This window comes from Amblyomma americanum, chromosome 1 (assembly GCF_052857255.1).
Source record: "Amblyomma americanum isolate KBUSLIRL-KWMA chromosome 1, ASM5285725v1, whole genome shotgun sequence".
Lineage (NCBI taxonomy): Eukaryota > Metazoa > Arthropoda > Arachnida > Ixodida > Ixodidae > Amblyomma > Amblyomma americanum.
Window position 1 is genome coordinate 513,725,634 of NC_135497.1, and position 70,961 is coordinate 513,796,594.

Here is a 70,961-nt window from a genome sequence, read left to right on the forward strand (position 1 = left end):
AATCCCCGCTTTATGCCTCCCAAATAGGGCAGATTTGCGGTGGTCTGCTCCTCCTTTCATAAGTGCAATAGCCCTGTTGTAAAGCTTGTCAGACGTCAAATAAAAAAGTACTTTGATTAATTTATCCTGTCGCCCATTTATCTTGCCACCAAAGTGAGAGTACTTCAGTGTCTTGTGCATTGACTCCAAGTGATTATTTGTTGTTAATCCAATGTACTGCCGATAGCAGTAAGCCCACTGACATGCCCTCTTTGCGTATGTTTTTTTCAAAATATTGCTACGGTTGTGCTTGTGCTTGGAACGCTCGTGCTTGGTGCGCTCGCGCTTGGAACGCGAAGAGGACGAAGGGCGTTTCTGCTGCTGGGCTTCGCGTGCCCGGTTGTTCGGCTGCGTGGCTGTAAGCTGTTTCCCTGTAAATATATTTTTCCCATTTGGTGTGCACATCTTCACGTTACATTATTGGTGGAGGTGCTGGGTACAGCCACAGCAAGCACGGAACTTCGCAGCGGTCGTCAGCTCGCCGGCTCTTCAACCATGACCAGCGAAGGGGCCGCTCCGTCGGCGTCCGCCAACCCGGCGTTCATCATTGCCCATCCGAGAGATCCTGGGACCTTCAACGGAACGGACGGCGTCGACGTGGAGGACTGGCTCGCAATGTACGAGCGCGTGAGCACACACAACAGGTGGGACCCGACCCTAAAGTTGGCCAACGTCATCTTCTACCTGACGGGCACTGCCAGGGTATGGTTCGAGACCCACGAGGATGAACTCACCAGCTGGGATCTCTGCAAGCGCAAGCTTTGTGACCTGCTTGGTAAGCCATTCGGGCGTCAGCTCGCTGCGAAGAAGGAGCTCGCATGCCGTGCACAAACGTCCACAGAGTCCTATGTATCATACATTCAGGACATATTAGCTCTCTGCATGAAAGTCGACGCCACTATGTCAGAGTGCGACAAAGTAGGTCACGTGCTCAAAGGCATCGCAGATGACGCCTTTAACCTTCTTGTATACAAGGACTGCGGAACGGTTGACGCAATCATCAAGGAATGTCGCCGGTTCGAGCAAGCGAAGAGCCGCCGAATTTCTCCGCAGTTCACGCGGTTGCCGAATACGACTGCGACGTCGTCCTGTGTAGACTCGACTCCACCGAGCCGTCTGCCGACATCTGAGAGCCTGACACGACTTGTGCGCCAAGAAGTAGAGGCAATGTCCCCCGTTGCGTTTCATCCACCCGCAACAGACAGTACTCCAGCAGTATCCCTTATACAGGCTGTCGTTCGCAAAGAATTTGCCAATCTTGGGATTCAACCTGTTTGCTCAGTTAGTGCCCCATATGCTCGCCGCATGTCCCCGGAGCTCGGTTCTGAACGTGCATACTACCCTCGACGCAGCCGCAATCCAGATGAATGGAGAACACCTGATGACAGGCCCATCTGCTTTAACTGCTCCCGAGTTGGCCACATATCTCGACACTGCCGACGCCGTCCGACCTCGACCTACAGCCGCTACCCGCCGGGTTCTGCATATTCCCGCCGCTCTCCCTCGCCCTCGGAAACGACCTCTTCTGGCCACAACGCTCAGACCCCGCTTACCAACCGTTCGTCGTCACCTCAGCGCCGTCGATCTCCATCGCCCCGACCTCGCCGCCCTTCGTCGCCGGCCCCATATGCCCGCTCCCGGTCGGAAAACTGATGGCTGCAGCGTCTGGGGGTGATGCTGCTCTGACGACCCGACCAGAAAACCCTCCTTTAACTCTTCATGCTCATCGGAACATCCTTAACGTCGACGTGGACGGGGTCCCTGTTACCGCTCTGATCGACACTGGAGCGCACGTCTCAGTCATGAATGCTCGTCTTCGCCGTCGCCTAAGGAAAGTGCTCACTCCTGCCCCCTCAACTGTGGTCCGTGTTGCAGATGGCGGTATGTCTATTGTCGTCGGAATGTGTACTGCTCGTGTTTCAATAGCCGGCCGCCATACTTCTGTGCTCTTCACTGTCCTCGAACACTGCCCTCATGACATCATTCTCGGCCTTGACTTTCTCACCGACCATTCCGCCCTTATAGATTGCGCCACAAGCATCGTTCAACTCGCTCTACCTGTTCCTTCAGAGCCACCGGATCCAATTGTTCACCGACTGTGCACCGCCGACTTTGTCCGCCTGGACCCCGATGCCGCCACTTATGTCCGTTTCTCCTCGGTCCCGCCAGTTCCCGATGGTGACTACATCATTACTCCGGTTCCTGATGTGCCCTTTACACGCAGTGTTGCCCTTGCGCATACAGTTGTCACCATGTCGGCAAATCAAGCGTCCCTTCCGGTTCTCAACTTTGCCTCTTACGTTCAGCCGCTCCCACAAGGTATGTCGCTCGCCACGCTGTGCCCTGCTGCCGAATGCGTCGTATCGGCGGTGAGAAGCGTCCCACCCTCGTCGAACTGCCGCGACTCTGACGTCCCACCACCTGATGAATATGCAAAAATGATTGCTGCTGACCTCTTACCAGGGCAAGCTCACGACCTTCGGTATCTTCTGTCGTCTTTTCGCGACATCTTTGACTTCGATGACCGCCCTTTGGCTCGAACATCTGTGGTCACGCATCGCATCAACACCGGTGACGCAGCTCCTATTCACAGACGACCCTACCGAGTGTCCAGTACAGAACGCACCATCATACAGCAAGAGGTGGACAAGATGCTCAGTAAAGACATCATAGAGCCCTCGTCGAGCCCTTGGGCCTCACCAGTTGTGCTGGTTAACAAGAAGGACGGCAGCTGGCGCTTTTGCGTTGATTACCGGCACCTCAACAACATAACAAAAAAAGACGTCTATCCACTCCCAAGAATAGACGATGCTTTGGACTGCCTTCACGGAGCCAAATTTTTCTCTTCAATTGACCTTCGGTCCGGGTATTGGCAAATCTCTGTTGATGACAATGACCGCGAAAAGACGGCATTCGTCACACCGGACGGCTTATATCAGTTTAAAGTTATGCCATTCGGTCTCTGTAATGCGCCAGCTACCTTCGAAAGAATGATGGACTCCTTGCTTCGCGGCTTTAAATGGTCCACATGTCTATGTTACCTCGACGATGTTGTGGTTTTTTCGCCCACGTTTACCACGCACCTCGAAAGACTGGCGAGCATTCTTTCTGTCTTCCGTCGAGCCGGGCTCCAGCTCAATTCGTCGAAATGTCAATTCGGTCGCCGCCAACTCACCATTCTCGGACATCTAGTCGACGCTTCTGGTGTCCGCCCGGATCCTGTTAAAGTTAAAGCCGTCAAGGCCTTCCCTATTCCCCAGTCGTCTACGGATGTGCGCAGCTTCGTCGGCCTCTGCTCGTACTTCCGCCGTTTCATCAAAAATTTTGCCGGCACCGCTCGCCCCCTGACCGACCTTCTAAAGAAAGACACCCCTTTTACCTGGGGCCCTGCCCAAGAGGAGGCCTTTTCTTCGCTAGTCGACTTACTCACCTCCCCACCTATTCTGGCCCATTTTGATCCGTCGGCTCCGACTGAAGTTCGCACAGACGCCTGCGGTTATGGGATTGGCGCCGTGCTAGCCCAACGTCACCAAGGGCAAGAACGCGTTATTGCATATGCCAGCCGCCTCCTTTCTACAGCTGAGCGAAATTACTCAATTACAGAGCGCGAGTGTCTAGCTCTTGTTTGGGCCGTAGCTAAGTTCCGACCGTACCTGTTTGGCCGTCCATTCTCCGTAGTGACCGATCACCACGCCCTTTGTTGGCTGTCTTCACTGAAAGACCCCACAGGCCGGCTCGGACGTTGGACGTTGCGCCTCCAAGAGTATTCTTACACTGTTCATTACAAGTCAGGGCGTCTCCATCAAGACGCCGACTGCCTGTCTCGGCACCCTGTAGAGCCGCCTGATCCTGGAGACAACGACCTCGGCCCGTGCCTCTTCGCTATCTCCGATCTGGTTAACATCGCGGACGAGCAGCGACAAGACTCTTCCTTGCGTATTCTCATTGATCGCCTCAACTGTGCCAGCCGAGATCCTTCATTGCAACTGTTCGTCATTCAGGATGGCGTCCTATACCGCCGCAACCTTCGTCCTGACGGACCTCCGCTCCTGCTAGTCGTTCCCCAGCGTCTCCGTTCATCTGTCCTAGCGGAACTACACGACCTACCGACCGCAGGCCACCTCGGCGTCTCCCGCACATACGATCGGGTCCGACGCCGCTTCTTTTGGCCTGGTCTGTACCGCTCTGTTCGGCGTTACGTTGCCTCCTGCGACCTCTGTCAACGCAGGAAGAGACCATCAACGTTGCCTGCTGGCCTTCTACAGCCTATTGACGTACCTCTCGAACCATTCTACCGTGTTGGACTCGACCTTCTCGGACCTTTCCCGACGTCCTGCTCCGGCAACCGTTGGATTGCTGTCGCGACCGACTATGCGACCCGGTACGCTATCACGCGTGCGCTACCAACAAGTTGCGCAACCGATGTCGCCGACTTCCTATTGCAGAACGTAATCCTTCACCACGGCGCTCCACACCAATTGCTGACGGACCGCGGCCGCTACTTTTTGTCCCGAGTAGTTGACGATATCCTCCGGTCCTGTGGCACGCAGCATAAGCTCACTACAGCTTACCATCCCCAGACGAACGGGCTTACCGAGCGCCTCAACAGGACTCTGACCGATATGCTATCCATGTATGTCTCGCCCGACCACCGCGATTGGGACGTTGCCTTGCCTTATGTAACATTTGCTTATAATTCGTCGCGGCATGATACCACCGGCTATTCTCCTTTCTACCTTCTGTTTGGTCGGCATCCTGCGCTGCCATTGGATACATTACTACCGAGTTCTACTGCCTCGACCACAGAGTATGCACGTGACGCCATCTCCCGAGCAACTATGGCCCGTGAAATCGCCCGAGACCGGCTCACCGCATCTCAGACCTACCAGAAGTCAGTTTACGACCGCCGGCATCGCCCAGTACACTATCCGCCGGGCTCACTCGTCCTCCTTTGGTCTCCTTCTCGCCATGTCGGTCTCTCTGAGAAACTTCTACGTCAGTACAGTGGCCCTTATCGAGTTCTCCGTCAGTTGACCGACGTGACCTACGAGATTACACCTCTTCATGCTCCGACGTCGTCCACTAGCCCTTTGACTGACGTCGTTCATGTAGTCCGTCTCAAACCGTACCACACGCCTGTTACATCATCCACTTAGCACCGGGACGGTGCTTTTGCCGCCGGGAGTTATGCTACGGTTGTGCTTGTGCTTGGAACGCTCGTGCTTGGTGCGCTCGCGCTTGGAACGCGAAGAGGACGAAGGGCGTTTCTGCTGCTGGGCTTCGCGTGCCCGGTTGTTCGGCTGCGTGGCTGTAAGCTGTTTCCCTGTAAATATATTTTTCCCTTTTGGTGTGCACATCTTCACGTTACAATATCTGATGAAGCCATCCAGCTCTTCCAGCTCCTTTGGAGCAAGGCGATTAAGCTGCTGCTCTTTGGAATAAATGCTAAGAAACGCAGGGAGCAACTGTTGAAACTCTGTCTCATCTGTGCACTTCATCAGAGTGTGTAGCATGTCCCTTATTGTATCCCTGCAGTCCTTGTTTGTGACCGTATTCAGGCGCGCGCCCCAGTTGTGCAGCACGTGCCAGCTGCAAAGCAGTCGACTCTTCAGGGTACCCATCACCTGCTCCCATGCATTGCCATAAACAGGGGCATCATCAGACATAAATGCCTGACACTGTACTGTGTTTGTTTTTTCTTTGATGGCCTCGAAAAACCTCACCATGGTGCCCATGTTCACCCTTTTTGAAATCACATAGGCACACGGGATACCAGATCCGTCTTCAGAAATTGTGAGCAGGGTTGTCAGTTGAAATTTGTACTTATTTGTGCCATGGGTGGAGTCAATGCACAGTTTCTCTGTCCCCAATTTAGAAAGTAACTCTCGTTGTGGGAATGTCATTAACGCTAGCTCAAGGTCACCATCATGACTGTTGGGGTCACCCTTCTTCATGTAATACAACAGTGGTGACTCGTTTTCCGCCCTCATTTCTTCGACCCATAAGTCAACACTTTTAATATCGTCTGGATCTCTCTGCTCTTCTTTGCCAATCCTAAACTTATCTGCAATGTTGCGGAGGTCCTTAGTGGTCACAAGTTGCATCCGTGGGCTTGATCCACTTGTGCCTGCTCGGATGTTGTGCACAACGGTTTTTGCGGGCACTCCTTCTGCTAACCGACCTGAAAATTGTACAGAAAGAAAAAACTGTTAGCATCTCTGGTCAATTTGCTTACTGCCATGTAATAAAGTGACAGATACTTCTTGTCAGATTCCTTTGTCTTCAGCCTTGTTCCTTTTTTACAGATGACACAAATTACATCATAACTTTAATTTCACTTTTGTGGCACTGCACAGCACACGACAAAATGCTTGTTTCACAGCCAGATGGTATTCATTTTATGTGCTTGAGTGTTTAAACATGCATAGAATGCAAAACAGGAAAGTTATATACAGCCTGTTATAAATGCAGGATATAAAAGCTCTGAAAATGTGGACAAGAAAAGAACAAGGACATCTGGTTCTCATTCAGTCCCGTTTCATTCTACATATTCAGAAAGTGCACCAATTGACATGACTGCACCTTTAAAGGAGTAGACAAACCAAATTTCTGAATGCGTTCTTTGTTTCTTTGGACTGGAGCACAATACTGTGCATGAGGCGCAATGTAAAATCCTGAATAATTTCTAAGTGAATATTTTTCTCAAGCTGTTTCGGCTTCAACAACCGAATGACTGCTGCTAAGTAAGAGACTATTTAAGGGTGTGCAAGTTATGCATAAACTGCAATATAATCTGCTTGTTCTTTTTTTTGTGATTTGAACTCTTGTCCAGGCTTGTGTTTAGTGGTTTTTGAGGAATGGAAATGGCACTGTGGGCACCTGAACGTGCCATGAGGGAAGGCAGGAACGTGGGAGTGAACGAAGCAAGGGAAAGCCGGAGTGGAGGGCTCCGCAATAATTCCAACCATCTTGGAATCTTTGGGCACTGACAATGTGCAGCACATGGGCACCTCTTGCATTTCGCCTCCATCGAAACGCAGCTGTTGCGGCCGCGTTCGAACCCGGGCATTCCGGCTCAGTAGCATTCAAACCACTGAACCACTTCAGCGGGTTAGGCTTGCATAACAAATGCTGCGAATTAAAACGACGAAAGCAGTGACCATCAAATCATCTGTGACGTCACAGCCACCGTTCAGCTGTTGAAACCGTAACAGCATAAGAGAAAAACATTCAGTTATTGTCGCTTGTTGGCACAATTCACATGGTTGTCAATATCTTCTCATGTGCTGTGCATCGTTGCAAAGACTGAACGTACAGCTAAAATTTGGTATCTCTACTGCTTTAATGCAGCCTGTTATAAGTACTCTAAACGGCTTATTAACATGGGTTCACGAAACAATAATTTTCTGCACGTAGTACAAAATTTGGAGAGGATAGAAATGCAGTTATGGTCACGCAAAGTAATACATGAAAAAACAAAACCTTTAACTGATACCATAATAACCTTTAACTATTTATGTGGCAACAGCGGACACTGGTGTCTCCCACCTGCACAACTTTACAATTTGTGTATAGCTTGTGAGATGGCCATTGCCACTCTAGGACCGGAAATTCCTCATATGAACACTGCACTGAACTATAAATGTATTATTTTTCTTTTGTGTCATGGTGAAAGCAATATCAGCAGTTAAACTTCGTGCTCATTTCTGACGAGTGATGTTTCCAGCTGGCATTTCTTGGAAGCGACACAATCTTTATCCGGGCTTCCAAGAACATTTTTGTTATATTCCGCATGTCAACAGGAATGTCGGGACCCTGTTTGTGAGTGGATTTCGTAACTGGATGCACACTACTCTGTTTTATGTTTGAAAGTGTGGGCGTCAGTGAGGAATCATTACGATTAGCAATGACTCTGTTCCAGGCATACATTTTTAATGCAACGAAACTCTGCAGCGGCGTTAACCAGCAGTGATCCCAAAAATCCCAGATGATGTCTCTGTGACATCAAATAAAAATAAAATTTCGAAGGTGCAGGGAATTGAGCCCAGGACTTCCAGATTGCAAAGCGAGCGGGGAACCCACAGGCCACAAAACCATGTTGCGTCTGGGCGAGCAGAGGTGAACCAAGTTTATGCGTTACCTTACAAATGTATGCTAATGAGTAGGTGTGTAAATAGAAAGAGAAAAATTTGAAATGAAAAGGAACTGAAATAAAAATGCTTTCACACTCATGTAAGTAGTTTAAGCGCCCTTAGTAATTTTTCTTGGTATTGCATTCACCTAGTGACCTAACAGGTTTTCATTGTTCATAGTTAAGGGGGATCCGATAACTGAGGAGACCTTAGAACTGTTCTTCAGCTTTCTAGACGATTAAAAGCAAGGCACTGAATGATTTGGGCAGTAGTTTTCGAGCACCCTCCACTTTGGTTCTCACGGAGACATTAGATTGTGCAAAGCCAACACCAAAGGAAGCTGCAGGATCTCTAAATGCATGCTCAACCAGTTGGCGATGGTAGGGAAAATGACAATGGGATGGGCTGCTGTAAAGCTTACTGACATTCCTGCGAGCATTAGTAATGAAGTGACAACACAGTGAAATAGTCCGAATTAATGAAAGTTCACTGCAGACGAACCTGTCTTGTGAGAAAAAACATGCCCCTTATACAACCGTTAGCCTGGTAGCGTTGTTGCTCTTATCAGAACAAAATGCCTACGCTTTCGACAGGCGGCCAAAATGGGGGCTAGCATTTAATTTTTTATTTGGCTCTTGATGCTGCAATTGTCATTCAAGACGCATTTCATGGAGCTCAAGCCAAATTCTTGTGGCTGAAGTTTAATGTCAGCCGACTGAGAGACAAACCTAGGATAGTCAATGAAACCAGCAGAAAAAAATTGGCGGTGGTTTAGCTCTGGTTAAACCTGGTGTGACGCGATAGCTACAGCTGGCCGAGTGGAACTCGCTTAGTCGAATTGCAAAGTCAGTCTTTCGCCGCTCCGTTTTGCTGGGCGTTTCATCTTCACCTTCGTCCCACTTGACATGGCGCATGCGCACAAATGTTGCAGCTCGGTTTCGCCTGCTCTGCACCATGTGGCTGGTCACGTGACGAACCACGTGGTCATGTTGCGGTGGCCATGGTCACGTGCCACCACCACGCTAAAGGCTCGAAATGCTACCGTAATGTAGCTATCGCTACAAAAGAAAACAGACACTGCAGTGGTTCAGTTCTAGACGGCATTCCTAATCATGTTAAATTCGAAAGACTGGACCACTTCCACAAAGCATCTCTAAACTAAACAGCATGAAGTTCGTACGCGCAATGCGCCTGCAATGTGCCATTGTGGATCAATTGTTTTTCACCCTTCCATGCGACCAAGCAAGCTCAAGTGTATTGCACTATAGTCAGATACAGCTCAAGAACAAAGTGGCGCATGGCCCTCAAAGAAGACCCTCCATTCAATGGTATCAGCTGATTTTCATGACCCAGCAGTTAAGCCGCAACTAATCCCCGTTCATCTGCCACCATCCTGCAATGCTACTCCTTAAGATTAACGTGACATCATAAGAATTGGTCGACACCACTGCCTAGAAGGCTTCCTTTGAGGGGCATTGGTCACTTGGTTCTTAAGTTGTATCCTACTATAACTTATTCTGCCCCCTCGTTTTGTGGGACATACCTTTTCCCACTTTACAATAGGTGTTTTCATGTGTCGTACCACCTCTTTTGTGCCATGAGTGCATTGCAGGAGAATGAAAATTCATTGTAATGATCACTCTTCAGTTCAATGAACAAATTATTTCCCTAAATTTCTAGTAATGCACTTTTGTCTCACACCATATGAAGGGTTGATAGAGTGTAGCCTCTAAATGTTTTTACATTCTGGTACAGTGAACACTGCATGCACAAACACTTTGTACAAGAGGAGTGGCTAACCTGCAAGCACTCTGGCCTCATCCTGGGACAGCCTCTGGTGGCAGACTTCATTGAAGTGTCCGTAGTGTTTCTTTTGAAACACTACATATACTTTGCTGTCTTTCTCCGTAACCTCTAGAGTTGCAAAGCAATGCTTGCCAATTCTGCAGCTTCCTTGCCCCTTTTTCTGCCTTTGGCGCTGTTCTATAGGAAGCTCTTTGTGCGTGCCGGAACGGTGGCAATGCAGGTAGCGTTTGAAAACGCTTGATGCGCTTTCTTTCCTTCCTGTTGAAGCTATGAAATGACAGCAAGTTTTGCTTTCTTCTCCATCTTTCCAGGTGCAAAATTCTGAAATGGAAAAATTATAAACATAACTAAGCACTCCACACAGTAGAAGTTAATTATTGGTGCAAGAGCACTATTCTGATGCGTAAACACCCGAGCAAGATTTTGTGAAGTATGTGGGTCTGTGCCAAGAGCATAGCAACGGCAACATAGCAACCACAGTGTCATAGCAGCATTACAGCATAGTTATGACGTGATCAAAGTCCATGACTAAAAAAGTAAAAGAAAAAACAGGCCTGAACATACATGTGCTTCATTTTGATAAAAATGTACACAATGACAGTGCATGAAAAATGGCATAAGGCAACATTAGAAAGCCAACAGTGAAGTAACAAGACAAGGCAACGTTCATGCAATTCTGCTTTTGCATGTTTATAGAATTTTGGCAAAAATTCTCTTTTTTTTGTGCATCACACCACTTTCATTTTTTTGAAAGGCAAGTGCAAAGTGAAGTTTGCTCTTTTTACATAGACTAATGAAAAATGCAAGCACTATGGATTGGGAACACGGGCAATACTCCCGCGCTACTACTGGCGCTCTGCTTGTGCCAAGTGCACATGACAATCACGGATTTAGTTGACCATTTTTTGCCTTTTGCCAGTAGTGCAGAACTGCGTTTCCCAGCTTATTTTTACTATTAAAAAATTGATCAGTCATTCACTTACGGGTTTTTCATGCTACTGGTGCATGAGCAACAATTTCTGGAGAATATTGTTTAATATACTAGGTTAACTGATTACACGAACTGTTACATAGTCTACCTCTGCAAAGCTCATTCCTGCATGGCAACCTTTTACGTGGCCCTGTCCTTGGACCACAAATTCAGGGCAGCTTTGTTGACTTCCAGAGGCTAGAATAACACTGGGCATTCCTCCTGCACACTTCTGTGTGTTGCAACTGCGATGGCTACAGCACTGCCAAGCCAGTGCATGCCGCGACAATGTCGTGTTGTCCTGTATGTGTGTACCTCTGTCACATTGCGGTTGTGATGGAGATATGAAGTGCAGTTAGGTCAAGACATCGCAGGTGCAACAGAGCATAAGCAAGGCCTGTAGCACCGAGTCTTGCTGCTAGGATAGGCTGCACGAGCAGTTTTTTTTCCTGCAGTGGCTAATTTAAATATGAAAGAGAGCCCCTTATGGAGGACCTAGGATACCAAAAAAAAATCTGCAAACACACTTAAGCGAGAATGCGAAATCATTGAGTCACGGCTACGTAGCATGACTAAGCAAACTTTGTACAACCTCTGTACACATTGCATTACTTGAGTGCTGAGTCATGCTATGCTTCATAACCATTATGAGTCGCGGCTATGACTACGCATACTTTGTAAATTTCATTACGTCGCTTGTATGATGATTATCGATTTTTATGGCGCAAAGGCATCTGTGGCCAAGGAGCGCCATGACACAAGGTATTTTTGACTTCTCAGGGTGGGGTCAAAGACCCCGTTTCCAAGCAGTTCACCCCAGATAAGGCGAGCGCCAGGCCAGGGGGAAAACTCGTACCCATTGTATCACCGGTGAGTGCCCGGCGGCACTGGGGATCGAGCCCCGCACCTCCCGCATGCGAGGCGGATGCTCAACCACTTGGCCACCGCGGCGGTCATTACGTCGCTTGTAAAGTGCCGAGTCATGATACATTGCAGAATGACTGACTACAATCATGACTTCCATAGGTCATAGTATATACGCTGCGTTTCAAATTTGACTAAAACGCGCATGTCATCGCGAAGTTTTTATGCGCAAAACCACGTGCACGTTTCACCGGGTGAGTGTAAGCCCGTAAATAAAAATAAAAAACGAACGGGCTTTGTATTAACACACTTCAAAAGCGCGCACTCGAAAGGTCAGTAAACTGCAACTTTTAAAACAGTAATCGAAGCTATAACGAGCGTCCGACTGCCTCCCGCTCTGCCCCTTTGTTGTCGTGACCACTGCGTGCATGCATGCAATAGCATCGACTTCGTTTCTTACCTGTATTAGAGTCGAAGACTAGATTCTCCACTTCTTCCTCGAAGTTGTGTTCGTCCACATGGTGCCGCCGCAGGTCACGAAGAATGACAAAATGCTTCGGACACAAGTCGCACGAGAACGACCGTACCTTCATCGTCAGCGCTTCCTCGTCTTTTACATGCTGCAAAGCTCCTTCCCCGTGAACGTTCTTTACGTGTTTTCTTAAATTACTAGTGTTGGAGAACGCCTTGTCGCAAAACTTGCACCACTTCCGTTCGGAATTTTTGCCGGTGGTCGCTGAAGCAGCACCAGCGCTCGCGTCCGTCTGCATGCTTGAGGCGAAAGGAAATGGCGGGAGAAAGAGAGATGCACCTTGGGATATGGGCACCTATCGTACCAAGGAACGCGGCGCAAGCAAGGATTTTCGCAAAGAGTTGAAATTCTCCCTATCGGTTGAAGCACAATGCTCCCCAACAGTCCCCACAGAGTGACGTAGCGCAGAGCAGTGACGTCTGTTTTCAGTTGGCCAATCGCAACGAGGATCATCTTCCTCTGAATAGCCGCTCCGCGTCGAGGGAGGCTACGCGGACAAAGAAAAGAAGCAAAAAGAGCGGGCGAAAGCCTTCGAGGTGAGGAAACCGCCAGTCTGTTTCCGCTGTAACGAGCGTGGACATCTGGCGAGCGGTTGCCGAAAGGCAAAGGTTGTTTTTTCGCTCACCACCCTCGATGATGAAAGCATGCGCCTACTGGAACCGTATATGCGCAAAATGACAGTGAATGGGAGAGAGTGCCGCGTTCTACGCGACTCCGCCGCTACTATGGACGTGGTGCACCCCGCGCTCGTTTCGCCGAAGGAGTTCACGGGCGAGTGCGCGTGGATCAGGCAGGTGGCCCAAGAGGACAGTGTCTGTCTGCCTGTCGCGCGCGTCACCATTGAGGGCCCGTTAGGGATATTGCACACTGAAGCGGCGGTGTCGGCGACATTGCCAGAGCAGTGCCCCTACCTCTTTTCAAACCGCTCGGAGGAGCAGTTGGAGACGAGGGGGTTGAGCTATGGGGATCGCTCCGTGCACGCGCTTACGCGTTCTAAAGCCCGCGAAATCGCGGCCCAGTTGAGTCATTCCGGGGAAGCAGAGAGGCATGCAACGGGCGAAAAAACTGTGCAGGTGGGCGCAGAGACCGCTCCTTTCGGAAATGAGACGCCTTCAGCGCCGTGTGGCGAGGCCATTGAGGAGTTGGAAATTTCGGTTCTGCCCCCCCAGTTAGACGGCTTTCCCGAGTTGATTAAGGTAGACCGACAGACCATCGCAGCTGAACAGGACAGCGATGCAACTCTCCGAGATTTGCATGATCATGTCGGTGAGGGACTGGGAAAGAAAAACGTCGCTCTGACGCAGCGCGCAGGAGTACTTTATCGGCAGTACAAAGACAAAAAAGGTGTGCACTACGACCAGCTAGTGGTGCCCCAAAAATATCGGGCAGGCCTTCGAAAGCTGTGTCACGGAAGCGGCTGGTCCGGCCATCTCGGCATCAAAAAAACAAAGGCCCGGCTTTTAAGAGAATTTTATTGGCCAGGGTGCTTCAAAGATGTTGAAAGATTTGTCCAGACCTGCGACGCTTGTCAGAGGGTAGGAAAATCCCACGATTAATGCAAGGCGCCCTTGAAACTTGTGCCACTAATTAGCGAACCGTTCCGGCGCCTTGTGGTGGACGTTGTAGGTCCACTACCTGTGACCGCATCAGGCTATCGCTACATTTTAACACTCATCTGCCCAGCGACGAAGTTCCCGGAGGCAATTCCGCTGAAAGAGCTGAACTCCGTGGGAATTGTCGACGGGCTGTTAAAGGTCTTTTATAGAATAGGTTTCCCCACCGAGTTACAGAGTGACCAAGGCAGCGTTTTTACGAGCGCACTTACGGTCACGTTTCTAGAGAAATGCGGCATTCGCCTTATCCACAGCTCTATCAGACACCCTCAGAGCAATAGTGTCGAGGCGTGGCACTCCGTACTAAAAAGAGTCCTCAGGGCCTTGTGCTACGAGCACCGCCGAGACTGGGAGGCATGCTTGCCAGCTACCATGTTCGCGCTTCGGTCAGTGCCACATGAAGCCACCGGCTTTAGTCCAGCAGAACTGGTATACGGCCGGTCGCTCAGGTCGCCCCTTCGCATGCTTCGCGAATCTTGGGAGGGCAAAGGTGAGGATCCCACCGTCCTTGAATATGTACTTCAGCTTCTGGAACGGCTTCAGTCATGCAGAGAGCTCGTTGAGGCCAACATGAAGTCGGCCCAGCAGAAAGATAAACTCTACTACGACCGAAACGCACGACAGCGATCGTTTTCGGCGGGAGACAGGGTAATGCTGCTGGCCGCGTCGAAGGCAAACAAGCTGGACGTGCAGTGGAAGGGCCCCGCGCAGGTTGTGGAAAAACTGTCAGAAACGAACTACGCGGTAAAGATCCCGGGTAGGCGGAACGAGGTAAAGATCTACCACTGTAACCTCATGAAGCCCTATCGACAACGCGAAGCAATCGTCCAGCTTGCGCTGAATGCACCTGAAGAGGTGCAAACAGATTTTGTATTTCCAGGCAGTGACATCCCCTCTTTTACTGGAGTTCTCGAGAGGATACGTGGTGATGCAGAGCTTACCGAACAACAGAAAGAGGAACTCCAGCAGCTACTTTCAGATTTCGAGGACACTTTCGCTGACAGGCCGGGAAAGACACTCTTAGTGGAGCATGATATTCAGGTGACCACCGACGAGCCTATTCGCTCCAGACCGTATCGCGTCTCTCCGAGGCAAAGGGCGATCCTTAATGCTGAGATTCACCGGATGCTTGACCTCGGCGTTATTGTGCCAACGAAGAGCGAATACACGTCACCTATCATACTGGTAGAAACACCCGGGAAGGAACCACGGCCCTGCATCGACTACCGAAAGCTAAATGCCATCACACGCGACCAACTTTATCCTATCCCAAATTTGGAGGAGCGGGTAGAAACGGTCAGCAAGGCCCAGTATGTCTCAACTCTTGATCTAACCCGCGGCTACTGGCAGGTTCCCCTGACGGATAGAGCCAGTCAGTACACGGCCTTTATCTCTCCCCTCGGCACTTTCCGACCACTCGTGATGAGCTTCGGGCTCAAAAACGCGCCGTTTTGCTTTTCTCGGCTGATGGATCGGGTGCTGACAGGTACAGAAGCATACGCGCTTCCTTGCCTGGATGACATTGCGGTCTTCTCTGACAACTGGGAGGCTCACCTGCGCCACTTGCGCGAGGTTTTGACCCGACTGCGAGACGCGGGATTGACTGTCCGGGCTGAGAAGTGCAAGCTTGGTAAAGCTGAGGTCGAGTACCTTGGTCACGTTATCGGACGGGGCTACCGCCGGCCGCTGGACGCTAAGGTCGCAGCCATACGCGATTATCCTAGGCCGTCTACAAAGACTGACATACGCGCCTTTCTAGGGTTGGCTGGCTATTATCAGCATTATATTCCAGGCTACTCGGAAATGGCGAGTCCGCTCACAGATAGCTTAAGGAAGGAGGAGCCGATTAAGGTGAACTGGAATACCAGCAAAGAGCAGGCTTTTCTCGCGTTGAAGAAAGCGCTTACCAGCCGGCCTGTACTAAAGGCTCCTTCCTACGACCGCACCTTCATTGTTCAATGCGACGCGAGTGAGAGGGGGATGGGGGCGGTCCTGAGCCAGCGCGACGAGAGCGGAGAGGAACACCCTGTGTTATTCGTAAGCCGAAAACTGACGACCCGTGAAGAGGCGTACAGTGCCACGGAGAAGGAGTGCGCTTGTTTAGTGTGGGCCACCCACAAACTTCGGTGTTACCTGGCCGGTTCGCGATTCGTCATCGAGACTGATCACTGTCCATTGACCTGGCTTCAGAACATGTCTCCGAAAAACGGACGCTTGCTCCGCTGGAGTCTCGCCCTACAGGAGCATAATTTTGAAGTTCGCTACCGGAAGGGTAAAGAAAATGGTAATGCCGATGGCCTCAGCAGAGGCTTTGTTCGCTAAGCGAAATTGGCTATTCCAGGCGCTCGTCTAAGCGTACCTGGCGTAATGAAAGTTTTTTTTTGCTTTTACCTTCGTTTTTATGAGTGCCCTTCCGCATTTGATTTTGTGTTCAGTTGTAGCTTAGGTGAGAATGATAAATGTTATGTTGAACTCATCCCGTATGTCCAACTTTAGGCTCTCGTAACCCATCCATCGGCTGTTTGTCTCTTGATTGCAGCGGCAGCTGCGGTTTCTTTTCACAATGCCGTGAAATCTCATTCAAAATTGTAAGGTGCTGGGCTCTAAAATCGCCCGCATATGTCTAATATGCACGCAGCTCACCCTACCTGACGCCCTGGGAGTGGGAAAAACGGGGCGTATTCATGCAGAACAGCTTAAGGCGTTGTTCCTAGATTGCCTGGCACGGCTCGGGGTGGTCGGTGGTGCTCTTGCCTTGCTGGATTGGGGCATTGCGCAGGCTTGATCACTAATGCCCTACCAGAGAGTCTGGGCCTGCAGTCATTCCCCATCAGGACCATCCGGAGAACAAGGGACCTGTCCAGCTGATCCGGCCTCTTCAGAGGACACCGAGCAGATGTAGCCCCTTTCGAGGCCTCTTCCTGGCGGCGGACGAGCTGTTGTGATCCTTGGGCTGGGACGACCTAATCAACGGCAGATGTGGCCGTGACGGACCCACAGGCGGAGACTGGGAGGCGCCGTCGCTCGCGGACGACCATATGCCGGACCCTCCCTTTGTTGTCCTGATTGCCTCGTTCGGCCTTCCCGCGGGCCTGGAGTGCGGGATGACTTTGGGGACGCTTCCGGGCCAAACCCGCCTTCCCAGAATGGCTGCTAGCTGGGCGCACTGGCACAGGCTGTGACCGAGCAGCGGAAGGGGAGAGGAGGACCTGGGTGTCCCGGCTGCGAGGAGAATACCCGGCTCGCCGACAGAGAAACTCCGAGCAGAAGGGAGTGGAGTGGTGTGTGTTCTGACTCTCGAGTAGAGTGGCCGCTCCGCCGGTCGGTCTCCGACCAAGTTGTTACGCTACCATGACAATGTAAATACTGTACATAAAGTTCTCCCTTTTGGTCACCTTAAATCCGTCTCCGGACCGCTTCGTTCCTGTTCTGCCCGACAACACCTGCTGAGCGACGGCATGCTACCCGATCCACAACACCGTTAACAACTGCCGCGGAACGCCGTGCCGCAGAACCACTGTTTCTACAAAGGCACGTGCCACAGTTTCTGCTTTTTGGTCGGGCAGTGCTGTTATCTCAGCATACTTCGTTAGGTGGTCAACGCACACCAGTACATATTTGTTTCCTGTTGTCGTAGTCGGAAGTGGGCCTAGGATATCCATGCCAACCCTCTCAAAAGGCGTCGAGACTTCCTCGAATTCCTGAAGGGGGGCCGGCCTGCGGTTTTTCGGAGTTTTTCTTTCCAGGCAAGAACGGCAGTTAGCGCAGTACTCTTTAACATCTGAACGCATGCCCTGCCAATAGTAGTAGCGCTCCAACCTCCTTTGCGTCTTCATTACTCCAAAATGGCCCGCGTATGGGGCATCGTGAAAAACCCTCAAGACGTGCGGCACCATTGACTTTGGTACCACCACTCTTTCCCACACCTGGCTAGCCTTCCTTCCTGACCGCGTAGGCCGGGTGCGCTTTCGTAGGGTTCCTTCGTTGTCAACAAAGTAACAATTGTCGGGATCCCGGGCGATCCCCCCAGAAATGGCATGAAATGTTTTCTCTAGCCCTTTGTCCTTTCGCTGCTCGGTGCGGAGATCGTTTGTATCTATGGCCGGACAAAACTCATTTACGGTGCGTACCAGGTTAGCTCGACTTAATGCGTCCGCGTTAGTGTGCACCTTGCCTGGCTTGTGTTCTATCTCGAAATCGTACTCCTGAAGTTGCAGATTCCAGCACGCGAGGCGCGAGCTCGGATCCTTCACGTTTAGAAGCCACTTAAGGGGTTGGCAGTCGGTCACTAGCCTGAATCTGTGGCCATAGAGGTAGCACCGAAAGTGCCGCACGGCCCAAACCACTGCAAGACACTCCCGCTCAGTGGCACTGTACCGCTGCTCGACTGGACTGAATTGCCGGCTCGCGAACGCGATAGGGTGCTCCTTGCCGTCAAAATTTTGAGACAGCACTGCACCCGCTGCAAACTTCGAGGCGTCAGTCGCTACAATGAAAGGCTGGCTGAAGTTTGGATATCCTAGCAAGGGAGCGGTTATTAATTTTTCCTTTAGTTCTTCGAACGCCACCTCTGCCTCCTCCGACCATACGAACTCTATGTTTTTTGCTGTTAGTGCAGTCAGTGGCTTTGCGATTCGGGCGAAATCTCGCACATGCCTTCGGTAGTATCCGACTAAGCCAAGAAACTCGCGAACGCCTCGAACTCCAGTTGGTCTAGGGAAGTCCCGGACGCTACTTAACTTTCCCGCTTCAGGTTCTACACCGTCTGTGGAAACGATATGTCCAAGGTATTTGACCTGCCGCTGTAGAAGTTGGCACTTTGAAGGTTTCAATTTTAAGCCAGCAGCTCGCAATCTGACCAGCACTTCCTCAATGGCCTCTAAGTGTTCGGCAAAGGTGCTGCTGTAAATTATTATATCGTCCATGTAGACGAAGCACCTCTTTCCCAGCAAACCGGCCAAGATTACGTCCGCAGTTCTCTGCCAGACTGCAGGGCTGTTAACAAGTCCCATCGGCATGCGTCTCCACTGAAAGTGGCCAGACGGGGTGTTAAATGCGGTTTTGTCGACATCGTTTGGATCCATTTCGATCTGCCAGAACCCCGATGCGAGGTCGACAACTGTAAAATACTTGGCTGACCCAAGCTGCGCGAGGGTTTCCTGCACCTGTGGCAGCGGGTAGGGATCTATCCTTGTAATGGAATTCAATCGCCGGTAGTCTATTACCAGTCGAAATGAACCATCGGGTTTCTCAACTAGAAGTGCCGGTGCCCCCCACGGCGACTTGGAATGCTCAACAATGCCTTTGTCGATTAGCTCTTGGACCTGCCTATCCATTTCCTCTCTTTGTGAGTAAGGGAATTCTATAGGCCCGTTGGTACACTGGTGGCGAGTCGCCAGTCGTAATGCGGTGTTTAATCACTCCGCACTTTCCCAGGTCTAGCTTCGATGCAGCGAACACATCCGAGTAGCGCTGTAGGAGACCCTCAACTCTTCCTCGCTCTTTGCAGTCGATGTGAGAGAGGTCAAACTGCAGGTTCCCTTCTTTTCCTTTCCTTTCATTGACGAGGCCCGTAGTGCAAATCGGGGTACCCTGTTCATCTACCTCAGCCGTGGAGAATGTAGCTATGTTTTTGTTTTTCGGCAGGTGAAGCTCTTGTTGCGAGTAGTTACATAAGCGGACGGGAACCCTTTTCTTTGAGTCAACCGTGACCAAACAGCCCGCCACACTCATTCCTATTGCGAGCCCCTCTATAGGTTCAACGACTCCTATGTGTCCCTCATCAATCTGAGCTGACATCGCTCCCACACAGATTATCTCTGACCGAGGCGGCACCACTGTTTCTCTCGTTGTCCTAACACTAACGCCCGCGTGTGTTAGCGAGCCCTGTTTCGCGCTCTGTTCCCCATAGTCCACTCGTGCAACGTACTCGACCTCTCGATTTGCTAATGGGACCAAAGCCCCGCGACAGGAAAGGCAGTTCTGGCTTAATATGAGATCGATGCCATGCTGCCGTAACAGGTCCTGACCTACGAGGCCCGATATACCATCCGGCAACGACACAGCATCGGAACAAATGTAGCTGGGATGGTCAGAACTTTCGTTCCCGATTGTGAAGCGCAAAAGGTACAGTCCTCCCGTGCCGAGGTCAGCTCCTGTGATGCCCACGAATCTTACTTTCGGGGATTCTCGGGCCTCATGCACCTGCCTGTCTCCCTTCCTTGTCAGCAGATCAAAAAAACTTTTGCTTAAGGAGCGTTATCCGGGAGCCAGTGTCAACAAACAGACTGCAAGTGACCCCGTTTACCACAAATTTGGCAATCGGGCAGGATTCTCTAAAAACGCTTACAATAGCACAGCTATTACTGCTCTCCCCCCAACCGGCTCGGCTGCGGGGGACTCTACGCGTTTTTTGGCACAATATATCTTTGTTCCATCCCCGTGTTGGTCGGCGCGCGCTGCTGCCCATTTGGCGTACCAGATTCGCGGTTTAGCTCGGGACAGTATCTGGCAACGTGTCCGTACCCTCTGCAAGCATAACAGCGAACCTGCCTCCTTTCACGGTTCCGGAAATTGCCCCTGTTATTTAACTGTAGGCCTTCCGCGCGGAGCGCCTCCAGCCGGTCTAGCCTATCGGTCAACTGAGTAACATTCGCGTCGGCGCTTGCACTTTTTGGCTGTTACAAGCCGCACCTTCTCCTCACTGGAGACAAGCAGCTCATTACGCTCCTCGTCTACAGCTGCCTCTACCGCTCCTTCAAAAGTAGACGGGGCCTTGGACAGAACAAACCTGCGCACCGGATCCCTCAAGCCAGTGATGAACTGGGACGTCATCTGCTCCAGAAGTAGCTCTCTGGCGTGCTTTTGCTTCGAACTATCAGGCCCCGGTTCTCGCGCTAGGGTTTCGTTCCCAAGGAAGCGAAGGCGGGAGGCAAACGCGCGTGCGTCTTCCCCCGGCTTCTGCCGAGCGTCGAGGAACCGCCTGAGCTTTACGCTAGAAGGTTCCCTGTCAAAATATTTAAACGCTAGCTTTTTAAATTCAGCCAACGTGCCCGCCTTCCTGACTCCCTCATCTCTCCAGGCAAAATCATGTGCTGCCCCTGACATGCGACATTTCGCCATTCCCAGCTGTTGTGCATCTGTTAACCCGCACATTTTGCACACCTGCTCCAACATGTCAAAAAATTCAACAATAGACGGCCCCTGACCGTCGCCAGTGAATCTCTCCACCATGTTTGCTAATGCAAGTACGCTTGCCCCAAAGGGCTGTGCACTCGAGTGGGCTTCTTCCATATTAGATCAAATATAGTCAGTGCCTCAAGCTCCTCTCGCCGGGGTGCAGTCCAGCTTTTGCCCAATGATTTAAGTGTGGACCCCACTTCTGACACCAATGTGATGAACCAGTTTCTTAAAATGGCCCTGGGTCCACACTGGGCATGAGGAGATTGATGCACAGACTCCAAAATGATTTTGAAGTGATTTAATTAAAGCATCTGGCTCGATGCCGCTTACGGGACCGAAGCTGGGCTCGTCGTCGCCGGGGCTGAGTCAGCGTGGTGTGGCACGGGCTCGATGAATGGCTGGTTGTCTGCAGCGGCCGGGCTGGGAGTTCCTCGTGGCTGTGCTGCCCTCGTTCTCGGCTGGTCGTTGGATGAGCTGCCAGGCGTGGAGGCGCGTTGGCGAAGGTCGAACGTTAGCGACGGCTAGACCCCGGGCTCAGGTCAATGCGCAGCCCCAGTCTTCTGCCTCGCTCCGTCTCCGGCCCTCTCGTCCACTCGCCCCGATCGCTCCCCCCTTCCTCCCGTCGGCTTCCGCTTTTAAAGCCTTTGCTTCTTTCTTCAGCCGTGGCCGCGCCTTTGTCCACTCCCCCGTGGCTCTCGAGGGGTGCATAATGACGGGGACACTCAAGCGTCGTTCGACAGGGCCGTCGACGGTTACCATATATGGTCATGTTTCTCCGCCACAACCAAATATGGTCATCTCTCCGCTGCGACCTTCGCCAGGACGGCGCGGCAAACCGTCTCCAGGAAAAGTCACTGACCGGCTCGCCGTGGCACCGATGCATGTGCACGAATCGTCACAATAGTAATGTCTTCCGCATCAGTGTTAAGAGGAAAACATGCCACCTAATTAAATATCTACTGCTTTTTTACAAAAGGAGTATAGAAACCCCTAACTTTTGGGTACGTTTTCAATTTTTGCAATGATGTGTAAGGCATTATTATACATCGATTACCACGAAAACTGAGCTCACCTTCAATGCTGACGGCCTTACGTTATGCAATATAACTTTGCCCCTAAAACATATAAAAATTGATTAGTTCATATAAGTAATCATGTGACAGTGGGCTGCGCGTCTGCGGAGGGCCGCTATCTCCGGCGACATCTTCCCTATGTGGGACCCCGGAGGCACTCGAACAAGAGACTGTGTGGCGCCAAAAATCGTCGGGTGTGGGGGCAAGGGCCCATTATGGATCTGAAGGGTGACAGCCATCTTTATTCCCGCGCCAACAAGCATTCCCCGCGAGAGTGACTGCGGCGCCGTCCGGAGGAGAAATCCCCAAGCTGGCGGGAAAATGCGGGGGAAGACGGGGAATAATAATATTAATTGGTTTTTGGCGGAAAGGAAATGGCGCAGTATCTGTCTCATATATCGTTGGACACCTGAACCGCGCCGTAAGGGAAGGGAGGGAGTGAAAGAAGAAAGGAAGGAGGAGGTGCCGTAGTGGAGGGCTCCGGAATAATTTCGACCACATGGGGATCTTTGACGTGCACTGACATCGCACAGCACACGGGCGCCTTAGCGTTTTTCCTCCATAAAAACGCAGCCGCCGCGGTCGGGTTCGAACCCGGGAACTCCGGATCAGTAGTCGAGCGCCCTAACCACTGAGCCACCGCGGCGGGGCAAGGGGAATGCCGCAGGTGGCGGCGCTGAGAGGAGTGCGAGGGAGACGCTCCTGCCTGGAAAGAAGGATCGCCCGGATAGACGGGTGGCGGCGCTGAGAGGAGTGCGAGGGAGACGCTCCTGCCTGGAAAGAAGGATCGCCCGGATAGACGGGTGGCGGCGCTGAGAGGAGTGCGAGGGAGACGCTCCTGCCTGGAAAGAAGGATCGCCCGGATGGACGGGTGGCGGCGCTGAGAGGAGTGCGAGGGAGACGCTCCTGCCTGGAAAGAAGGATCGCCCGGATAGACGGGTGGCGGCGCTGAGAGGAGTGCGAGGGAGACGCTCCTGCCTGGAAAGAAGGATCGCCCGGATAGACGGGTGGCGGCGCTGAGAGGAGTGCGAGGGAGACGCTCCTGCCTGGAAAGAAGGATCGCCCGGATGGACGGGTGGCGGCGCTGAGAGGAGTGCGAGGGAGACGCTCCTGCCTGGAAAGAAGGATCGCCCGGATGGACGGGTGGCGGCGCTGAGAGGAGTGCGAGGGAGACGCTCCTGCCTGGAAAGAAGGATCGCCCGGATGGACGGGTGGCGGCGCTGAGAGGAGTGCGAGGGAGACGCTCCTGCCTGGAAAGAAGGATCGCCCGGATAGACGGGTGGCGGCGCTGAGAGGAGTGCGAGGGAGACGCTCCTGCCTGGAAAGAAGGATCGCCCGGATGGACGGGTGGCGGCGCTGAGAGGAGTGCGAGGGAGACGCTCCTGCCTGGAAAGAAGGATCGCCCGGATAGACGGGTGGCGGCGCTGAGAGGAGTGCGAGGGAGACGCTCCTGCCTGGAAAGAAGGATCGCCCGGATGGACGGGTGGCGGCGCTGAGAGGAGTGCGAGGGAGACGCTCCTGCCTGGAAAGAAGGATCGCCCGGATAGACGGGTGGCGGCGCTGAGAGGAGTGCGAGGGAGACGCTCCTGCCTGGAAAGAAGGATCGCCCGGATGGACGGGTGGCGGCGCTGAGAGGAGTGCGAGGGAGACGCTCCTGCCTGGAAAGAAGGATCGCCCGGATAGACGGGTGGCGGCGCTGAGAGGAGTGCGAGGGAGACGCTCCTGCCTGGAAAGAAGGATCGCCCGGATGGACGGGTGGCGGCGCTGAGAGGAGTGCGAGGGAGACGCTCCTGCCTGGAAAGAAGGATCGCCCGGATAGACGGGTGGCGGCGCTGAGAGGAGTGCGAGGGAGACGCTCCTGCCTGGAAAGAAGGATCGCCCGGATAGACGGGTGGCGGCGCTGAGAGGAGTGCGAGGGAGACGCTCCTGCCTGGAAAGAAGGATCGCCCGGATGGACGGGTGGCGGCGCTGAGAGGAGTGCGAGGGAGACGCTCCTGCCTGGAAAGAAGGATCGCCCGGATGGACGGGTGGCGGCGCTGAGAGGAGTGCGAGGGAGACGCTCCTGCCTGGAAAGAAGGATCGCCCGGATGGACGGGTGGCGGCGCTGAGAGGAGTGCGAGGGAGACGCTCCTGCCTGGAAAGAAGGATCGCCCGGATAGACGGGTGGCGGCGCTGAGAGGAGTGCGAGGGAGACGCTCCTGCCTGGAAAGAAGGATCGCCCGGATAGACGGGTGGCGGCGCTGAGAGGAGTGCGAGGGAGACGCTCCTGCCCCAGGAAAGAAGGATCGCCCGGATGGACGGGTGGCGGCGCTGAGAGGAGTGCGAGGGAGACGCTCCTGCCTGGAAAGAAGGATCGCCCGGATGGACGGGGGAAAACGAGGAAAACTGGTCGGTGGGGTGACGAGCAAGGCCCGAGGCGACACCGCTGCGAGTCGCTCCTCCGGCGCCCAGGCCATCGGGGGGAGAAAGACGAGCCTGAGCGAACGAACAAGGCCCACTCCGCAGTCCCTCCGTTCCTGCCGACGAAGACTCCCGTGCAAACACAGCGACATGCCATGCCCTGCCGCACCCGACTACGTCGGGGAAGGCGGAGAATTGCGAAGTCAACGGCCCATTCGCACCTCCGAACAACTCTCCTTTATTCTTAGTCCGCGATGGGTATATATAAAGATGTCAGCACCCCAGTCTTTGCATCATGTACTTGTTAACAAGTATTTCTTGAATATATCCGTTTTGTTCCAACTAAGTCTAGCGGTGTCTTTGCCTCTCCGTCCCGTATGGACCCGCGCAGTATGTGGGGTGGTCACAATCGTTCAATTACTGTACTCTATTATTGTCCGCCTTGCTGTAGCGTCCTCCAGCACAAACGGCATTGACGTATATCCAGAAGTTTTTGAAATCAAAATCTGCAAGCAGTGAAACATAACCAGGTTTATTCCATATCTCCATTAAAAATGTATCTCTAAACGAGCCGATTCTCCTGCCTTGCTCCGTTGAATCCAGTCTACCTCATCCTCGATCGGCCCTCTCGCCCGTAACCGGATGAAAATATTTTCATTTCAGAATTAACAGGTCTCACTCTACTAAACAAATCACAGAACTAGCGCTCACATTTTTGTCTGTGATTATCTTTGTTTAGTTAACGGAAGTGATTTCAGAACCGACTACTTATTTGTGGCGGAAGAACAATAGATTTCAATCAGTGTTTATTGCCAGGAAAAAATACACGATACCAACCAGCCCATAAAAGCATTGATGCTCGCGAGCGTGGCTGGGCTGTAGGGCATTGCTGAACTAGTGCAAAGCCGTGCACAAAATACAGATTTCCCGCCCTAAGCATTCAGAACAAAGAAAAGCACGTAAAGCGCGAACCAAAACATTAAGCCATACTGCATCAGATTAAACGTTTAACCAATAACAATGAAACCAAGTAATAGATCAAAAAGGATTCATTCAGAAATTATTTTAGTAAAAATATAAAGCCCACAGAAAAATAGCAGTAATTACAGAAAAAAAATAAAGGGTAAAAACATTAAGCATCGGCGCACAATATCATCTCTCGCAGTACAAAGAGCTTTGCGAGAAAGGAAATTGTTAACCAGTGTCCTGTAGCGTTAACTTTCCTGAGTAAATTTAGTTTGCGTGGTCACTTCAGTCTACGTCTTGTTTTCGGCGCTGTGGTATACGATGAACCCAAGACAGCACGGCCAGATGCCGGCTTTATTGTGTCACCCTGACTGAATTATCCATTCGTCAGGCCTTTGCGCACCGCGATTAACAAGAGGGCGCGCTCAATGGCCGTGGCGCCGGCGGCTAAATCGGCGGCCTGCTGGGCGGTGAGCGTCACACGCCACTGGCCATCTGCCTGCGGGCGCGCCAGCACCGCCGACAGCCGCTGGGTCTCCACACCGAGGCGGCTGCAAGCGTAGTTAACTTCGCGGAACTGCGCCGCGCTGGCCAGTTGCTCCGGTGTCCTGTCCTCCACTTCGACGATGGTGGCGGTCGCGGTGAAGTGCTGCCGGAGGCTCTCCAGCTTGCTTTCCAACTGGTACAAGGTGGCCGCTACGCTGGGATGCGCCGCTGCTTTCCCGTCTTGAATACTGGCCGCCAAGGAGGTCTCCCCGGAGGTCAGGGGGCTTCCCGGGCAGCTTTCGCACGTGGACACCTGGTGATTCCGAAGGAAAAAAAAAGGTTTCAAGCGGCTTTCGCGCAACGTTAAACTAGTTTCAGCGTCGTCTGTAAGTGCAAGGGAGGGTGTGGAAGATTATGTTGCAAGCGAATGCGTCGGACGGTTCAGTCACGCGTGGCCCGTTAATATATGACTAATGGTTCGCGCTAGTGATGGCAATTGGTCATGCGACTTCGGTATGTAATGACTTCATTCCATGACAAGACACGCGAGATCTCGAGGAAGGGGAGTGCCGCTAGAACTGCTAACGCCGCAAAGAAACGATCCACGACGCGAATGCACGCTCAATGCCCCGAGCAAATGATGCGCGCCGCGCAAGACGCCGCCCAGCATTACTGCCTGCTCAAGTTCACGTACGAGCCCTGACAACGGTGAGAAAGCAACCTACTAATGAAGTACACGGGGAAGACGCTCCCTTGAAGGGTGACCGGAGCTCGGCGGAAGTGAACTGCGGCACGAGAATTTTTCACGAAGTGTTGGTGCTCTATATACAAACACCGGGATTACAAACAAAGGGGGGTTCGTGGCAGCCGGCATCGCTTGGAGGAGGCGGGGGGGGGGGGGGGGGTGTTGAGAAGTACGCTTAGCGCTCATAACTATACATGAATGAACAGTTTTCAAGCCAGTTTTCTGCTTTCACCGTGCGCCTATGATATTGTCCCTTGTGAATAACAACCGGACTCACACTATTCTGAAAATATGAAGCCTCACTTTATAGGCGATGTATTTATAAAACACCACGAAACGTACACGTAGGAGTCGCCCGCAGCTGGGGTTACGAGAGAGTTGCGCAACCCATAAAAGCAAGCAAAACTTACCAAATTATATTTCTCGTTTGTGGCTTCTCTCGTAGATTCAACCGCTGCCATGAACAAACTGGTTGATCTCGAAGATCGTAGCCGACGCTCAAACGTTATCATACATGGTATTGATGAGCATTCCGATGAAAACGAAGACACTTTAAAAAATATAACTGGGATCTTTGAAACAAAACTTGGTATAAAATGCAAATCTGTTGCACGTATACATCGTCTTGGACGACAAGGGAACCGAAGACCCGTGATGGCGTATACGGAAAAGCAGGCTGTGTTACAAAATTCTAAAAAACTCAAGGGGTCGAATACTTATGTCCAAAATGACTATAGCAAATGCACGCTGCGCAAACGTAAACTGTTGTGGGAAAGTTCAAAGATAGAACGTGATGCCAAGAAACGCGTGAGCCTTGTTCACGATAAGCTGAAAGTTGACGGCGTGTTGTATGTCTGGGATGAGGGACGAAATGAGCGTGTGGCTCTTCCATCGCGAAATGAAACAAAATATGAGCGCTCGATTCCTTCAGCAGCAAATTCCACGAATGACTGACAGAAAGCAGGCGAAAATACTCATGAACTGAGAGTGTTAAATGTGAATGCCCAGAGTCTCCTCAATAAGACAGATAAGCTTGAGTACCTTCCTTTAGTGCATGAACCTTACATAACAGTCATCACTGAGACTTGGTTGCATGATGCTGTGATTCCATCCTGATACCCAGCTCCCACCAAATATTTCGTCGCGACCGACTCACACGGGGCGGTGGCGCAGCAGTGGTATTAAAAAACACCCTAAACGGCATAGTCCTCAATCAAATCCCAGATCATGAAAGCCTAATTATCCAAGTAAATTGTTGGGGCCATTTATTCACAGTGTGTGCTGTTTACAGAGCACCGTCGTGCTCTACTGATTATTTGTTTAGGCTTTACGATCACTTATGCCTGCTTAAAAAAGACCGCCTCATTCTTGCTGGTGATTTTAATCTTCCCGAAATCAATTGGAGTAACCCAAAATATGTTTTTGATGTTATTGAAAACCCTCAGACTGATATTATGCTCACGTGCGATCTTGTGCAAACGGTAACTGATTATACTCGGGAAATTGGAAATGCCCGTTCTACTCTTGATTTAATCTTTGTCAACAGGAATGTGTCTGACTATACGGTATCGGTAGACGCTGGCATTTCTGATCATCATGTCGTAAACTTGTCCTTTCGAATAGCAAATCGACAAGGCCATAAGCAACAACCTGTTCGTACTGTCAAAAACTTTTCACGAGCCAGTGACCAAGCCATTTTGGACACCCTGTGGCATTTTTCTGATAATCTATGTGGTGATGTGAAATCATTATGGAAGTCTTTCATGGAAACTGTACAGTCTTGCCTCGAAACTCATGTACCAAACAGACGTGTAAAAACTAACAAAAAGAACCCATGGATGACACGAGAAATTATTCATATCCATCGCAAGCTAAAACGTGCTAAACGTAGCGGTCATTTCAATAGCACCCATCAACCCCTTAAAACTGCGCTAGCCTCTCAATTATCCGAAGCAAAAGCAAAATACTTCACTCACTCACTCCCGAGGTTTTTAAAGGATAGACCTGAGGAGTTCTGGTGGTACCTCAGCGAAACTAAAAAAGAGCAGAGTCAATTATCTGTTAATAATTGCATTTCACATGACCCGTCCGTTATTTCCAATTGCTTTAATCAGTACTTTCACTTAATCAGTACTTTCATGTGACAAGCCACTTCACCCTTGAGGGTATAAAATTTTTCACTGCATACTCTGCACATGAAGATTTAACAACTGTATCATGGGCTGATTCAACAACTTTTTTTTGTGTCACTATTCTGAGTGAGTTGTGCATTGTGCTTTTGAAGCAATAACCCATGAATTTTAATAAAAATTTGGACTGCTGCATCTTTTCATGTGAGCTAAACTCAACACAATTCTGTAAGTCCATTGCCACAGGGTGCATGAAAACAGCTCCTGAACAGAAAGCAAGCCTCCTAGAATTTTACCTCATGTGGAATAAGCCAAATAGCTAGGCCTCTTGGTATGTTAACACCTTGATATTCAGCGCGACACATGATGCGAGGACGAAGGCAGAAGAGACAACAAGCGCTGACTATATACAATTTGTGCTGGTAGTCGGCACATGTTTCTTTTTTCTTTGTCCTTATCTCCCTCACCGTTGAGATGCTGAGCTTTTCTTTTCCCACCAAATGACAAGAACGCTACGATGCCACAATCTTAAAAAAAAATTATGGTCATTTTTAGTTGTCTACTCACTTCAGAAGTGGCTGAAGCTGCCACGTTTTGAACATGGAGGAAGGAACAGCTACGAGAGGCCCTCGTTATCTGAGCTGCATGATAAAAAGTGTGCGGGAAGTTGTGTTTTTGCAAGGACTACAGGGATTCTTTAGCTTACCGCACAGCGGCGCCATCTGCATCACAGGCGCATCTGTGAGTTGCCGGCGACTTAACGCGACTAGAGATAGTCTCCTCAGCTTGGTCTTCATGGCACAAGCATGCCAAGATGACAAACCAACAGGCATGCTGGAACCTCACTACCAGCTTCAAAATATGTGATGTAACGACTGCTCCTAAATTCTTTCCTTCTTCCATGTTTCGAACTTTTAGGCTTCTCGTCAAGCTATAGTATATGCTGCCGCCATACATCTAACTTGCCGTCTGTGCCATTAGAATGCGTAATCTATTCATATGTGATATATCCATAATGACCTTAACTGCAAGTAAAAAAAACTCAAATAGCCACGTCAGTCAGATCCTTAGTAGTTTTTTCAACCCATATACAGCGGGATGATTTATAACTGTAACATAGTATTAAAATCTTCAAGGGCTTTCAGTCTTACTTCTTGCCACAGAAACATATTGCAACAAAGTGACAAATTGATGTGGCACCAGCTCTTATTCTCCTCTCACTTGAACTAGTGTACACTGGTACGGAACAACACAAAAACACAAATCTACAAAGCTATCAGTAATAGAAAAAGCATGCTTGGAATAATCTATGGTATTTATATAAAGCATTAGAAATTGCATTTGAGTCAATTCGCTATAATTTGAGGTTCCTTGGATATTATAAGCCAAAACGAAAATGCAGTTAACAAAATTTCCTAGTTTGCCTCACTCCAACAATTCCAAACTCCATACCCACAACACCCGAGATCACGCATGGAAATGCCTGCTGCAAGGAAAAATTATGGCCGCCAAATGTTGAATTATCAACTGCCATTAACCTTAAACAACCTCAATGATTAAAATACTGCAAAAAATCATTGATACATGAAAAAAAAAATGTGGGAAAAAAGTATTATCCGGGAAAACATGATCCAAACTGCCCAATTTTGAAAAATACAACTGTTCAATGAGGGACAATGACGTATTGACATTTTCACTCCATTAAAATGTCGACTGGAATTCCGTGGCACAATGCCTTTTCTAAAGCTGATAGAATTCAGCCCGCATTTGTGCTGTCTTAAGCGCACAAAGAACTTCGCAACACATGCGGTCTCTCAACGGCAATGGCAAAAGTGACCGAAATCTCGTACTCAGTTTTTTCAGATGCTTCTCCCCCTTCGAAATATTAATTGCGATGAAACCACTGTGTCAACTGACTATCGCAGCATTTTTCTTTTCCTTTGTTCTCCTTTTCCTTTGCCCCTTTGTCCTCAGGCACCCCGAAGAAGCCGCTACGTTTCTCTTCATGTCGCGTCCTTGCAGGAGCAATCTGCTTCTATGCTTGCGCATTTTTGTGTGCGTGCAAGCATGTGTGTGTGTGTGTGTGTGTGTACGTGCATGTTTCGCCCCTTTGCACCTGGCTACAGCAGAGAAGCCACCCAGATGGGTGACTGCCACTGTTTTCCAGCTTTTCACGTCGCAAGACCCCCTTCTTGGCTCACTTGTATGGTTTGTACATGTTCAGTTGGTTGCTTAACATACTACCCGACCTAAATTTGCCAAAACTTTAAGCACAATAGCCAGAAAATCGTGTTATTCAGGAATGTTGAGTTGAGTTTAATGGTGCATAAGCGACTAAGGCTATCATGCGCCAAGCTCAAGGTATAAGAAATTGTTTTCTGTAGATTTTTACAAAGGTATAAAAAATATGGCGGTGTGGAATGCCTAAAAGGTTATATCCATCTGCCCAGTATTGAGAGCAAAACAAGATATTAAAGGTTTCAAAGGAGGCTGGGTACCCTCATCAGCCGTCCTTGGCTGGGCAAGGACTGGAGGCCCCCAAACAATCAAAATAAAAAACCTCAGTCCTTTTCTCTGGAATGCAAAAGTGGCTGAGGTGCATCAGGCAAAGTACTGGGTCGTGTTTTACATATTTTTAAGAACACCAGCTTCTGTTAAAAATCTAAAAAATGCAGTACATGTCCACAAATGCATTTTCACCTAAGAGCAGTGATGGATGAAAAGGGATGCGTTGGTTATAAAACGGAGAGAAGCACTTTTTCCGTAGCTTTTCCAGTTTCGAACATGAAATTAAAGTGTGACTAAGTTCATCTCCACATGCACAAACTGGTTGATCTTCTTTTGTTAGCAGGTAGTTGTGAATAATGTGTGCGTGGCCTATACGGAGGCGGCAGATAATGACTTCATTGAAACGTTTCTGATGCACACATTACTTCCATTCACCGAGCACTGGTTTTATTAAGTGTAGCTTGTTATTTACTTTGCTGTCCCAAGTGGACTGCCAAATTTTCCTTGACTTACATTGTATTAATTTCATGCAATCTTTATAGGGCACATTTGCATTCTTTATTTCCTTGCCACAAGCTTGAGCAGCACACAAATCTGTTCTTTCATTGCCCTTTATGCCGACGTGACTTGGTACCCAGCAGAGTCTTATGTTTCTTCCTTGAGCTAGGGCTGTTGTAATATAGTGTATGAGGTTGCCAAGCAGCGGGGTTATTGCATTTCTAGAATGAATGGCTGTGAGCACATTTAGCGAGTCTGTGTAAATAATACTGTTGGCGAGGTTCCCATTTACTATTTTATCAATGGCTACACAGATAGCGTAACATTCCGCAGTGAAGACTGAAGCACACTGTGGAAGTCTTACTATTTTATTCCAATTCCCGTGTACCGCTGCACTTCCAACATAAGCGTCTGTTTTTGAACCGTCTGTATAAAAAGCTGCGTAATTACTGTATTTTTCTTCAAGTGTGAAGAATTCTTGTATGATATGTTCTTGCGGAATTTGTTTTTTTACGGAAGTCTGTAAGAGTGAGATCACAGACTTCCAGAAAGTTGTACCATGGCGGAAGTGGACCTCGCCTACGAAAAATGCTTGGCAATATGTCTAGTACGCCAAGGTTCTGGCACATGTCTTCGAATCGTAAGAGCAGTGGATGGGTAGCTTGCGGTTTATTGTTAAAGAGTACTCTAGATGGGCACTCTGTAGCAACGGGGTAACAAATATGTTTGTGCAGTGAACTAATTTTTAGAATGTACGAGCATGTGAGCATGGCTCTTCTGTCTGTAAGTGACGGCTTGTTGGTTTCAACATAAAGACTGTTTATAGGTGACGTCCTGTAAGCACCAGTTGAAAGGCGTAAACCTAAATTGTGCACCGGGTCGAGTCGTTTCAAATACGATGGCCTTGCTGAACCATATACTATACTGCCATAGTCTAAGCAGGATCGTACCACAGAGCGGTAAATTTTTAGAAGGCTTGCACTGTCAGAACCCCAGTGTTAATGTGAAAGGAGTTTGAGTATATTCAGTGATCGGGAAGTTTTCTTTTTTAATGCATTAATATGAGGCAGGAAAGTGAGTCTTTTGTCAAATGTTATACCTAAAAATTTGTGCTCATTTTTTACGGGCAACTCGATTTCGTTCAGATGTAGGGTCGGATCTGCCTGTAATCCTCGTTTCAATGAGAACGGAATTGCCACCGATTTCTGTGGGGAAAACCGGAAACCATTTTTACCCGCCCATGCTGCTAGTTTATTTACAGTCAATTGTATTTGTATTTCACATGTTGATACAGTGGAGGATGTACAAGCTATTTGAAGGTCGTCTACATAGACTGAGTACATAACGGACCTCGGGATTATTTTACTGAGAGTTCATTTTTACAACGAAGAGGGTAGTGCTTAAAATACAGCCTTGAGGTACTCCATTTTCTTGAATAAAATTTCTCGAAAGCGTAGAGCCCAGGCGGACATTAAATGAACGGTTAGACAATAAGTCTTTACGGAAGTTCAGCATTCTGCCACGGATGCCGAGCTCAGCTAAGTCCTGGAGAATCCCGAACCTCCATGTTGTATCATAAGCTTTTTTTAAATCGAAAAAGACTGCTAGACAGTATTGATTATGGATAAAAGCTTCTAAGACAGTATCATCTAGACGGACTAGGTGATCTGTTGTGGAGCATCTCTTTTTAAAACCGCATTGATGGATATCTAGAAGTTCGCAGGATTGAAGGACAAAAGTTAATCTTATATTCAGGACACTTTCAAACGATTTGGCGAGGCAACTGGTAAGGGCTATGGGTCTATAACTGTTAGGAGATGTTGGAGGTTTATTAGGTTTAGGAAACGGTACAATAATAGCTTTTTTCCAGGCTTCAGGTATTTTCCCCAAAAGCCATACTTTGGAAAAGAATCTTAAAAGTGCTTCTACGGCAGGCTCAGAAAGATGGGTGAGCATTTCATAGTGTATTTGGTCGGTTCCTGGAGCAGTTTTCTTTCCGGCAGACAGTACTATGTTTATTTCTTGAAGAGTAATTAAATTTTATTCTTCGTTTTCACCTCCACTTACTGGAAGCCTTCATTTTTCGGTTACATTTTTGTGTTTTATAAATGACTGCGTATATTGCGATGAACTGGAAACTGCAGCGAAGTGTTCACCCAACATGCCTGCCTGTTCCCTTATGCTTGTTTCTGCGCCAGGTGTTGTCAGAAGAGGAATTGTGAACGGTGAGAAGTTGTTATTTAATTTTCGAACCTGCTCCCACATTTTTTTAGATGTGATTTGACTGTTTATAGATGAAACATAACTCTGCCACGAAGTTTTCTCGGCAATGCGACAGATGTACCGAGCTTTAGCTCTTGCCTTTTAAAAATATACGAGATTTTCATGTGTCGGATACCTGCGAAATTTGCCCCAAGCTCTATTTTGTCATTTTCTTGCTTCCTTGCATTCCTTTGTCCACCACACTTTCTGTGTTTTTGTCGCACCACTCCCGAAGACTGAGGAATAGCTAAGTGTGCGGCATTAATTATACAGTTTGTGAATATTTCGTTTATCTCGTCGATGCCGAGGTTTTCTAAAACTATATCTTCTAAATTGGCTTGTGCTCTATAAATTTCCCAGTTTGCTAAATGCAGCTTCCAACATCGCAGTTTAGTTGGGATGATTTCCGGCGCAGATGACAAACTGATTATTACAGGAAGGTGATCGCTGCCATATGGGTTGTCGATAACGTCCCATTTAAAATCGTTAAAAACAGATGGAGAACTAAAAGACAAATCTAAACAGCTCATATTGCCCGAGGTTGGAGAGCAGTATGTGGCCCTTTCCGTGTTTAAAAGACATATATTGTTTGTGAGAATAAAAACCTCGATTGTTTGCCCCCTAGAGTCAGAGCGCTCGCTTCCCCAAAAAGGGGAGTGAGCGTTAAAATCCCCAACTACCAGATATGGCTCTGGAAGTTCATCTATCAGTTCTTGTAGGTCATGGGCATTTAAAGTAAAGTGTGGAGGAATGTACACAGAACAGATTGTTAGTGTTTTGTAGCTGACAACGCTGACTGCTACAGCCTCAAGTTTTGTTTTGAGCTTGATTTCTTGAGCAGGGACGCCATGTTGGACAACAATCACAATGCCTCCCGAGAGTCGATTTGCCTGCTCTCGATCACGTCTAAAAGTTTTATAATGTTTTAGGATGTGCACATGTTGTGGACCAAGATTGGTCTCCTGAAGACATAAAACTGTAGGTAACAGTGACCCTAAAATATGTGCTATGTCACTGTAATTCCGCATAAGTCCTCTGCAATTCCACTGAATTAAAAAAGCCATGTTTATGTTTTTGAGAGGAAATGAAGCGGGGCTTACTTATGTGGTGGGCCTGTTATGAGGGGCCCGTCTTTTTTCCGCTCAAGAAAGCTGTTCCGCCTCTGTAAAGGAGGCGGAGTAGGTGTTGTATCCATCACCTCAACCGAGGTGCTGGAGGACCGCGGAGGGGCCACGGTTGTGTTAGTTTCAGGCCTCTCCCGACGGGGGGAGGTCCTGCGGGATCCCGACCAATGGACCGCGCTCTATGCTTTGAGGGTGGCAGAGCAGCCTTCACTGTCCCTGCCTGGGGCGTGGATGGCCCTGCCATAGGCTCTGTGAAACCAGCCTCGGCAGGTGCCATAGTGTTGTGTGGTGTTACGCCCCCGTGCATCACATCAGCGAAGTTGGGTTTTGCTGTGAAAGAGAATGTGTTCGTAAGCGCAAAATGCCTCCTTGCTTCTTTGAATGAAATGTTTTGTCTTTATGGTAATTATTTCTTTTTCTTTTTTCCAGGACGGACATGCCCTGGAGTATGCAGCATGGTCTCCTTCGCAGTTTGCGCAGCGCAGTGCTGCACCACATTCCTCAGAATGGTGGTCTTTCGAAGCGCATTTCGCGCAGGTTTTGCGGCCGCGGCAACTTTGTGAGCCGTGGCCAAACTTTTGACAGTTGAAACATTGGCGGGGATTGGGTATATAATGTCTGACGTTGACTTTCAAGTATCCAACTTCGATCGTTTCGGGCAAGGTACTGGTGTAAAATGTGAGGACCATGTGTTTGGTATCTATTTCTTTGTTATCCCTGCGGATCTTGATTCGGTGAACGTCGATTACATTCTGGTCGGTGAGCCCTTCAAGCATTTCGGCTTCTGTGAGATGGATAAAGCAAGATTCAGAGATTACACCTTGGGCTGTGTTTAGAGATCGCTGGGGGGTTACAGAGACAGAGATGTCCCCTATAGACGCAATGTTTGAGAGTTTGGAACATTGGATGCTGTCGCGCAGTTCGAGAAGTAAGTCGCCACTGGACATTTTTAAAACCTTGTAGCCAGGGCCCAAGGTATTGGTTAAACATTTTGAAACAAGGGATGGGGATGTTAGTCTTGCCTGTATTCTGTCACTTTCACTGTGGATTACGTGGAACTTTGAAAATGTTTGTCTCTTTTTTGAGAAAAAATCAGCTGCTTCGTTCCGCCCTCTTTTTAGAGAGCGATCAGGTTTGGATAAGGGTGGAGCCATAAAACATTTAGTTTTTCGGTCATGGTGCCAGCCACCCACCACGGAGTCCAATAAGGGGAAGGGACAGGAACTTGAAAGCAAGTCCTGCCCACGACAGCTGTACACCTCAACTATAACCAAATATGACGCAACTCAGGGTAGTTGGTCACATAAGGTTAACCCTCGCCGCCAGGAAAAAAGGAAAAACCAAGAAGTGAGTAGGAGACAGGAGAGTTGTGAGAAAGAGATAGGAAAGTGAAAGACGGAAGGGAGGACAGGAAAAGGCGACTGCCGATTTCCCCCGGTCAGGTCAGGCCGGAGGTGCCGTCTACAGGAAGCTGGGGCCAAAGTGGTGTGTTGCCTCCGCCGAGCGGCCTTAAAGGACCAAACGCTCGGGATCGGTTCAACCACCAGGATCCCCTTTTCCTCGGACACGGCGATGCCACGCAGGCTAGGCGCGGGTGCTTGGGTCCGTGGTGATGCAGTGTTCACCATCATCCCCTTGCGGGGATGTCCCTGCGGATGCTCGGGAACCCGTGGTGTCGCCACTCACCAACGCCTGCAAGCTGCAGACGCCCCTCTGCGGGGATTATCCAGGAATGTATTAATAGGGACAAAAATGGTGCGACTCAGCCTTAAAACCGGCGATTTTCAGCCTATGAATCAGGAAAGTAAGAAAGAAGTTTTTACTGTATTGACATATTATGCACTCCAATTTCAACCATTCGCAGTATTATTATTATTGAATGCAATAAACGGCTACAGCCACTTTCGCCTATCAACAGCAACACCATCACTACCACAACTGCTTAGTGAGAGCAAATCTGTGCCATCTATTTTTCTCTGTTATTAGTTAGCGCTACAGAGAGCACAAGTATTTCATTAACTCAAATTATTGACAACTTATTAAAACGTCTTTTCATTTTTTTATACTGCCTTCATCATTTTTGTATATATTATGGGGGAAATAAATATACTATTACTATTATATTACGATACAGGCAAACTTTTTTTGCTTTTTGTCCACTTAATGGCAAAATGATGTTGATTCTTTGTTGAAGAAGATAATAGAAAATATAGCCTACAACAGTCCATCAATTACAAATCAAACATTTTCTCAACACTTTGCCATCTTTGCCTGTGGACTCTGTGCTACTGCATTTCTCGTTTACTGTTTTTAAAATATGTTACATAGGCCCCCGAAGCCTTCGTATTAGTGTTCACTTTGTAGTTCCGTGCATTTTAACAAGATATGGCGATGCTAGATGCTATGTTTATGTGCCAAGAATTCTCAATGATTTGCAAAATGAGGTATTCTCCATTACATCGAAAAATGTGTTAAAAACGTGGTTTGCTCACTGTACCGAACTTGTTTTAATATTTATAAGCTGTATTAGTCATCATTTTTAGAATTTATATCTATTATATACATGTTATCTGCTTGGCGTTGATTCTTATCCTGTGATTTGCTCCCCGTTGGTGTTAAGCTCCCTAAACGTTAGCCCTACTGCACGCTCGTTTGCTAAATCTGCTGTGCCAAGTCCCTCAAGCCATTGGTGGCTATGAGGCTCATTTCTATTACTCTGCATATTCTTTAACAACTGCACATTGTACAGTGGTACAACTGTACAAGGTACAGTTGTGACTCGTTAATTTGGATACTTTGGTTCCTGAGCACAGCTGCCCATAAAGTAAGTCGCCAGTAATAACAGATTGTGAAGGAACAACAAAAATTTGAAAAAAGAAAACACTGTGATGAAGTCTCCTTCTGTGCAAGTGGTGGCCAGTGAAGAGAAATAAGACAAAACCCTGAAAGCTCCAAGTGCATTACCCTGGCCTCCATTACCTTTACAATTATGCGGTGCAGTATATGAGGTGCCATTAGTCCATGAGACATATGGTGGCAGCTCATGGTGTGATGACACATCTCCTACTAAGACTGTTCTCATTAACATCTTGTACTTATCTGTATTCAGTCAGCTGACAAATGCTGAATGCGGCTTTCAACTCTGGACATCCTGCAGAGTTTTAATGTAATAGCACTAAGGCTTCCATTGTACAGAAAATCTGGTGTCGGCGTTGTTGGCATCATGAGCGAAAAAGCAGATAGCCCACCTGCCACCTAGGTCACATGATCTTGTGACATATCACAACCTGCCCACTGGATTGTGAGCAAATTGCCCACCATGGTAAGAGGCAGTTTAATTAATGACTGGTCGCGAGAGGTTGCTCGGGAAGAGCAACCTGGGTCTGCAAGCCCCGTCGGTGGTCATGTTTGAAATAGTCACCTGGTGAGGCAGTGGTGCACCGCTTAACCGCTGCACCACTGTGGCAGGAGTGGTATGAGGACTCCTGTGATCAATGAATGTAAAGATATAAAGTAGAGAATGACCGTATCTGTGAAGAAATACGCAAAGAGGACCGTAGGCCACTGCAGGGACTCATTATTGCTATCATGTCAAATAAGGTGGAGCTAAGTGTCCCTCAAGTTTTTTTTCTACATAGCCACTCTGCAATACGGCAAGTTCTAAGGTGCGTTTTCTGGACACCTTCACGCTGTGAAGCATAAAACCCCATAAAAAGGCCATAACTCAGGTATTCACACTTTCACACTGCTTTTCGCTGTTGCCCTGCGCTTAAAATAGAGGAAATCAAACATCTACTACAGGAAGTTAAGATTTTGTTCTTTCTGGTGTTCCTATTAATGAAACAAAAATATATAGACCTGAATGGGTTTTCTGCACTTTCACACTGTCCATAGCCTTGGATAGCGAATTTCTATATTAATGAGGCATACAAAAGTATTGTCAATAATCCGAGTAGTCCATATTAATGCAGATCCTATTAATAGGGCACAACTGTATAATATTAAATTACAAGTCTACCTGCATGCCCTTGTACATCTTCGACCCTATCTGTGAGGGCACTATCAAAGTCATCCCATTTTGCACATCCATTTTCTAAAGATCAGCCTGATAACTGTTTTTTAAAGAAGATGACAGACAAAGCAGATGACTCGTGACAAAGAAGATGGCCTCAGCCGTATTGCTATCGCCATGAATGTCTGTGCCGACCTAGCTGCCCTCGGACTGCTTTCGCTGCTGCTCCCGTCCTCCCAGCTTCTTTGATGATGATGATGATGGATTTTTATGGCGCAAGGGCATCTATGGCCAAAGAGCGCCATGGCAAAAGGTATTTTCAAATTCTCAAGGTGGGGTCGAAGACCCATTTCCCAAGCATTTCACCCTTAATAAGCCGAGCACCAGACCAGGGGAAAGCTTGTACCCATTGTATCACAGGTGGGTACCCGGCGGCACTTGGGATCGAACCCGCACCTCCCGCATGCGAGGCGGATGCTCAACCACTTGGCCACCGCTGCGGTATCCAAGCTCCTTTGAATAAACCGCCGCCTTACATTTGGTGGAGGTGCTGGGTACAGCCCTGGAATTGAGCAACCATACTCTCCCGCCACCTGTGATGCCTAACGACGCTCAACATCAAGCCGTGCAAGTGGGCCCAGCTGTTACCTGCGCCGGCTCCCTTCGCCAACGGGACCCGGCCATCTTCAGAGGGACTGATGAGCAAGATGTCGAAGATTCGCTCATGTCCTACGAGCGAGTGAGCCTTTACAACAAATGGGACGATGCGACAAAACTAAATAACGTAATTTTTATCTCACCAGCGTGGCTAACCTGCAGTATCGGAACCATGAGGTGGACATCCGAACTTGGTCTGCTTCAAGACAACCTTCGCCGATGTGTTCGGTCGTCCTGCTGTCTGGAAACTCCGTGCCGAACAATGCTTGCGCGAACGATCTCAGCAGGCCGGCGAAAGCTTCACAAGTTACATCGAAGATGTCTTTGACTTATACAAACGTATCAACCTCAATATGTTGGAAGCTGACAAGATTAAACACATCTTGAAGAATATCGATGACGACGCCTTTCCGATGCTGTTAGCGCGCGACTTGTGCACCATTGCTGAAGTCGTCACCCTCTGCCAAAGCTTCGAGGACCTGCAGAAGCAGAGGCTCCTGACTCGTCAGCACCCCCGACAGGTTGAGTCGCTTGCTGGGCTGATGCCAGCATCTGACACCTCCCCCCTGCAGCAACAGATCAAAGACTTTATTCAGGAAGAAGTGGCATGTCAGCTCTCTCTTCTGCCAAGCCCTACACAGCGAGCTCCATATTTGGCTCCCGTTCTTTGACATTCCATCCGAGAGCAGGTTGCCGAGACTCTTCCACCCGCCCATCTGCCACCACCTGTCGCCGCTCCACTGACGTACGCTGACGTCATCGCCCAAACACCACCCCCTATCGCCGCTCCGTTGACATACACGGACGTCGTCGCCATACTTTGACCGCCTACCTATCCTTTGCCTTGAATACCTGCACGAACAGCGGCTCCTCTACGGCCGGCTCTGCAAATCAGCAATCCCTGGCGCACCATCGACAACCGGCCTATCAGCTGCAATTGTGGCTTGCCTGGTCATGTGGCCCAACTTTGCCGTCGTCGTCTCCCAGTCTATGTGCCACTTCCTCAAGCTCCCCCGTACTGGCCTTCCACGAGTCAGTACTCCGGGCCTGCTGAGCTGCTGCAAAGTCGTCCTTTTTATCCTGACCATTCGGCCCTTTTTAGACCTCATTCACCTTCGCTGAGGCGCTGCTCCGTTTCTCCTATGCGACGTTGCCCCACTACCATTCAGGAGGAAAACTAGGTGCCGCAGTTCCTGAGGCGAGAACTGCGCCCCCGTCAAATTTTGCAAGGCCTCACATATCCCCTGCTAATCTGATCGAAGTTTCTGTCAAGGGCATTTCTGTCTTGGCCATTAGGGACACCGGTGCTACAATTTCTGTTATGGACGAAAAGTTTTGTCGTTCGTTGAAGAAGGTAAGGTGCCGATTGCTGCACTATCTCTGCGTACGACCAGCGCTGAGCACATCAAGCCGTCCGCAGCCTGTACCGTTCGAGTTGTGATTCAGGACTCCCTCCGCACGATAGAATTCGTCGTGCTGCTTTCTTGTTCCCATCCTGTTATTCTGGGCTACGATTTCCTTTGCCGCCATGAAGCTATTATCGATTGTGCTCGAGCAGAAGTCGGGTTCCCTTCTCTGCCCAATCCTTTGCTGGACGCTACTCCTTCTGTTGCCTGTGTTGAAGCCCTCGCCGCCGAAGACATCAATACTCCCCCATGCTCATCCGTTCTTGTTCACCTGTCTTGCAACTCTATCGGTGACGACACTGTCCCCTTTACTCCAGGCCATACTTTTGCGCACCACAAGTGTCTCCCTCTGCATACACCATACTGACTATGTACGCTAGCTTCTCGATACTTTTAGTCTTTAACCCGTTTTCCTGCCCTACCGCTCTGCGCCTTGGTGAATGCCTCGGCAGTGTGCAGCCCGTCGCATCTCCGCTCATCCGCGAGGAGACCGACGATACACCGCCCCTCGCCGCGAATGTGCTCAGCCCACCTGCTTCTACGCCAGATCCCTCTTCTACCGAATTGTTCTTGCACTCCACCAATGCCGATCTTCCTTCACCACAAAGAACACAGCATCTCGCCCTTCTTCATCAATCCCGTCTTCCTTCGACGCTCACCAAAGTGCCTTGGGTCGAACTTCCACCGTCACCCATCGCATCGACACTGGTGCTCACGCGCCGCTGCGGCAGCACCCTTATCGCGTGTCTCCAACCGAGCGCTAGACTATTGCACAGCAAGTCAACTAAATGCCTCAAAACGGCATCATTCAGCCCTCAAGCAGCCCATGGGCATCGCCTGTTGTCCTTGTGAAAAAGGAAGATGGCTTCATACGCTTCTGTGTTCATTACCGCCGCCTTAACAAGATTACACACAAGGGTGTGTATCCCCTCCCACGCATAGACTGCGCTCTGGACTGTTTGCAAGGGGCAGAGCTCTTCTCGTCCCTCGATTTATGACCTGGGTACTGGCAGGTCCCCATGGAAGCGGCCGATCGCCCCAAAACGGCTTTTGTGAGCCCTGATGGATTGTATGAATTTACTGTGATGCCGTTCGGCCTTTGTAATGCCCCTGCAACCTTCGAAAAGATGATGGACACCATTTTACGTGGACTCAAGTGGAAGATGTGCCTATGTTACCTTGACGACATTGTCGTCTTTTCCCCCGACTTTGAAACCCATCTATACCGCCTGAAGCACGTTTTGACCTGCTTCTCTGATGCTGGCCTGCAGCTCAACTTGAAAAAATGTTGTTTTGCTACAGGTCAACTGACTATTTTAGGCCAAGTTGTCTCCAAGGAAGGCGTTTGTCCTGACCCAGTCAAACTTCGCACTGTCGCTGCCTTTCCCAAACCTACTTCCATCAAAAACCTGCACGGGTTCCTAGGTCAGTGCTCTTACTTTCACCAGTTTATTCGCAGCTTTGCTTACATTGCTGCGCCTTTAACACAATTGTCCGGCAGTTCCAATTTATCACTGTGGTCTCCGGCGTGCAATGATGCCTATAACGCCTTGCGCCGCCTCCTCACAGCGCTGCCCATACTGCGCCATTTCGACTCGGGCCGCTCCTACCGAGGTGCACACGGATGCCAGTGGTGTTGGTCTTGGAGCCGTACTTGCCCAGCGAATCTGTGGTTTCGATGAATACCCTGCTGCCTATGCAAGCCGCACACTTACGAAGGCTGAATGTAATTACTCCGTCAGTGAAAAAGAGTGTTTGGCCATCGTATGGGCCCTTGCAAAATTCCGCCCGTACCTCTATGGCTGCTCTTTTGATGTGATGGACCATCATGTGATTTGTTAGCTTTCCTCCTTGGAAGGCCTATCCGGCCGCCTTGCCAGGTGGGCTCTTCGTCTGCAAGAATATGACATCCGCGTGGTCTATCGCTCCGGCCGCAAGCATCAAGACACTGATGCCCCTTTTAACACTGAGGGGTGGTGTTGAAGTTTCTGCAAAACAATTCAAAACATCAGAGGCGTTCAAATAAGCATGAAGTGTTTACAGAAAAAAAAAAAAGAAGGGGGCCACGCAGGATGCCTTGTCAATCTTTCAGGAGTGTATCGCTGTCCCGCAACTGGACAGCACAAGTTCAGTGATTTTTATCTGTACAATCCAGGTTTTCAGTCCCCAGAGATCTCAAAAATATATCTGTTATATAATGCAGCCCACAAACATTCTCATCATTCACTAGCAGCAAGATAAACGCTGCCACTATCTTGCAGATTAAACCCCCTTGTCGAGTGCAATGCCAAGAATTTAAACCTGTGAATAACATTCCTGAGAAACAATGTGTAAAGTAACGAAACTGCTGGTGGGCCTGCCAAGTCAAAGCTGTTGCCACCCTCTGTAGGGGTTAGAAAAAAAAAACTGACAATTTAACGTATACTTAGCCAAATGCGAATTACTTGCACTAGCGCTCTGGTTTTTCACTTTGGTTTCAGTTAGAGCCTGTTTTCAAGGTCAGGCAGACTTCAAACAAAGACTGGCAAAATCAGACTTCAGCTCCATCTTAAGGGTATGACGCAATGGTGTTAATGCCTACATATACGGAATTGGTCATTCTCTGCTTTACATTCTTAGATCCCTGGGAGTGTTTGTACCACTGCTGGTGCGGTCGTCAAGCAACGTGCCACTGCCGTGTGTGCCTGCACACACACACACCTGTCAGGATGTCCCTGTCAGGTGGGCAGCCTGCCACAAAGCAGACATCAGACATCATGTTTTCACGAGAATGCAGGTAGCAGTGCTACTGCACTGAAAAGAATGGGGAAGTGAACCTACAGATCAGCATTCACAGCCAAGCCATGGTTCTGTCTTCTGTAGAGGGAGCAGCATGGACACAAGAGCCACTGCAGTGTCAGGGCAGAAAGAGTGTAGGTGAAGAGGACCATGCCCACAGGCACATACCATTTGCTTCATGGCACTTCCAGTTTCATCCAAGGTGTCCACCTTCTCAGATCCAGGACACTCGTCACCCTGAAATAAACATTTCGCCGCTTTCCTTTGTGGCACAGCAGATGGAGGAGCTGCAGGAGCTGCCAGCATGGGAGTCGACGCCACTACTGGCATAAAGGACATTTTTGACAGGTCTGCTGTGCTGCTGCGGCTGAAGTCCGTGCCAGCGCCAACCGCCCAGCCACTTTTCGCAATGCTCGGTTCCACGTCTACTGTGGCAAGTTCCAGTAGGAACTGCCACATGTTCTTCTGCAACTGGAATCGGAAATGTGAAAAAAGGCATTTATTTTGGAGTTAAATTAGTTGATTAATCACAGTGAATGCAGTGCTGTCAGCTTACTATAACATGCTAAAATGGGAAAACATGCACACTGCACACAAATGCACACCCATCTGGAATGACCTTGAAAAGGTGTCCTGAGTAATACTACACCCTTGAAACGACTCCTTTCTTTCACACAATTTTCACAGTGTGAAGCTTCAGTCATGTGCACCTTGGAAGTTAGTTTAATGGTGCAACTATCTTCGCAAACCTGCAACTAATAACGTAAAGAAAGTGGTTACGCGCTATTTAAGAAACCATTTCGGGGAGCTGGAGGCAGAAATGTGGAGAGAGGGCTTTGTTTTCACTCCAAATGAAACAAGTGAATGATTTTGGAGCTAATTAGTTTCCCAATGACAGTGAATGCAGTGCTATAAGCTCATTATAATACACTAAAATAAAAAAAATGGACACTGCAAACAAATACATCCAATCTGAAATGACCATGGAAAGGTCTCCTAAAGGTCTTCAGAGTAATGCTACACTCTTGAAAGGACTACTTTTCTTTCTCACCCTTTTCGCAGTGTAAAGCTTCAAACGTGTGAATCTTGCAAGTTAGTTTAATGGTGCAAATATCTTTGAAAACCTAGAGCTAATAATGTAAAAAAAGTTGCTATGCATCACTTAAGAAGGCATATTGTGGCAACTGGTAGGTGCAAAAATTTCCCAGTTTTAACCCATCCCAATAACTAAAAGTGACAATAAGAACTATGCTTTAAACCTGTCCAGATGTGCACCCATTCCCACGCTGCCTGGATCACATAACCTCAGATAATTATGATGTCGCAACCATTGCTATCACTGAGAGGTTCATTAAGCACTTAAAGAAAGGAGCTACACAGTGAAACAGAATTTAATTAGTACTCAGGTCTTGGGTTTCTTGGCTCATCCTTAAATCCACACATCTTTCACAAAAAGGATGAGGACGAGCAAAAAAAAACATGCTAATGTGCTTAGAGTTTTGAAATATGTTTTGCCTCGTTCTTTTATTGCTTTGGTCCTCAGTGGAGAGAGAAGCTGCCGTATGAATAAATTTAACTGCTTTCCAAGAAATAAATTAGCTGGACATCACATTCAGCTCTGCAAGTTCTAACCCGTCCAAAGGGTTAGACGCTTTCATGCTTTGGCGTTCCTTAATCAGATTTTTCGTCTCCTGTGATAGCTTGCAGTATCCTGTTGAACCGTCCCACTGCCTACTTCTATTGTGCACACCGTAATGGTAGCTGTGGGATTATCGTTCTTTGTTTGAACATCATGATTGTCTTCCGCAGTTAAAACTGAATATCTGTTCTGCAGCGATATCCTGAATTCCTCTACCTTCCCTATTAGCGCTAACTCGTTAATGGGCTGCCGTCGCACCGGTTTCTTCTCTTAAGTCGAAGCTAATTCGAGACCTTACCATCCTGTGGTCACTACAACGCACCTTTCTAAGGACCTCCATATTTTGCAAGAAGTCAGGGTGAGCGCATGTTATGAAGTCTATTCCATTTTTAGTCTTGCTATAGGGGCTCTTCCATGTCCATTTCCTCTTTTCTCGTTTGCAGAAGAAAGTATTCCTGATCTGTAAATTATTTCTCTCTGCAAACTCTACAAATAACTCTCCCCTGTTATTCCCAGAGCCTATAATATAGTTGCGTACAGCCTGGTCTCCAGCCTACTTCTTACCTACTCTGTCATTGGTCGCCCATTAGTACAGTGTATTATGTTTACTCTGCACATTGCTGATTCCACGTCTTCATAGAAGTTTTCGAGGATCTGGTCATCATGGCTGGATGTAGGCGCATAGGCCTATACCAGCTTCAGTTTGCACCTCTTATTAAGCTCAATTACGATAACTGCAACCCTCTAGTTAATACGACAGAATTCCAATATGTTGCCATCTATAACATGATCGATGAGGAACCCCATGCCTAGCTCTTGTCTGTCCGCTAATCCAGGAAAGCATAATTCGCGCCCACGTTTTAGCACCGTATATGCCTCATCTATACTCCTAACCTCACTAAGCCCTATGACATTCATTTACTACCCGCTAGTTCCTCCAACAGCATTGCTAGACTAGCCTCACTGGATAATGTTCTAGCGTTAGACGTTGCCAGGTTCAGTTTCCAATGGCAGCCTGTCCGGAGCCAGAGATTCTTGGCACCCTCCGCTGCGTCACAGGTCTGACTGCCACCTTGGTCAGTTGCTCCACAGCCGCTGTGGACTGAGGGCAAAGGGTTAATTGGTTTGTTTATATACACCTCCTTCACACCGCGACATCACAAAGATGCGGTGGCGCTGATGTCAGTTGCACAGCAGGCAAACGAGGTTCCGGCCGCCCGCGTCTATCGTAGCTGTCACAGCTACCGGCACAACGGCGTGGCTGCATCGTGCCGGTACACTGCACAAGCAGCATGTACTGACCAGCCTGCATTGCTGTGGGATCCGCGTAGTAGCATAAAAAGAGATTAAATCCGCCTCGATAGGTTCCTTACAGACTAATACTGCAATAGGCCGCGATTTCAAGCTTAGTGTGGGCCTCGATTGACGCTGCCAGTCAGTACATGCAGCAAAGCTTTCGTAGCGAGGAAGATGTTACGCTCACTCGCCTATAGCATAGTATGCTTGAAACAGCATAAGGAAAAAACCAGCGCAGATTTAGCTGCGCACGTAATTATCACCCGGAGCCGTTTTGGTGTGCACGGTACGCCGGCCGGCTGACTCGCAACCAAGGAATGCATTCATGCTCATGACGCAGCATAATTTAACGAGTGTGGAAGTTATATGATGCACTTAATATTTAAGTGGGACTATTTTTTAATACAAACGACATGATTATAATTGATTCATGTAGAGAGATCTGATAAATTGTGCTGCTCTTGCACGGTCACGTTGGCATGTTTAGAACAGCGCACATTAACATGTGCGAAAAGCCTCGTAAGCATGTTTAGCTCTTTTCATTTTATGATGCGTCATAAGCTGGTTAATGAGGTTGTGCGCCATCGCGAATCGTGTTTGCAACAAAACAGCTGCGGGGCGGGAATTGCCCGAGTTGTAGTGTTTTTTGGTCTTTGTTTTCGTTATCACATGACAATGGCGGGCGAAGGATAACATAAAGCATGCGTAACAATTGCGAGCACGCCTAGCTGCGTCCAGCACACATAGTGTGCAAGCGATTGGTTTTTTGCGACCTCCGCCGCAAACTCTTTCAACCTCCTAAGTTGCTCCGCAACTGATGTGTTAAGGGAGTAAGCTAACAAGCTGTTGGATGAAACACTGCAATGACATATTGGGGATAAGCTATTAAATGTAGCGCTAGCTGGCAACGCACTACGTGGCAGGTGTGTCAACAGACGGTGAGCACTCATCTGCTCGGCCGAAAGAGTGCCAGAGCTTACTCTCACTACTGTCCTGCAGAAACAGCATGCTAGCTTGTACAGTGTGTCAAAGACCGGTGATTTTATTCCATGCCTACAGTAGAAATCAACGGCAGCAACACTTTCTGCTTACTACCAACCACATACACAATGCTCAGTGCTGAGCTCTTTCCCTGAACACGCAGTATGTGGTCAACGTGAGCCTGTGTACTTCGAGCGAAATTACTAAGTTCAATGCATGAACCCATCTTGTGAGTAGAAGAAACTGAAAACGCACCTACAAGCTTTGAAAACCCGCGCTCAAGACCTCCCTGGAACGCCTGTTCCCCGGGTTCTTGCCTACCACGAGCCGGCTAAAGACCTCAGTGCCACCTCGTTCATTTGCAAACATGCAGGAGGTCTATAAGAGGTTGTGGCCAAGTACTACACTGGGGTGGCCAAATCCTGTTCTGGTGAGGGACTGTGTTGTTGGCTCTAGTCACCAAGATCAGGCCACACTCTATGCCTGGTGATGCAAGTCAATCGACACTCGGAGTGTTTTTTTTTTTTTTCCGGTGGAGAATGGGAAGGAACAGAAATTTGAGCCCGGTCTTCTTTCATGCGAGGTGGATGCTCTACCTATACGCCATAGCTGCCCCTAGCACTATGGGGATAGAATAGATATGAAGTAGTACGAGGACTGTGGAAGGGTGTAATGGCCCTGAGACTGACTTTTGTGAACGCGACACTGTGCTTAAAATCAGATGTAGTACAAAGACTAGAGATTAACCAAAGGACTGTGGGCAGATTAGCTTTAGAAGCCCATGGAAAGACAATACGCGAAGCTGTACAGGGAGATACGGGCTGCCCTTCCTTTGAGGCAAGGGAAGCACAGAGCAAAATATCATTTGAGAATTTAGACTACGAAACATGGAGGAGAAGAGCTGCTGTGTTGAAGTTTGTGTTGTTTCGGGCCTGGCCGGATAGGTGAGAGCTTTCTCAGACTCTGGCTGTGCCCGGACATGTATTAGAGAAACCGAGCCGGGCTTGGGCGGGTAACGGTAGAGAGTAGCAGGCCAAAAATTGTGCAAAGAAAACTGCGCATCCGACACACGGACGGCGAAGAGGCAAAGACGCACACAAGCGCAGTTTATAATGGACCAATTGGCCCTACAAGTTCTACTCAAACATCTTTCTAGTACCACGGGATCTTTTCTAGTATGTAGCCAAGGAATAATTATGGCCCATGCAGTGTTCCATTACACGCATCAAACGACCCATCACAACCACTTTTTAAACTGCTTTTAATAGCCTTTCACCTTTAAAAACCAGCCCAATACTCTTTTGGCACCTCTGCCATTGCGCCATGTACCGAAAGGATGGTAAGCGAAATGAACGCAGGCGCTGGACTCGAACATGGCCTACCTGGCGACTGGCAGTGCCTGCGACGAATGCCTTGAACGACTTGGCGCTTTTCGGCTTGATATCGGTCAGGACCTTCACTATGCGGTCTGTGAGCTCCAGGTCACTGCTGCTGGAATTTAAATACTTGGGGATCTCAGCCGTCCGGTCAGTCCATCCGAGCGTCAACTGAAGAGCCCTGAGGCGCTGCGTTCCCGGCTCAAAAAATATCCGCGCCGAACTGCACGCCGCGCAGTCTTTGTGGGTCTTAAATAAGAACATTAAGTCCGCTGGGTCGAAGCAAGCCAGCTGTTCGTCCATTTTCAGCAACTTCAGCCAAGGCGGATTTATAGTGGTGGCGAAGGCTGGGCCGAAAAGTGGTTTAGCGCGACTGCAGCACAACCAGAGGATGGGGGGGCAAAACACTCATATAAATAAATAATAAAACTACAAAATTGGAATGTAATCTGCCAATAGAAAAGAAAAAATATATTAGCACCTTGTTTTATGAAAGAGGTAAGTCATTTTATTAAAACCTGGCAAATTTTGTATTTTTGCAACACTGTTGACCTGCCCCCTATTCATGAGTGTGCGGTGCATTACAGCGCGTCTTTGCAGGCCTTGTTTCGATACCCGGCTAACCCGGCCACACGGGAGCTTACGAAGCGATTTCTTATCGCCAGCTGTCTGCGATGGCGCGCCTGGTAAAGCGTATAAATTTAGCTCGCCGGTCTCAAAATGCTCCTTTTGCGAAGTTTTCGTCGTCCTTGCACGTCGCTTCTTTGTCACCGTTCGGTAAGATTTGCACCCCGCTGCACCGCTGCGGCAGTTTTTTCGGTTTTGTCGTTTCCTTCGACGTGCGGCCAGTGCGCAGTCTTTTTCCGGCTTTGCACGCTTCGCGCTCTTCTTTTGAAGCGCTTAGCGCTTCATTTCAAGATGAGCTTGCGGCATGTGAAGAAACGATGCTCCGTGGTACACTGCGACAGCGTGGATAGTACCATTGGTGTCACGCTACACCGATTCCCGCTGGACTTTCACAGGTGTGTCGTCTGCTCTAGGTATGCGCGATAGCTTCGATATGGTTTCGCCGGGCTGTTCGCTCGTGTTTCATAGCTGTAACCCGTTTGTGCGTACTTGGCTTCATGTCTTTTTCAATGTATGGTATTTGCTCCTACGTTGAGCACGTTTGAGGGTGCTAAAGCTGGCTTTAACATTGCCTTGCAGATGTAAACGCACCTGCTATATTCTTTCAGCTGAAGAAATTAAATGTGAAGAATAATCCCAGTGTGCTCTATGGTCTGTGTTGATGCGCCTACTTATGTCATGTTATGTTTGCTTCAATTGAAGCTGTCGTAGCATTGTTTTCTATACTTTTCAATTTCCTGACAACGTTCGTGGCACTTCAGGGCTTTTTCCTATCTGCACTGTGACTATTGAGATGATTAGCCAACTTAAACAATACTGCTTGTGCTGCCTGTGACATGTATTTTTTGTTTGTGTGCCAAGGGTGTGCTTTGTGACTGTATTTGTTTGGTTGCTGCAATAAACAATGAATATGCAACTATGAAAACCATACTTGCCGTACACTCTATTGCGAACTGTGCACTTGAGCCAGTGTTTTGTGCATCATACCTTGCTGTACTCAAAAGCTCTCAAAAGTACTAGCACCAGTATTTGCACTACGAATCATGCATGCTTCGCCAGTGTCTGGAAGTGTTGCTGCCTTTCTATGCTGCCCCTCCTTTACCAGTCACTTTCATTGCGTTCCCAATTGCACATTAACAAGGCCATAACTAGCAGGAACTCGAGCACATTTGACTGTCAAAGGTTGGGGCGCGCTGAAAGGCAGCAACCTTCGAGAGATACGGGCTCGAAAACGCGGTTTCTACAGAAAGACCGCTTTATAATTCGCGCCAAAAGCATACGTATGCGTGACGTCATTCTACGTTACGTTTGCGTAGTTTGCCCCCCAAAATCCAGGGGGCGCTGGAGTGCCCATGAGCCGCCATTTTTTGGACCAATGGGCGTCTATGGAGCCTTCGCTACCAGTATACATCTACCTTGCTTCAGCTCCTGAACGCCCTCAACAACACGTTCGAAAATAAGCGCTGGGCAAAATTGCATTTTTTGTTTGTTATTGACCAGTTTCCCATGCTGTTGCAGAAGCCGCTAATACAAGTGTATAGTGCCTATATATTCTAGGCACTATAAGAAATGACTTTCTCTCGCCTGTTAGCATTAATAAAATGAAACTAACTTTCTAAACGAAATAAAAAGTTCAGAATAACTGTGTGGTTAACTTAAAGAAAACAAGTCCTAAGTTTTGAACTAAGATCCAGCCTATCTTACCACGCTGCTGCAATCCACGCTTTTTATATTTTTATATTGGTAGGTTTTTATATTTTAAATGTTTTGGCAGAGTTGATGTTTAATCTTTCGCTGGTATCCGGCACTGATCTCCACTAGGGGACTAGATGCCGCACCGGGCGCCCGAAAGTGAAGCCACCGGAATTTGGACATAATTTGGACAACACGTCCCGGAAGTCAGCCTTTGGCAGTGCATGAAATCGGACCTCAGCACGGTTTTTCTGTTTTCGTTTTCCACTTAGCACCTTGTCTTTGTTCTCGTCTTTTTTCATGACAATGCCTACCTGTTGCGCCGTCAACTGCATGAGGAGAGCAGCATGCAAAGTCCTCGGGAAAGACGTTCCAAAATAAGGGTACATTGCATCGCTATGGGACGACACTAGCAGACGACAGAACGTCGCTACACACAGTACGTACGGAGCCTCGTCTGCTCAGCTCTGTGGTATCGTCCCGTTGTGCTAGCGTCGTCAACTCTGCTCTTTGTTGTGATGAACGTCGTCACGCTCTAAGCCCAAGTTATACCATCAATGAGGGATAAATTTAAGAAAGAATAGATTGAAATCTTCATTAGGCAGCCGACTTTGCAGTGACCATTTTACCGAATTATGTTTAGACCGAACCGGAGCGAGGGCGAGGCCACAATCTGGTGAAGTGCCGTCGTTTTTCTGGTGGTTCACATTAGCGCGTCCAAAAGGTATATCGGTACTGCTTTTTCGACGGACTGTATCAAGTACTGTTTCGTACTCTAGCAAATTATGCCTGAATGGGCTTTTATTCGGGATGCTTGGTGCAGTTGACTTCTAACAGCGCTTGTCACATGCGCTGCTGCATTCGTCTTTCTCGTCAGTCGTTTCTCTCGTGCTGTGTAGATGAAACGTGACTGTGCTATAAAGTTAGATTAAAAGCACGTCTGGAAGGTAAATGACACACTAAAACGATAAACATCACCTGCCATTGATGAGAAGCGTCATCGTCCGCCACAAAACCTAAACTGAAACAGCATATATAAGCTGTGTAACGAGTCGAGTGTCAGGATTTCCGCGCCATTGCCTTTTTTAAGATGACCTCGACTCATCGTCATTCCACTACTTGTCCTAATTACGCTCGGAAGAGAAGAACCAGATCAGTAAATAGTGTTCAATGCACGTACCCTTTTGCCGCGTCAAGGTGAGACCTGCATGCCTGTTTTCTTCGGTTTCTCTGAAAGTACAGGGTTCCCCAAACAATGCACACATTTCTCGCGTTGAGCTTGCTTATTCCTTTGATATTACAGCAGACGTTACACGAAACCAACGCGAAAACCTGAGAACAGAAGGGTGAAAGACGCGATCTTTCTGCATTGAAAGACACAGCAGACATCGAACTTCCGGTGGCTTCACTTGCGCCCACTTTGGAATGCGGGAATGCGGCATCCAGCCACCTAGTGGAGATCAGTGGTATCCGGCGTTTCTGGGCGGCGGTGGTGTGGTGGCGTGCAGTGCTATCAAAACAACATGGCCGATGTAAGTCATATGATTTTTAGCCGCGTATGCTTGTTTTTGATAAGGCTGTTAATTTGACGAAGTGCGGTACTGATGTTCCCCAGTAAAGGAATCTGCAAGCAACGGACCCTCGGTCGGCAGTTCCTAAATACTTAACGAACGTCGATCACTCGACAATATTCGATTTCTGTTCTGTCTCATCATTACCGCATGCACCCGCCCAGCAAATGTCTCGACTGTACTTTTATCCCGATCCTTACCACTTTTGTGTACACTTGCAGGAATTGAAGAAGCACCTTATCCAACTTATTTCCAGGTAGAGAAACTTTTGTACAATTGTTTACGTTCTTGTGTACGCTATGCATTTTCATCGGAGTTTACCGGCGTGTTTCGCAGTGTCACCCAGTCTCTTAATTGCAGTTAGCGCCTTATTTTTTCTTTTTCACGGTTAGAAAGTGCGCATGAGTTCACCGTTCTGTTGCGAGATGCCATCTGGGCCGAGTATGATTTTTCTGGGCAGTACTATATGATGCCCCCATTGAATTTGACATTGTATTGTTTTCGTTGACATCCTTGCTTCACTAATCCAATCAGCAGCGTCGCGAACCAAAGTGTCTGCCGTATGAGGGAGTAAACCTTGTTGTGTAATAAAGTGGTTGAATTCCTGGCGCCTGTTTTTATTGGAAGCTGCCTGAAATAGGTGTTTTATTTTGCATATATTTAGGGTCCCAGGCCTTCAGGCCATCGTCTTCACAGACCGAGATAGTGTGCCGCTAATCAAAGGTAATACTTGCACCTGGTAGTGTTTTATGTCTCCACAGAATTCTTGGAGTTGGAGCTTACAGTGCCCATGTCGTTCTACTCGGTGTCTGCATGCATTTTATTTCGAAGTGGTTTTTTTTTTGTCATGATGCTCTGTGGGGAGCTTATGAGAAAACGAAAGTAGCAGCAGTTGTCGACCCTCGGTGCGGAACCCGGCTGTGAGGTAAGGGAATCAAGAAGAGGGTGAACAGAGGGAAAGAGGAAAGGGTCGCCTGAATCGAGGGCTGCATGGGAATTTTGGTCACCTGCCAGTTCTTTAAGGGGAATCAATCTGGAGCTGTCCACCGTGGTGACTGTTTAAAGCTGTTTTAATGGTACCTGATCTGCAGTATCGAACCTCCGAGGAAATAAATTGCAGTAACCTCATCTCAAGTATTTCTGACCCAGTGATAATTGCCTGCGAGAGAGAGCAGGACGGATTAATGCTGCTACAGCCACACCATGGCAAAATCACAAGTGCTCACTCGGGCTCACTCACAAAAGTTCGGACAGCCTACGGGCTCTCACTCTCACAGAGGCTCGGGCTCATGCAAACTCATTTAGGCTCATTCAGACTCGCCAGTCATCTGGGGTTCACCCACAGCGACTCGCATCTCACTCAGACTCCACTACTCATCTTGTCTCACTCACTCATTTGGTTTTGTTTATGGGAGTTTAACGTCCCTAAGTGACACAGGCTATGACGGATACCGCAGTGAAGGGGTCCAGAAATTTCAACCACCTGCGGTTCTTTAACGTGCACTGACATCGCACAGTACACGGGTCTCTAGAATTTCACCTCCATTGAATTTCAACCGCCGTTACTGGGATCGAACCCGCGTCTTTCGGGTCAGCAGCTGAGCGTCATAACCACTGAGTCACTGCGGTGCCCTCATTTGGGCATGACTCATTTGGAGTCAGTCATTTTGACTCGCGACTCATCTGCGCTCACTCATTCGGGCCCACTTGCACATATCAACTCATGAGCCACCCAGGTTCACCTTGACCTAGGACCCTATATGCTTTCGGCTGCGACACAGAAGTCTTCTGTCCTCTGTGATAACGTTGTAGGACTTGGGTTCAGCACAGCTCTGCATGACCCTTGCCTTTTTGTCCTAGAAGAACTTATTTGAGGGCACAATGTCCCCTTGGTGCAGAGGTGGCAGTGGTTGCCGGTTGTTCCTTGTCTGACGATTCTTGTCAATATGTAGACCAGAACCATCTTGAATGCTCGGCAGCTTTGTTCGGAGCTTTCTGCCATGAAGGATCTCTGCTGGTGACTCGGCTCCTTCTAGTGGAGTTGTCCTGTATGCCAGCAAACTGAGCCAGTAATCTTGATTGGCTTCAGCGGTTTTCTTTAATATTCATTTTACCACTTGACCCCCTTTTCTGCAAAGGCATTTGACTGTGGGTATCTAGGGCTGGAAGTACTGTGGTGAAAATTGTATTCTCTTGCAAATGTGGCAAACTGGCGGCTTGAAAGAGGCGGTACATTGTCTGAACACACTTTCATAGATATGCCATATCTCGTGAAGATAGCGCTAGTTGCTTGAATGACAGTGTTAGCCAAAGCAACCTTAAAGTAGCTCCACCTCTGCAAAGTTCGACAGCACGTCGTAAACACAGACGTAAGGCCTGCCGCCTTAGTAGAAAGTGTCAATGTCAACTCGATGGCACAGCTGCTCAGGTACCGGGCACATCTTCAGAAGTTCATATGGCTGGCTGTACGAGTATACGAGTATTTCCTGCTGACTGTGCATTTCTGAACAAAATCTTCAATCTCATTACGCATTCCCAGCCAGAATACCACTTTTCGGGCTCTTGCCTTTCATTTAGTAGTACCCAAGTGGCTTGGGGAATTTTTTTCAGTATTTTGTGCTTCATGCTTGTGGGAATAATTTATTTATTCAAGGTTATTATTTATTTATTTATTTGAATAAATAAATAATAAGGCGCGCATTTCGGTCATAGTACCGCTTTGCTATTTGCTGAGCGGACTTTATGTTCTTCGCTACCATCTTCTGACACGAGTGAAGCCGATCAAGCAAGCTCAGCACATACTCCACCACGGTAGGGTCGTCGCCGGTTCCCTCCCAGGCCTCTCTTAACATCCGAAAGGGGGATCTCAGCGATCGCCCGTACACCAGCTCCGCCGGACTGAAGCCCGTGGCCTCATGCGGCACCGAGCGGAGCGGCAACATCGTTGCTGGCAGGCAAGCTTCCCAGTCCTTATGATGCTCATAGCACATAGCTCTTAGCACGCGCTTCAGAACCGAATGCCACGCTTCGACGCTGTTACTCTGAGGGTGTCTGACCGAGCTATGAACTATGCGTATTCCACATTTTTCCAGGAAGGTAGTAGTCAGTGCGCTCGTGAAGACGCTTCCCTGATCGCTTTGTAACTCAGCCGGAAAGCCAACGCGGGAAAATGTCGACAACAACCCGTCAACAATGCCCACTGTGTTCACCTCCTTGAGCGAACTGCCTCGGGGAACTTGGTCGCCGGACAGATCATAGTATGTAGCGGTAGCCCGACTGAGTCACTGGTAGAGGACCGACTATGTCCACCACCAAACGACGGAAGGGTTCGCTAATCACGGGCACTAGCTTCATCGGAGCTTTCCTCAAATCCCCTGGCTTTCCGACACGCTGACAGGTGTCGCAGGACTTTACAAACTGCTCGACATCCCTGAAGCAGCCAGGCCAATAAAACTCCTGTAGAAGCCTAGCTTTAGTTTTCTTCACTCCAAGGTATCAAGACCAACCCCCACCATGGCACAATTTAAGGATGCCTGCGCGGTATTTCTGCGGCACCACGAGCTGATCAAACTGGACCCCCTTTGAGTCCTTGTAATATCGATACAACACCCTGAAACGGTTACAGATCGTAATGTTTTTTGTTGCTACACTTTCTTCGCTTGTCGGGCTGGATAAATCTCGAAGTGTAACGTCCGCTGCCTGCTCGGCTGCAATCATGTCTCTATCGTCTTTGGCCAGATCCAAAAAGGGTTCCAGGCATGGCTGCACGACATTTGACCCGACCTCCACTGAGTCACCCTGCGGCTCAGAGACTGGTTCCTTGCACTCGGCGTCGCATCTGTTCCTGTCGCAAGCCTCTCCGCTCGTCTCAGAAGCATCGCCTCTTGGGTTTGCCCCTGCCTGACCCGTCGTGGGAGAGCCTTCGTTCTTCCTACGATTTACTTCAGCTGCAATCTCGCGAGCCTTCGCACGAGTGAGCGCCTGGATGGTTCGATCGCCGAAACTACGACCCTCTTCCTGGAGCATCTGCTCCGACCGATTTGAATAGAGGTACGGAAATTTTTCCGGCAGATTCCGTAATACCGCTGCCTCCGTTTCCAGAACGCCAAACGGGCCCTCTATTCTAACTCGTGCGATCGGCAAGCATGCGCTATTCTCTTCGGCCACCTGCCTAATCCATGCACATTCCCCAGTAAAATCAGCTGCGTTCACGTACGTGGGGTGGATTACGTCCATGGTGGCCGCGCAGTCCCTCAGAACCCGGCATGGTTTTCCATTAACCTGCATGTCTTTCAGGTATGGCTCTAGCAGGCGCATGTTCTCATCGCCCGCCTCCACCAAGGAGAGAACGATTTCCTGCTTCCTGCAAGCGCAGGCTAAGTGACCGCGGGCTCGTGACTACGGAAACACACTGGTTTCTTTCTGGCTTCAAAAGCCTTATCCCTCTCTTTTTCGATCGCCCCCTTTGTGGGGTTGCTTGATTCTGCTTTGTGGCCCTCGTTCCGATCCAAGTTGCGGCTTGCTGCCCCTCCTGTCTGGATCCGTGGAACTTTTTTTTCTACTTTGGGGCTTACGGGAGCACGCGCATCCTCTGCTACGCGCTTGGCATGGAACTCTTCGGCCAGCTCTGCTGCACTTTCTAGGGTTTTATTTCCCGGCCTGTCCTGCACCCACACGCGCATTTCTTCCCTCAAAGAGCCAAAAAACTGCTCCAGGCAGATCACGTCTATTACTCAATCGTGAGTTCCGTAAGCCTGTTCTCCCTTTAGCCATTCCTGCCGGTCTGCCTTAAGGTTATACGCAAAATCCGGAAATGACTGGTTAGGCTGTTTTCTGGCTTCCCTGAAGCGGCGCCGAAAGGCCTCTGCGGACAGGCGATACTTTTTTAGGAGTGCTGCCTTTACTTTAGTATAGTCTGCCGCCTCTTCTTTTGCCAGACGAGCGAGTACTTGGGCCGCCTCACATGGAAGAATGGTCAGAAGTTTCTGCGGCTAAGACTCGGTCGGGAACTCGCAACTTTCACATGCCCGCTCAACGTTCACGAGAAAGAGTCCTATGTCCTCTCCAAGTTTGTACGGTTGCAAGAGGTCCTTTATTTTTATTTTTGATGCTGCCTGGCTTGCCACTGTGTTCGGCACCTCTAGCCTAGTGCGTTCTGCCTGTGCAGCCTGGGCTATCTGTAGATCGAGCCGTTTTTTCTCGATCTCTCTTTCATGCTCTTCGCGCTTCTTTTCGTGCTCCCTTTCCTGCTCTTCGCGCTTCCTTTCGTGCTCTTCGCGCTTTCTTTCGTGCTCTTCGCGCTTCCTTTTTTCTTCATCCTCTCGCTTCTTTTGCTCCCTTTCCTTCTCCAACTCCTCCTTAATTAGCTCCCAACATTCTACTATCTCCTCCTCGTCCGCACCGGAATCCTCAGTTGCCCTAATCAATTCATGTTTTCTACGGATCGACCCACAATCAATGCCCAATTCCCCGCATACGAGAACTAGGTCTGGTTTGCGCAGCTCCTTCCAGTCCATGACTATTTAAGCAACGGCAAGTCTCCACTCACGTGGTCAGAGGAGCCCCGGCTGCCTCTTATACCAACCTTCGATTACCTAGGCTAACAATTTTCCAAAGTTGTAAAACCTGGCAATGTTCCAAGAGAAAGACCGCGCACTTACCATACCAGAGTCAGGACCAGGCGCAGACCATCCCACTGCAGCCACCAGTTGATATGCTTGGGTATCGGGACCGAGGTCTTCACCGCATGACGATGAACTCTGCAGACGACGGAGGGAAGCCTTCAGGAGGGTTGGTAAACTTGAAGATTTATTTACATATTTACAACAGAAGCAGGGAGACCAAAAGTCAGAGATGAAGTGCTGTGAAACCAGCCAAATTGCGGCTTAAATACCGTGGATATTCCCTAGGCACCTAGCTAGGGAAACCGGTGGCTGATCAATCGTCCAATGGGCAGACACACTCTTCATAGTCTCCGCCCTAACCCCGTGACCGCTTCGCCCTCACAAACACGTGTACAGGCGATAAGGAATCCTGGCGCCTTGAGGTCCTGGAATGCTGTTTCCGACGGGTTGACCAGGTGCATAAGGTCGTTGGCTTTGCAGTCGGTGATCCCTTCCGTGGGAAAGATGCGTCCTGACGGCCCCGTGAATTCCAGAGGGTAAAATGAATCAGCCGTGTCCGCCCCCGCTTTGTCTGGCCGCGCAGGTGCAAGCGAGCGAGGCGGGTCCGGCGCCTTTGTTCGGGTCTTTCTGCCGGTCCACGTGAGGGCACAGTTCGGGAGAAATGCCGCATTCCATACTCCGGACGAAGGGATGAGAGGCCTTTCGTCACAGCTCACCGTCGCCAGGAGCCGTTCCTAATCCTCTTCTCAGGACTACAGCACCTTTGGTCAAACATAGTTCGATGGCGCCTGCCAGGCTCGTCTGTTCCCACTGTCGGGGCCTCCGATCACAACATCGCCGAATAGGTTTGGAGAAGTGATTTTTTGTGACAGATTTTTATTCCTCACCTGAATTGTAATAACGGCCACCCGGCGTTTCGAAGAACCACTAGCCATGCGCCCCCGACACCCCTCCGCCGCCGACCTCCAGGGAATGTGAACTTGCCTGTCTGTGCTTATACAAACTGTGCCCCACCACCGCGGGCCTGCACGCTTGCTGTATGAGTTCTCATGTATATGAGAGTAAAGCTTGTGTTCACGGAGTGTGGTCGTACTTTGAGTTCGCAAGGCTCCTTCGTGACGGAGTCGTTTAAGGGAACCCTGCTCATGTGTGCACGAATTTACTAACTTTAAATAGCAGTTTCGCAATAGGGGCAGAGAATGCGTTCAACCCCTTTCATATCATATTGCTGCAGAATGGTTATTCTGAATTGTTCTTTTATAGCAGATGTCTCCTTTTTTTACTTCTTTTCAGGCAGGAGATTCGTGGTAGGCAGTGTGGTCATCGGTTTGAGCCATGAATGCTTTAACATCTTTAACAACTTGTTTTATGCTGTGGCAAATAAATGCCTTCTACAATACGTTTAGCATTTGGAATGGGTGGTGCCTCATTTTTCTAATATGCTGTCATAAGAAACAAGGATTCAGTCCCTTCTGGACTTCATTCAATCCACAAACATTTTCCCATTCATGTACTAACACCCTCTATGCCATGAGGCAATAATCACTACTTTAAGAGAAAGTAATTACACGTGTGGGGCTGATGCTGACTGGCAACATGCAGAGCTGCAAATCATCTTTTTCAGGCGGTTTACTGAGCACTAAGTGAGGTGCTGAGTGTTGCGAGTTCATTGTTAAGGAATTTGTAAATGCAAAGTAATCTGAAATTCTTGCTGTAGAATACAAGGGGGCTGAAATGGTTTTCAGGCATTTTTTTATAAGTGAATGGCATAGGAATGCTGCAGTTGAAGGGACTATGCAATAAATTAATTTAGATTACGTAACACAGACGAGAGATAGGCATTCAATCACTCGTCACCCCAGTGCGAGAATTTTTGAGCTAGCATCAATAACAGCGAAGATATAGACGATTAAAAATTACGCTCCTCCTCTCCCCCCTCCACTCGTGCACAAGGAGCACCAGAGAAAAAAATTTAAAAAACTGCTCTGGGACTGGGCCCCGCCCATGAATACGTCATCTGCTGACGTTTATTTTGAAACTTCCAGTTGTTGCTCATAGCCCCCCAGCAGCAGCGTCGGCGGCATGGCGCATCTCTCCGGTCTCTTCGCCTGCCTGGATTGCGGCGCGCGTCGGGTTTCTTTACTTGTCATCTGTGGTAATTAGGAGTAATAAACCTGGACCTCGAGGTGCGACTGCTCGCTTTTACGGCCGCGATGGGCATCGAGCCCTATGCGTGCGCATGAAGAGCCGCGCGAGTGGCTCCGGAACTTCCAACAGAAGGAGGCGGCAGAGGAAAATTTAAACCATATGCGCGAAGGCAGTGCCCTGGCTCGCGCTTGCCCGAAAGGGTCGCGCGGCGGCACGAGCAGACGATTTTCACAGCTACCGGAAGTGTGCCCGTGACGTCGTGGCTCCAGCGAATGAGAGCGTGTGGTGGCCTGGCGACGTCATGGTACAGTGACGTCTTTGTTCCACGATTTTAGTTCCAAAATCGGTCACTACGAGCACACCAATCAGCCCGCGAATTTTAAAAACACGGTTTTTAAAAGCTCATAATAAATTGCCAGCTCAGTTCTGAAGACTCATACTTGGTGTGAATGCTTCTTAGCATCATTTCTAAGCATTGAAAACATATAAAAGTGACTCTTTATTCGTTGCATAGTCCCTTTAAGCACCTGCAACAGATGTCACGTAGTGGCGACGGCAGTCCGGCAAGCTGGAAGAGAGCGAAAGGGCTTGCAAACGAAACTCTTTATTTGGGCTGACTCTCGCTCACAAAGAATAATGACTCGGCTGTCGTCGAACAGAATGCCTTCTGCTCTGGCTGCGCTCAATTTAAAGCTGGCAAGGAACCATCGAGATAAGGCACCAAAGCAGGTGGAAACAAAGTGTAATCTGGAACAAAGTGAAAGCAGTTGTGCATGGTCCCACCCCCGTCACAGACAAATGATAAATTTAAGCCGAGTGTCTGCGGCTTCGAGTGTGAACAAAGATTGCTGGCAGTATTGTTTTATGCACGTTTTTTTGCTCACTTTCCTCGTACCAACAATTGTTTCTATTAGCAACGCATACCATTGAAACATAAATACATTTATCATTCTGTTAAGCTAAAACCTGTTTTTTTTTACAATCACAAACTGGAGGATTACAGCTGTCGCGCAAACGTTTTGAAAAAGAATGAGTGGCTGCGCAAGAGTGGAACACGTGCCTAAAGAGAATCAGCTGTGGGTAAAAATGAAATACAATGCGGGTTAAGAAAAGTGCACATAGAAAAGATTACCATGTTCAGCAGTGGTTAAGCATAATCGGCCATTTGATGTTGGTGCATATATCTAAACTTTCTTTATACAGCCTCTAGAAATTTAGCGGTTTATGTGTAAAATATGCCTAATAAGAAAAATCACTAAATGGTGGTTCCCAGAATCGTACGAGTACAAACGTGCTGTTAAAATGCGTAATGTGCTCTGCGAAACGTGAATTTATGAGGTTGGCTGACAGTACTTCGCAATCTGTAAAATTGCCTACAACGTCAGGCTGTGACGGCCTCCTTAAGCAAAGGCTCTTATTTGTCCTCGGCTACAATCAAGCATATTAACAATTCGATTGGAGTAGCCAGCCGGCGGCACTTATGCTGGTGTTATATGTCTTCACTACGAATGCTTCACTATTCATGAGAAAGGGGACCTACTTTAGTGAGAAACGAGGTTTGCAGTTCCGTGCTGGTGAAGTGCTGGAGGTGACCGTGGAAATTTTGCAGACAACAGCCTGATGCAACAGAAGGCTCGAGACAAATGGCAGACACAAGTTTAGGAATCCAGCTTGTCACACACATGACATGTTGCAGCACCGACAGTTTTGCGCCACTGACGCCCTGTAGAAGTGACGACAGCAGCCCCAAACCAGTGGCGGATCTGAGGGGACATGTGGGCGATCAGCACCTCCTCCCCCACCCTTCTCATCTTTGGTGCGTTTGTATCGTGCTGAGGGGAACTCCACCATCAATGTGTCAGTGAACAAACCGCTGCGCCTAGCCCTAGAAGTGAAAAAACGTGGGCATCACACAACCTTAGAAGTGGTGAAGTTCGATGGGTGTGTTGTCAGACCAATGGGGTACATGCACTGCATTCAAAGTCCTTTTAGTGCGCTAGAAGTAAATGGGTCACGAGCCGTTATGTCCAGGTGGTGCTTGAAGTAACTAGGGTCAACTCGGAGGAGTGTCACGCGAGCTGCAGACAATGGAGAGAGCATGTGAAGATGAAGAGTAAGAAACGCAGATGCCAGAAAGAAGGGGCAAAGGATGAAGTCACTGGAGGAATGTGCATTGCAGCATAAGGTATGTCACTAAGGCAACAAAAACAAATCATGGATGAAGCCAGTCCTTTGAGAGATTCCAAAGCCAAATGACCTGCATGGCGAGCTCAACAGCAACGCAGAATAGTAGAGCACCAGCGTGACTCAGTTAACCGGGGCGGCAATCCGAAGCACAGTGTCGAATACAGCATACCTCGGTAAACAGTATGCGGGAGCAGATCAAGAGTGAGAAACGTGATGAAGAAGCGAATGATGAATTCGCTTGAGGAATTAACAGTCGACAGGCACGTACAAGTGACTTCGGAGAGCGCCAAACAGAGGGAACGGTGAGTCGAGTCGCAACGAGAAGCTCGGGCGGCTTATTGCAAGAGGAAAGCCGAAAAACGACTGCAAGAACATTTGGGTGCAACTCAAATTTTCAAGCTTATAAAAAGCTAAACAAGGGAAAACGTGCTAGCGCACTGAAATTGCATTTGGCATAACCATAGTAAATTATTGACGATTTAACCATGTCTGTAAATTCGTTATATGTGTGACAGCAGTTTTGCGCCCCTGTGAAGCCTTGTCAGGCTACGAAGTCTGTTGAGATCCACGGCATAAGCATGCATTTTGATGCCATGTCCGAAAGGTAGGAACTTTTGCAAATCTTTTCCTGTGTAATGTTTACTGGAATGGAATGCCATGTCCGAAAGGTAGGAACTTTTGCAAATATTTTCCTGTGTAATGTTTACTGGAATGGAATGGCTGTCCTTAATTTTACACGCAAAGCCCTGAGCATGGCTTCTGTTTCTACCGAACATTAACAACTGGCCCCTTGATCCCACACTAACCCGAATTGTACAGGAGTTGGTGAACCTGCATGAATGGGATTTGGGGGGGTTCAGCCGTTCCGCAACCGGATTTAACCACAGGCAATTTGTAGGTTTGGTAGACTACATAACCATTACTCACAGAGTAGATACCAACATTTTCTTAATGACACTTTACAAGTCGTGAACACAGCAAAACCACTCGCATAACTCCCCTCGGGAAAGACTGTCTCTAAGACTCCGAACGGTCACTGGGGCTAGGTCCCGCTTGCACTAGAGTTGGTCACAAAACAGAACGCGCATGGCTAAATGGATTGTTCAGTAAATTGTGCTTGAAGATGTTTGAACACGGCGACGTGTTGCGGCTGTCTTTCCTCTGCTTTCCGCTTCTGTTGAGCTGCCTTAGCCAAGCAAACCGCTTCCATGGTTGCCCAGTATTAATAATGGTCATTGGTCAGGATGGTGTCAACAGACCGGTTCCTCTGCGACGGAATATGCACGCCAACAGTCTATTGACTTCCGAAGTCATCATTGCGTCACTCAAAATCAGAGAATGAACAAAAACAAAAATCGAATGCAGCGGAGCCATTGTTATACAGCAAGCGAATGCGTTTGGAATGCTTCAGATTGCGTTTTGAAATTGTTGTGAAGCACCGTAGAACTTCGTTGGGTCCGAATGCCATTCGAAGTGTCGACTGCCATTTGAATCAAATGCGACTGAAAAGTCCGCGTGGCACGAAAATTATCATACAATTGCAGTAGAGGAGTAGCACAGTGCTACTGCTCTAATACTGCTCATATGCTATAATGTGGTACAGGAACATGTGGTTTCATCTCAAGGATCAGCGTAAAACTTATACTTTGGCAAGGTATACACATGCAAATTATAGTTAAACTCGGATGGGATCGCCCTATTAAAGTCTCATGCAACTTATAAACAGCTCAAGTCAGTTTTTACGAGTTGGAAAAACTAAGTTGTCAAGATGGTCCTCGTAACAATACAATAGATTTTTCTCTGGTATAGCAATGTTGAACGTTGGCATGCCATTTTAGCAGATGGCACAAGGTTTACCAGCATTTTCCAGTATACTTCTAACACTGGATGAATGATTGTACTGCCTTGTGCTATCACTCATCTAGCGAGCCATGGAAAGAAAAAATGGTAGGTGTAACGTTAAGAGACCGGAAGCGGGCACAGTGGGTGAGGAAACAAACGCGGGCTGATGACATCCTTATAATAAACTCCACATCTCCAACCAAAAATTTTAACTTTAACCCAACGTTTCCAAGCCGACTCGGCTCCATCATCGGGGGTGACTGAGGGCGAAAGCAAGCGCCTTTTAAGTATGGAGGGGAGGGGGGGGGGGGGTGAAGAGAACGTCAGCTGTGTCGCGAAAGGCGCGGGAGAGGGGTTTTCGGCTGTTAGTCACGCTGGCGCACTGCAGGGAGGTGCTGAATGGCGACTTTTTTTCGTTGCGTTGAAGAGTGAAGTCCCTGGGCATATACTGGGGGCAGGCTTCCTTTTGTGCGGTTGATATTGTTCGGGGTTGGTTGGATATGCCAGGATTCCAGAAGGAGCCTCTTGTGGTAATTTGTTTCGGTTCCGAGGATGCGGGATTCTTCAAAGTTGATTCTATGGTCGGAGTCCTCGGAATGTTTGGCTACTGGATTGCGCTCTCTTGCGAATTTGCGGACGTCGTTTTTATGTTGCCGAATTTTTTCTTTGAAATTTTTGGTTTCGCCGATGTAGCTTGCGTCGCAGTCGGCGCATGGAATTTGGTAGACAATGCCTTGGGCTCTTTCTCTTGGCGGCTGGTCTTTGGGAACAGGTAGGCAAAGCGCAACAGTGTTTGTGGGCTTGTGCGCAACCTGGAGACCCGATTTTTTCAGGATTCGGGCGATGGTTTCGCTGACGCCTCCGACATAAGGTAAAAAGTGACGTATTTTGGTGGTGGCGTTGGTCTTTGTGCGTTGATTGCTTGACGAATGTTGTGTTTTCGACGTCGAATGGTTTTTTTGAATAGTCTTTTGGGTAGCCGTTCATGATGTGTTCTTTGAATATCGTGCGTTGTTCTTTTTCTCTATAATGTTCTGTGCTGCAGTGTGTCTCAATTCTTCTGAACAGCGTCTTCACCACTGCCGCTTTATGGACTGTCGGGTGGTTCGAAGGGAAGTGGAGATACCGGCCTGAGTGGGTTGGTTTGCGGTATACGGAGAATTGAAGGGTATTGTCGTTTCGGGACACGAGGACGTCCAAAAACGGTAGAGAGTTTTCTTGTTCCACCTCTAGCGTGAACTGAATGTCAGGCTCTACGGAGTTTAAATGACGAAATAAATTTTGAGTCTCAGATTTTTTGATGATGGCGAAGCAGTCGTCGACATACCTGAGGAAAATCTTTGGTTTCGGGTGGAATGAGTTGAGGGCTCGCTGTTCGACGTGTTCCATTGTTAAATTGGCCATGACGACAGAGATGGATGCTCCCATTGGTGTTCCTTTCACTTGTCGGTAAAATTCCCCGTTTGACGAGAAGTATGTGTTTGATCAATACCACCTAGACTAGCTCAAGGCCTCCGCACGCGTCCGTGACGTCGCACACTGCCGATGGGCCTAGAAGTCAGCTTCACCCCACGCGATTTTTTCCGATTGCCCGTCGGGCACCCATTTCTCAAAATACTGCGTGTTTTGTGCCAGCTATATATTAGTATTTAACGGTTTCTGATTAGAATATGTATTCTTCAGGAACAGGCGGGAACGCGAAATAATCGACGCCTTCGCTATGCATGTTGCTCCAGATAAGCAATGCGTCAGCTCCGCTTCGGTGCTGTTAGGGAGAACTGAATTAAACTACCTCAAGATAAGTAATCTTCGGCTGTTGTAAAGGCACGTGTTGTTCGTTTCTATTCTATTTTATTTCTTTCTTCATATCGCTCTTGTCAGTGCGATGCGGTCTTCCCTCTTCTGCCCATGATTTGACGTTAACGTGTATATATATTCATGTTACTTCATAGAATAAACAGTTGCTAGAAAGCGCTTTGTCCTGTTTGTTCGTCCCTTCTCGTATTTTGACAGCGCTTGTCATCCCCTTCAAGAATGCATTTCCAACTAGCCCCAGTTGTAGCTCTTTTGACTTTTTTTTAATTCTTCCTAGTCAGTTGTCTTGCATCCATAAAATGATTACACTATTCACTTCCCACTCATAACCACTTCAGTAAAAATCGAACATTCCCCTATGCTTTCCTTGGTTACATTGACTGTCAGCTTCCTTCATATGTTATTCTATACTACTTCACGTTGCACGGATGTTTCACAACAAACCAGCAAGATTTCTAAAAAAAGTTGCAACAAATACAGTGAATAAAGAGTTTATTTAAGCACTTCACACTCACACACACATACACAAAGAATATAGCTGTCACCAAGTTGTGTGATTTGGTGAGATGCGCACACAAGAATCCAGTACAATTTTTTCAGTGCCATACTGTATGAAACAGGAACAAACATACCCATTTGCATTTACATGTCCATCATACAGAAGGGAAAAAAATTTGGTACACAAGTTACCACTCACTACAGTTCTATCAAATGTTCTATAGCTGCAGTTGCTAAGTATGAAAAGAACATGTACAGATTATAAAATGCCTTAATACAAAGCTATCTTTATAATGTAATCAGGTGTGCAAGAAAGGTCCGCTATCTCAGAAACACTTGCTATTAAACGATACAGTCATCAATCCTCAACTCTTTAGAGTTTGCATTTTTCGCTGCCCCTTCGACACTGTTGTGTTGTTTTTCGTTTTGCACAGATTATTTAACAGCGTGTTGGCAGCAGCACTCAAAATATGGTGCATGACTTTTTCTGGCGAATGACCAGAATCGCACGTATCAAGGTCTTCAAAAATTATATAAAGCGCACTTAGGACAACAGACAAAGGAGACCAAACAACACAAGCGCTTACTCGCAACTGCGCGTTTATTCGAGAAACACACAAAAGGAAGAACAATCACAAACAAAACAAAAGCCATCGCGCAGGCGTGACAGGAAAAGTGCTCATACAGGTGCATCAAGATAACAAAACTCTCTTTCATGCAAAACCACCATAGGGTCGGCAACACACGTGTGCTGATTGTTATCTTGACGCACCTGTATGAGCACTTTTCCTGTCACGCCTGCGCGATGGCTTTTGTTTTGTTTGTGATTGTTCTTCCTTTTGTGTGTTTCTCGAATAAACGCGCAGTTGCGAGTAAGCGCTTGTGTTGTTTGGTCTCCTTTGTCTGTTGTCCTAAGTGCGCTTTATATAATTTTTGAAAATGAAAAACCAACTAGCTCAGATGTCAGTTCTGCTTCAGTTCATTTCTAGTACCTTGAGCTCCTCTGTAAGTGTTAATCCTCTTCTGAATAATCCTGCCATCCTGGCAGCTTTAATAGCTGTTTGTGCGCACAAGGCGCGCTTGGCCTCCTGGAATGCCAAGCGTGGAATTTGTCCTTTGGAACTGCAACCTTTGTGTGGTGGGCTGCCGCTGTCCAAGAGCCATAGCCGCAGGATATGCCGCATCCTTTCTTCAGAATGGTGGCGTCATTCCCGCTTTTACAAGGATTGCTTGCGTGTGGCCTGCGGGGATCTTCCGAGCCATCGCAGACATTATCGTGAGTGGTGCGACCTGGCTGACAAGAATATCGACTTCCTATGGAACACTGCTTGCCCTTGGGTGCATGACAAAAATAAAACTTCTCCCCTTGGAGGGAAAGTGCTGGTCTTAGAAGGAGCCATCTTCCTGATGTTCATCACAAGGTGCTGGAGCTCGGACCGAAGTTTTGCCTACATCCAAACCTTCATAAGGTGGAAAAGATTTCAACTGCAAGAGGCATTTCGAGGCAAGTTCCTGAGGAGGACCGTTCCAGGTGCATAGTGGAATGTGTAGATGCGATGAAAAGATGTGGGGGTGGGAAAAAGAGCAACCGTTGCCTGAAGCCTATGGTAGATTTTTTGACATCCAGTGAGCAGCGGGTAGTTGTGTCCGACAAAGAGGGGTACTTCGTTGTGTTACCCGAACACTTGTTTAAGAAAAAGGCTTATTCGGCAATGGAAGCACATTTTAGACCTGTTAAAGTCAAAGCTACAAAGGTCAAGGAAAATGCTCTGAAACTCTTGTCGCGTTTAAACCTAGAGAATTTGCGCTCTAGCGTTAAAAAGGCTGAAGGCCTAAGGCTCGAAGTCTTCTTTTCAGCCAAAACGCATAAGGACGACATACCCTTCCGTGCTATTGTCACTGAGCGGTCGACTTGGCAACATGTCGTTTCATGCTTCCTGCAAAAGCACCTAAAAGGTCTTACCTTAGCGGACCCATATCAGACGCCAAATTCTTTGGCTGTTGTCGACTACCTTAAGAATCATAATCCTAAAGGAGCGTCTGCATTTAGTATTGATGTTAAGGACCTCTTCTACTCGCTGCCACATGACACACTGATGAAATTTGTTAGTGATTGCATTACCGAGGATAATGATGAACAATGCTTTGTCAATGCCTGTGGTATTTCCGTTCCTTCGTTTTTAGAAGTGCTGTCGTTTTATCTGGCTTCTGCTTTTGTTGACTGGAAGGGGCATTTGTTTATTCAAAAGGCAGGTGTTTGTATCGGATCCAAAGTAGCGCCCGTCCTCAGTGATATCTTCCTGTCTCGAGTTGACTCTTATATTGAAAAGAATCAGAGTGGCCTTGCAAAAAAGATTTTCAGGTATGTCGATGATTATCTGGTGTTTGTTGACCGACATGAATTTACAAGGAGGGTGGTGGACATTATTAAGATTTTTAAAGAATATGGGCGTGGATTACACTTCCCCTTTGAAACTCCTACAAACGATTGCCTGCAGTTCCTTGACACAAAACTTCATTTCGTGCAGGATCATGTCTGCTGGAGGTATTCTCTGAGGTCTGATAAACCACTCTTAAATTATCAATCAAATCACTCAAAAATTTTGAAGTGCGGCATTGCTGTCTCCTGCCTAGGATCGTCTTTGCTCAAGTCGTGCCCTCACGAAATGAAGGAAAGTTTCTGCGAGCAAGTGAACAGACTAAGATTGGCTGGATTTCCAGAGGACGTGCTGTTTCTAGCTTCTAGCAAGGTGCTCAAAAAAGTAAGAGTTCAATAGGTCACTTTTGAAGGGTTCTGAGGAGAAAAAGAAAAATATTGCAGTCATACCTTATGTTCATCGGTTTTCTCATCAACTAAAAAACGTGGGGAACAGATATGGTGTTAATGTTCTCTTCTCTGCCCCTCAGAAAGTTAGTAGTGTTTGTGCGAAGGTTGCTGCGTGCTCTAGCAGCGGTGTATGTGATAAACGAAAGCGGTGCTGCACTGTGAATCACAAGAACCGCTATGTCAGATGTTCAAAAGGAGTGGTGTATCACATTCCCTTTTCTTGTGGCCGGACCTATATCGGTCAAACGGGCCGCTGCCTTAATGTGCGCTTGCAAGAGCATTTTTTCTCATTGAATAAGTCGCCTTCATCTAATCTCGCTAAGCACTGTTCGAAATGCGGCGGCTGCAAGCCTTTGCTTGACCAAACTAAAATCTTGTTCCGACACCCTAATCAGCTAACCAGAAAGATTTCAGAAACCTTTTAAAGCTGGCACCAACAATCTCACTGAAAGCACTGAACCCATCCACTATGGAGCGCCAGAACGTTAAGCTTGCTCTCAGGATTTTTAATGAATCGACAGCAGCTGCACTGCAATGTTCCGCTGTACAACATGCTAAAGGAACAGCAGATTTCATAAACACCATTTTGACATGGTGGCGAATAGTGAATGTAAAGACGCCAAGAAATGGTGAACGCCTGCGTGATGAAATGCAGT

General features: G+C 48.4%; 3 protein-coding genes across 8 annotated transcripts; 1 reads left to right on the plus strand and 2 right to left on the minus strand.

Moving 5' to 3' along the window:
- Positions 1–5,183: 5,183 nt before the first annotated feature.
- Positions 5,184–12,704, minus strand: LOC144128477 (uncharacterized). Its single transcript, XM_077661907.1, has 2 exons — positions 12,272–12,704; positions 5,184–6,220 (listed from the first exon to the last, which is right to left on the minus strand). Exons 1-2 carry the CDS (start codon positions 12,579–12,581, stop codon positions 5,184–5,186), a joined length of 1,347 nt encoding a protein of 448 aa, XP_077518033.1. The 5' UTR covers positions 12,582–12,704.
- Positions 12,705–25,400: 12,696 nt separating this feature from the next.
- On the minus strand, positions 25,401–49,855 carry LOC144116190 (uncharacterized). Its single transcript, XM_077650910.1, has 3 exons — positions 49,481–49,855; positions 44,351–44,653; positions 25,401–26,376 (listed from the first exon to the last, which is right to left on the minus strand). The coding sequence occupies exons 1-3, from the start codon at positions 49,775–49,777 to the stop codon at positions 25,954–25,956; spliced, it is 1,023 nt and encodes a 340-aa protein (XP_077507036.1). The 5' UTR covers positions 49,778–49,855; the 3' UTR covers positions 25,401–25,953.
- Positions 49,856–52,241: 2,386 nt separating this feature from the next.
- LOC144116191 (uncharacterized) lies at positions 52,242–60,403 on the plus strand. Of its 6 annotated transcripts, none has more exons than XM_077650912.1 (6): positions 52,242–52,517; positions 53,097–53,325; positions 54,029–54,087; positions 56,180–56,318; positions 57,103–57,414; positions 60,282–60,403. In XM_077650912.1, exons 2-5 carry the CDS (start codon positions 53,219–53,221, stop codon positions 57,266–57,268), a joined length of 471 nt encoding a protein of 156 aa, XP_077507038.1. In that variant the 5' UTR covers positions 52,242–52,517; positions 53,097–53,218; the 3' UTR covers positions 57,269–57,414; positions 60,282–60,403. The 6 variants fall into 6 exon arrangements, with proteins under 6 accessions (XP_077507038.1, XP_077507040.1, XP_077507039.1 ...); XM_077650914.1 differs by lacking the exon at positions 52,242–52,517 and adding an exon at positions 53,586–53,620 and having other exon boundaries at positions 52,526–53,325; XM_077650913.1 differs by lacking the exon at positions 52,242–52,517 and having other exon boundaries at positions 52,526–53,620.
- The last annotated feature ends 10,558 nt before the right edge of the window (positions 60,404–70,961 follow it).

Coding starts and splice junctions, on each gene's coding strand:
- LOC144128477 (XM_077661907.1), bottom strand. CDS start 12,581: ATGCAGACGGACGCGAGCGCTGGTGCTGCTTCAGCGACCACCGGCAAA. Junction 6,221..12,271: donor AGTCTTCGACTCTAATACAG/GTAAGAAACGAA, acceptor TACAATTTTCAG/GTCGGTTAGCAGAAGGAGTG.
- LOC144116190 (XM_077650910.1), bottom strand. CDS start 49,777: ATGGACGAACAGCTGGCTTGCTTCGACCCAGCGGACTTAATGTTCTTA. Junction 44,654..49,480: donor CAGGCACTGCCAGTCGCCAG/GTAGGCCATGTT, acceptor TTCCGATTCCAG/TTGCAGAAGAACATGTGGCA. Junction 26,377..44,350: donor GAAGTGCCATGAAGCAAATG/GTATGTGCCTGT, acceptor CGGAATCACCAG/GTGTCCACGTGCGAAAGCTG.
- LOC144116191 (XM_077650912.1), top strand. CDS start 53,219: ATGCGGGAATGCGGCATCCAGCCACCTAGTGGAGATCAGTGGTATCCG. Junction 53,326..54,028: donor ATCAAAACAACATGGCCGAT/GTAAGTCATATG, acceptor GCATATATTTAG/GGTCCCAGGCCTTCAGGCCA. Junction 56,319..57,102: donor GGCAACATCGTTGCTGGCAG/GCAAGCTTCCCA, acceptor GTCTTTGGCCAG/ATCCAAAAAGGGTTCCAGGC.